The sequence below is a fragment of the Oncorhynchus gorbuscha genome, linkage group LG14, assembly GCF_021184085.1.
Source record: "Oncorhynchus gorbuscha isolate QuinsamMale2020 ecotype Even-year linkage group LG14, OgorEven_v1.0, whole genome shotgun sequence".
NCBI lineage: Eukaryota > Metazoa > Chordata > Actinopteri > Salmoniformes > Salmonidae > Oncorhynchus > Oncorhynchus gorbuscha.
The window spans coordinates 65339106-65405670 of record NC_060186.1 but is presented as its reverse complement, the minus strand read 5'-3'; the positions used below and the strand labels follow the sequence as shown (position 1 = coordinate 65405670).

At 43.1% G+C, this 66565-nt stretch overlaps 1 protein-coding gene across 2 annotated transcripts; it reads left to right on the top strand.

Moving 5' to 3' along the window:
• Positions 1 to 15608: 15608 nt before the first annotated feature.
• LOC123995300 (E3 ubiquitin-protein ligase pellino homolog 2-like) lies at positions 15609 to 42557 on the top strand. 2 transcript variants are annotated; one of them, XM_046298817.1, is made up of 8 exons: positions 15609 to 15932; positions 29753 to 29939; positions 31218 to 31347; positions 31470 to 31571; positions 32331 to 32528; positions 32835 to 33020; positions 37084 to 37289; positions 39921 to 42557. In XM_046298817.1, the coding sequence occupies exons 1-8, from the start codon at positions 15881 to 15883 to the stop codon at positions 40318 to 40320; spliced, it is 1461 nt and encodes a 486-aa protein (XP_046154773.1). In that variant the 5' UTR covers positions 15609 to 15880; the 3' UTR covers positions 40321 to 42557. The 2 variants fall into 2 exon arrangements, with proteins under 2 accessions (XP_046154773.1, XP_046154774.1); XM_046298818.1 differs by lacking the exon at positions 29753 to 29939 and having other exon boundaries at positions 15610 to 15932.
• The last annotated feature ends 24008 nt before the right edge of the window (positions 42558 to 66565 follow it).

Below are 66565 nucleotides of genomic sequence, written 5' to 3'. Positions count from 1 at the left end.
TATACCACAATTTACATGTTTAGCATTAAAGAAGCTTACATTATTAAAGAAAACCCTCTGTGTTCTATTATACTGAACAAAAATATAAATGCAAAATGTACAGTGTTAGTCCCATGTTTCATGAGCTGAAATAAAAGATTTCAAAAATCTTTCATATGCAAAAAAAGCTTATTTCTCTCAAATGTTGTGCACAAATTTGTTTATTTGTTAGTGAGCATTTCTCATTTGCCAAAATAATCCATCCACCTGACAGGTGTGGCATATCAAGAAGCTGATTAAACGGCAGGATCATTACACAGGTGCACCTTGTACTGGGGACAATAAAAGGCCACTAAAATGTAGTTGTCACAAAACACAATGCCACAGATGTCTCAGTTTTGAGGGAGCGTGCAGTTGACTTGCTGACTGCAGGAATGTCTCCAGAACTGTTGCTAGAGAATTGAACGTTCATTTCTCTATCATAAGCCACATCTAATGTTGTTTTAGAGACGATGCCAGACCAGGACCTCAACATCCTGCTTCTTCACCTGCTGGATTGTCTGAGACCAGCCACCTGGACAGCTGATGAAATTGTGGATTTGCACAACCAAAGAATTTCTGCACAAACTGTCAAAGACCGTCTCAGGAAAGCTCATCTGTGTGCTCGTCATCCTCACCATGGTCTTGACCTGACTGCAGTTCGGCATCGTAACCGACTTCAGTGGGCAAATGCTCACCTATGTTGGCCACTGGCTCGCTGGAGATCCCGGCCCCATGTCTCAAGGATCTGTACACAATCCCCGGAAGCTGAAAATGTCCCAGTTCTTCCATGGCCTGCATACTCAACAGACATGTCACCCACTGAGCATGTTTGATTGCTCTGGATCGACACGGACATCAGCGTGTTCCAGTTTCCGCCAACACCCAGCAACTTCGCACAGCCATTGATAAGGAGTGGGACAACATTCCACAGGCCACAATCAACAGACTGATCAACTCTCTGCGAAGGAGATGTGTCACGCTGCATGATGCAAATGGTGGTCACGCCAGATTCTGACTGGTTTTCTGATCCACAGCCCTACCTTATTTTTCAAGGTATCTGTGACCAACAGATGCATATCTGTATTCCCATTGATGTGAAATCCATAGATTAGGGCCTAATGAATTTAATTCAATTGACTAATTTCCTTAGATGAACTGTAACTCAGTAAAATCTTTGAAATTGTTGCATGTTGTGATTATATTTTTGTTCAGTGTAGATGGCTCTGAATCCACGATATGGAAAAGGTTGAAAAGACGTTTTCAACAATCGGTTTTGCTCAATAATATCAAAGGCTGCACTAAAATCTAACAGTATAGCTTCCACAATCTTCTTATTATAAATGGATTTAGACCAATCATCAATCATTTGTGACAGTGTAGTACATGCTGAGTGCACTTCCATATAAGCAAAGTCTTTTATTAATTTGTTTACAGAGAAATAGCATTGTACTGTATCTGGTCAAACACCATTTTTTCCCAAAAGTGTGCTAAGAGTCTGCAGCAAGCTGATTGGTTGGCTGTTAGAACCATTAAAGGGTGCTTTACCATTCTTGGGTAGCGGAATGACTTTGGCTTCCCTCCAGGTCTGAGGGCCAAATGTTTTCTCCAGACTCAGATAAAATATGACAAATAGGAGTGAAAATTTAGTCTGCTACCATCCTCAGTAGCTTTCCATCTAAGTTTGTCAAAACCAATACCAGTTGGTTTCTCATTGAAGCTCGTCTGGAGGTTAGTTAACACAGTTTTCAAAGAAGGGCCAGAAGTATACAGAATGTGTCGTCTGCGTAGAGGTGGATCAGAGAATCACCAGCAGCAAGAGTGACATCATTGATATATACAGAGAAAGAGTCGGCCCGAGAATTTAACCCTGTGGCACCCCCATAGAGACTACCAGAGGTACGGACAACAGGCCCTCTTTTTTGACACACTGAACTCTGTCTGAGAAGTAGTTGGTGAATCAGGCGAGGCAGTCACTTGAGAAACCAAGGCTGTTGAGTCTGCCAATAAGAATGTGGTGATTGACAGAGTCAAAAGCCTTGACCAGGTCGATGATGATAGCGGTTATGATATCGTTTAGGACCTTGAGCGTGGCTGAGGTGCACCCATGACCAGCTCAGAAACCAGATTGCATAGCGGAGAAGGTACGGTGGGATTCGAAATGGTCGGTGATCTGTTTGTTAACTTGGCTTTCGAAGACCTTAGAAAGGCAGGGTACGATAGATATAGGTCTGTAGCAGTTTGGGTCCAGAATGTCTCCCCTTTTGAAGAGGGGGATGACCGCGGCAGCTTTCCAATTGATGGCGCAGCTGTATTCTGATCAATTAGTAGTAATTATCTGCCCCTTCTACTCACCTGCCATCCTGTTCAGGTGTGACATCACTCAGGATGCATCTCAATACTCAAAATAGCTTCCTATCTCCTTTAATTTATCCTTACACTTGAGCATGGAATCTTACAGTATAGACAAGATGGAGATGAAAGATTTCACATATACCCAGTGTGCCTTCATATGAATGCTGATGGGAGAGGAAACCACTTTGGTCTAATGAGACACACACACACACACACACACACACAAACACACATACACATACACACACTGTCTGGTCAGCTGTGGATGCTTTACACTGCTCTATAAAACAGCCATGCTGTGCTTCAACAGTGTCGCTCAGCCTTGAGGCTGCAACCAGCCTCTTTAGAAAATGTCACAGAGAGCTTTTCCTTCTGCTTTTTTCCACATGCTAACACTTCTATAGTGCCTTGAGGGCCTAGTGCATCTGGTGGCAGGGATTTGTGGGAGGGATGCGTGTTGATACCCTCTTTAACAGGATGTGATGCGAGCTGCTAGACCTAAATAAATATGAGTGGAATTGAGCCCTGTTCATTTTTTATGCATCCTTCCTTTCTAGATTACTTGGAGTCACTGATCACGATTGGTTAGGTAAAAGCAAGGCTTATCCAATCATGCTGATTGCTTAGTGATTACTTCAAGGGAAGGGAGGAAGAATGGATGTGTTTTTGAAAAGTGCTGTAACAGGTCCCAAATATAAAGGAATTATATGTTTTAAGTTCCTCTATGCAGATTCCAATCTTGAGTCTCCTTCTTCCTGATGTCTGCAGTTGTTCCCTCCACCTATAGGATACAGTATAAAGCATTGGTCCAATCCAATGCTAACGACAGAATGAGTGAAAAAGGCTGCTGTGAGGTCCAGAGACAGATGGTTATACTCATGCAGAGGAGTCTGGTGGGGGGAGCTATAGGAGGACGGGCTCATTGTAATGGCTGGAATGGAATAAATTGAACAGTATCAAACATATAGAAACCACACATTTGACTCCATTCTATTCCAGACAGTTCTCCTATAACTCCTCCCACCGGCCAACTGGGATAATAACCCTTCTACTACAGCACACAGACATTCTCTAATCCACTTGAGTACATCCGAAAATAAAACAATCAAAGACACATTACTTGATTCTGATCCAAGATATCAATCCTGTTGTTTGTTTGTTAATTAGCAAAGCGACTGCAATTATCTGGATTGAGTTTAAGAGGAATTCTGCAAGGTCAGCAAGACCATGTGGAACGGCGTAATCAGCTGACTCATATCCTCACACACACACACACACACACACACACACACACACACACACACACACACACACACACACACACACACACACACACACACACACACACACACACACACACACACACACACACACACACACACACACACACACACACACACACACACACCTGCCGCAGACAGACCCTCACATTAACACTGCATCCTTAAATAGTCTGCCACTTCACTCTCTCTCAAAAGGACACGTTATCCTTAAATAACCTCCCTCCCAAGAGCTCAAACACCTGCTATGTACACTTGCTGGACACACACACACACCTTCCAAGGATTCCAAGTGTTAAAAGCTGTCATCAAGGCAAAGTGTTGCAACTTTGAAGAATCTCAAATATATTTTTAGGTTTGTTTAACACTTTTTTGGTTACTTCATGATTCCATATGTGTTATTTCATAGTGTTGATGTCTTCACTATTATTCTACAATTTAGAGAATTGTAAAAAAAAATAAAGAAAAACCTTGGAATGAGTAGGTGTCCAAACTGTTGACTGGTACTGTAAGTATAACCCTCCATATAACATCAACTGAACTACTGACACACATATGGGGCAGCAGGTAGCCTAGTGGTTAGAGCATTGGACTACTAACCGAAAGGTTGCTAGATCGAAACCCCGAGCTGACAAGATAAAAATCTGTCGTTCTGCCCCTGAACAAAGCAGTTCCTAGGCCGTCATTGAAAATAAGAATTTGTTCTTAACGGACTTTCCTAGTTAAATAAAGGTAAAATAAAATAGATATAACCCTCTATATCATATCAACTGAACTACTGACACAAGGTTATATACCTTCTATATCATATCAACTGTTCTACTGACACATTTAACCCTGTATATCATATCTACTGGCGCATATAACCCTCTATATCAACTGAACTACTGACACACATATAACCATCTATATCAACTGAACTACTGACACACATATAACCATCTATATCAACTGAACTACTGACACATATAACCCTCTATATCAACTGAACTACTGACACACATATAACCCTCTATATCAACTGAACTACTGACACACATATAACCCTCTATATCAACTGAACTACTGACACATATAACCCTCTATATCAACTGAACTACTGACACACATATAACCCTCTATATCAACTGAACTAGTGACACACATATAACCATCTATATCAACTGAACTACTGACACACATATAACCATCTATATCAACTGAACTACTGACACACATATAACCCTCTATATCAACTGAACTACTGACACACATATAACCCTCTATATCAACTGAACTACTGACACACATATAACCATCTATATCAACCGAACTACTGACACACATATAACCCTCTATATCATATCAACTGAACTACTGACACATATAACCTTCTATATCATAACTACTGACACATATAACCCTCTATATCATAACTACTGACACCTATAACCCTCTATATCATATCTGCTGAACTACTGACACGTATAACCCTCTATATCATATCAACTGGGGGCAGGGTAGCCTAGTGGTTAGAGCGTTGGACTAGTAAAGGTTGCAAGTTCGAATCCCCGAGCTGACAAGGTACAAATCTGTCGTTCTACCCCTGAACAGGCAGTTAACCCACTGTTCCTAGGCCGTCATTGAAAATAATAATTTGTTCTTAACTGAATTGCCTTGTAAAATAAAGGTTAAAAAAAATAAAAATAAACTGAACTACTGACACATATAACCCTCTATATCATATCAACTGAACTACTGACACATATAACCCTCTATATCATATCAACTGAACTACTGACACATATAACCCTCTATCATATCAACTGAACTACTGACACATATAACCCTCTATATCATATCAACTGAACTACTGACACATATAACCCTCTATCATATCAACTGAACTACTGACACATATAACCCTCTATATCAACTGAACTACTGACACATAACCCTCTATATCATATCAACTGAACTACTGACACATATAACCCTCTATCATATCAACTGAACTACTGACACATATAACCCTCTATATCAACTGAACTACTGACACATATAACCCTCTATATCATATCAGCTGAACTACTGACACATATAACCCTCTATATCATATCAGCTGAACTACTGACACATATAACCCTCTATATCATATCAACTGATCTACTAACACATATAACCCTCTATATCAACTGAACTACTGACACATATAACCCTCTATATCATATCAACTGAACTACTAACACATATAACCCTCTATATCAACTAACACATATAACCCTCTATCATATCAACTGAACTACTGACACATATAACCCTGTATATCAACTGAACTACTGACACACATAACCCTCTATATCAACTGAACTACTGACACATATAACCCTCTATATCATATCAACTGAACTACTGACACATATAACCCTCTATATCAACTAACACATATAACCCTCTATCATATCAACTGAACTACTGACACATATAACCCTCTATCATATCAACTGAACTACTGACACATATAACCCTGTATATCAACTGAACTACTGACACACATATAACCCTCTATCATATCAACTGAACTACTGACAAATATAACCCTCTATCATATCAACTGAACTACTGACACACATATAACCAGTGCTTGACCCAGGCAGGAACTCACCAGAACTGAGTACCAGCACCTCAAATGTTCTCTGCACCTCTTATAGAATATTAGCTCAAAAGTGTTGTGGAGTTCCTGCACCTAAATATAGAGAGTACCAACACTCAAAATGTTTATCCCCACCTATTTCAGTCAGTCATGAACTGCCTAGCATATAACCCTCATATCATGTAAAGTGTGAAGGAACACACACACCTTCACCTTTTTTACCTTAGGCAATGCTGAAAGCATCCAAATCATAAATAGACTAGTGAGCACACAGACACAGGAGGTTAGATCACTGCACTGTTAAATACCTTTGCTTTGTTGGCACTTGTGTCAGTGGTGACCACCTGACTCCATCTATATGTCAGGAAAGGGGGAGGGGTGTTGAGCATTAGACACTATAAATTGAGAGTGTTCTCCCATAGTCTGCCAAATTAAGTCCCATTCATCATTGAGCTCAGACTTAGCAGCCGATAACCACAACCAGGAAACATCTTGATGCTGCATGTGGAGCATGATCAGCAGCCAAAATACTTCACCCCTCTCTCCAGAACCATGACATAATTACTGTGCGTGTGTGCGGGCCTGCGTGTGTGCGCCATGTGCTTGTGTGTGTATGTAAGAGAGAGGGAGAGAGAGTTTGAAAGAAAGAATGTTTCAGTGAGAGTGGGAATGAGGGGAACGTGTTCTTATGGAATGTATGACTGGTTGTTCAAACATTTAGTAGTAGTGAGTGTATGCTTTGTGTATGTGCATGTATGTGCCTGTATATCTGTGTATATAAATGAGTGTGTTTCCAAAAGCAAACCCTGTACTGGCTGTTCTGTGCTCTTGTTCTAGCACTGAAATAAATCTGCATCAACGTCTGGCTGCACAGTGATAGCAGAGAGTAATGCATTCCACACTATCACGATAATAAGGCACACAGTCAGATCTCAAATCAGCATACCAAATATGGTTCCTAGACAGTCTCTCTCTGTGACAGCGACTTGTAGATAAATAAAGTAAACTGGTTGTTTTTGCTTTATATAAACTATCCAGCTACAAAGTGAAACCACAAGAACCTTTTCAGTGACTCCAGCCTTTTATTTGGCTTACTATAGACATGGTGTATTACTACTTCACTAAATGAGGATGTGGTTAGGGTTACATAGAGTCAAGTTCATTCATAAGTCAGACTGCTTGTTCTTTAAGGTTTGCTAGAGGTAAGCGTTGTTGAGATTAGCTAATCTTTCTATAATAAGGACCAGTCAAACCCCATTTGTTTAGAAGTTTAAGTGATTTGTAGATCAGATCATCTGACCAGCACCTTGACTCAGGCTGGCCCTTGTAAACCAGCAGATTTAGACGTTTCACTCTGAATAGGGTTTCCAAGTCTCCTGGAAATGACATTTACCCCTTTACCTCCCAGGGAGCAGTGGAGCTATTCTGGGAGATTTTTTCTAACGCCAGACTGAAATGAATACTTTCAAATGTACACCGTGTTAAAGCCTGAAGGACTTTGATGACATACCAGAAGGACTTTGATGACATACCAAAAGGACTTTGATGACATACCAGAAGGAGTTTGATGACATACCAGAAGGAGTTTGATGACATACCAGAAGGTGTTTGATGACATACCAGAAGGACTTTGATGACATATACCAGAAGGAGTTTGATGACATACCAGAAGGAGTTTGATGACATACCAGAAGGAGTTTGATGACATACCAGAAGGAGTTTGATGACATACCAGAAGGTGTTTGATGACATACCAGAAGGACTTTGATGACATACCAGAAGGACTTTGATGACATACCAGAAGGAGTTTGATCCCAGTTGGCAACCCAACCTAACCCTAGCATAGCCACGGGTGATGCCTCAGCCTTAGAGTCAGTCTCTGACCTTGTGGAGGCCAAACATACACCCTTACAGACATAGTGGCACACCATGGCCCGGTTTTTACCTTTATTTAACTAGGCAAGTCAGTTAAGAACAAATTCTTATTTTCAATGATGGCCTAGGAACAGTGGGTTAACTGCCTTGTTCAGAGGCAGAACGACAGATTATTACCTTGTCAGCTCGGGGATTCAATCTTGCAACCTTTCGGTTACAAGTCCAACGCTCTAACCACAGTGAGGTGTATAGTGATTGTCAACACAGTCATTTATGGTGATAAATAGATACCATTTTAATTTCCTCACTTGTATTTGAAAACTTCAGGAACTTTGTGAAAAGCACTGACCTCCTGTGGCAGGAAGCAGACATTTCTCTGCCTAAGGGGAACAGTCCCCGTGTTGAAGCTGTCAGTGAATGTCAATGTCTCTCTCTCTCTCCCTCTCTGTCTCTCTCTCACACAATGCACCTGCGCTAGCACTCACACACACACGCACGCACGCACACACACACACACACACAGCGAGGGCAAGAGGGAGGAAGTTTGTCTAAAGTGTAGTAGTTAGCAGTAGTCAACTAAAGTAAACACAATTGTATTGACCCAATGTGACAAAGATTCAGACATTACAGAAATGAGTGAGCACTTACAAATATTTCACAAAAAGTAAAAGGTAGGCCTTCATTTTTTTTGTAAAATATAGATGGTGGAACTGACCAACAAAATGTATTACTTCTTTGATTACATTAATTTTAATCAGAAATCTATTACATGTCCAATGCATGCTGCCTGCCATCCTGAGTGAATTGGACCAATATGCTGGAATTGGCTTTAGGTTAGCTGTAATTAAAGAATGGCTGACTAGACCGCATCCAAGATGACATCCTGCAACTAGTGAGGTCTGGCTGCCTGACAACCTACCTGCTCAACCCCATTCCCTCCTCTCTTCTCCAGACCTCCAGACCTGGAGACCTTTTCCTACTCCTCACTTTCCTAATCAATTCATCCCTGACCACTGGCTGGGTTGCCTCTGACTTCAAAATGGCCCGAGTTGCTCCCCTCCTCAAGAAACCAACACTCGACTCATCTGACGTCAAAAACTATAGACCTGTATCCCTTCATTCTTTTCTTTCCAAAACACGTGAGCGTGCTGTCTCTGATCAACTTTCCTGTTATCTCTCTCAGAACAATCTTCTTGACCCTAACTAGTCAGGCTTCAAGATGGGTCACTCAACCGAGACTGCTCTTGTCTGTGTCGCAGAGGCTCTCCACACTGCCAAAGCTGACTCTCTCTCCTCTGTTCTCCCAGGAGACGTGGAGACGATCAGACTCTGCACCACGTACTCTCAGTACTGATGTCCGCCAGGGCTCGGTTCTAGACCCTCTCCTCTTCTCTCTACACACCAAGTCACTCGGCTCTACATGGTCTCTCCTATCATTGCTATGCGGAGGATACTACTTTTCTCCTTCCCCCCCTTCTGACACCCAGGTGGTGACACACGTATCTCTGCGTGCCTGGCAGATATATCACCTTGGATGTCGGCCCACCACGTCAATGTCATGTTTGTCATTTATTATCTTGTCTTGTCCCTGTGCTTCCCATTCTATTCGTTTCCCTCTGCTGGTCTTATTTGGTTCTTTCCCTCCTTCTAGCCCTCTCTCTCCCCCCTCCCTCTCTCACTCTCTCGCTCTCTCTTCTCTCTATCGTTCCGTTCCTGCTCCCAGCTGTTCCTATTCCCCTAATCATCATTTAGTCTTCCCACACCTGTTCCCGATCCTTTCCCCTGATTAGAGTCCCTATTTATTCCTTTGTGTTCCGTTCCTGTGCCGTCGGTTCCTTGTATTGTATTCACCATGCTGTGATTGCGTTTCGCCCTGTCCTGTCGTGTTTTTTGCCGTGATTGTGTATCACCCTGTCCTGTCGTGTTTTGTGCCTTCATCAGACGCTGCGTGTGAGCAGGTGTCTCAGTCGACTACGGCCTGCGCCAACCCGAAGCGACCTGCAGTCTGTGGCCGCTTCTCCAGTTGTTTTCCCCTCTACAAATCTAGAGGATTTCAGTTATTCCGTTTTGAACATTAATAAACTCTGTTTCTGTTAAGTCGCGTTTGGGTCCTCTTTCACCTGCATGACAGAAGGAACCGACCAAGGAATGGACCCAGCGACTTCAGACGCTGTTTACACTGCCGTCAAGATCCAAGGAGCCATGCTCGGCAGACACGAGCAGGAATTGTCTGCTGCTCGCCATGCCGTGGAGAACCTGGCCGCTCAGGTTTCCGACCTCTCTGGACAGTTCCAGAGTCTACGTCTCGTGCCACCTGTTACTTCCTGGCCTGCCGAGCCTCCAGAACCTAGGGTTAATAACCCACCTTGCTACTCCGGGCAGCCCACTGAGTGCCGCTCCTTTCTCACGCAGTGTGAGATTGTGTTCTCTCTCCAACCCAACACATACTCTAGAGAGAGAGCTCGAGTTGCTTACGTCATTTCACTCCTTACTGGCCGGGCTCGAGAATGGGGCACAGCTATCTGGGAGGCAAGGGCTGATTGCTCTAACAAATTCCAGAACTTTAAAGAGGAGATGATTCGGGTTTTTGACCGTTCAGTTTTTGGTGGGGAGGCTTCTAGGGCCCTGGCTTCCTTATGCCAAGGTGAACGGTCCATAACGGATTATTCCATTGAGTTTCGCACTCTTGCTGCCTCTAGTGAGTGGAACGAGCCGGCGCTGCTCGCTCGTTTTCTGGAGGGACTCCACGCAGTGGTTAAGGATGAGATTCTCTCCCGGGAGGTTCCTTCAGATGTGGACTCTTTGATTGCTCTCGCCATCCGCATAGAACGACGGGTAGATCTTCGTCACCGGGCTCGTGGAAGAGAGCTCGCATCAACGGTGTTTCCCTGCTCCGCATCGCAACCATCTCCCTCCTCTGGCTTTGAGACTGAGCCCATGCAGCTGGGAGGGATTCGCATCTCGACTAAGGAGAGGGAACGGAGGATCACCAACCGCCTGTGCCTCTATTGCGGAGTTGCTGGACATTTTGTTAATTCATGTCCAGTAAGAGGCCAGAGCCCATCAGTAAGCGGAGGGCTACTGGTGAGCGCTACTACTCAGGTCCCTTCATCTAGATCTTGTACTACTATGTCGGTCCATCTACGCTGGACCGGTTCGGGTGCTACATGCAGTGCCTTGATTGACTCTGGGGCTGAGGGTTGTTTCATGGACGAAGCATGGGTTCGGAAACATAACATTCCTTTCAGACCGTTAGACAAGCCTACGCCCATGTTTGCCTTAGATGGTAGTCATCTTCCCAGTATCAAATTTGAGACACTACCTTTAACTCTCACAGTATCTGGTAACCACAGTGAGACTATTTCTTTTTGATTTTCCGTTCACCGTTTACACCTGTTGTTTTGGGTCATCCCTGGCTAGTATGTCATAATCCTTCTATTAATTGGTCTAGTAATTCTATCCTATCCTGGAACGTTTCTTGTCATGTGAAGTGTTTAATGTCTGCCATCCCTCCCGTTTCTTCTCTCCCTACTTCTCAGGAGGAACCTGGCGATTTGACAGGAGTGCCGGAGGAATATCATGATCTGCGCACGGTCTTCAGTCGGTCCCGAGCCAACTCCCTTCCTCCTCACCGGTCGTATGATTGTAGTATTGATCTCCTTCCAGGGACCACGCCTCCTCGAGGTAGACTATACTCTCTGTCGGCTCCCGAACGTAAGGCTCTCGAGGATTATTTGTCTGTGTCTCTTGACGCCGGTACCATAGTGCCTTCTTCTTCTCCGGCCGGGGCGGGGTTCTTTTTGTTAAGAAGACGGACGGTACTCTGCGCCCCTGCGTGGATTATCGAGGGCTGAATGACATAACGGTTAAGAATCGTTATCCGCTTCCCCTTATGTCATCAGCCTTCGAGATTCTGCAGGGAGCCAGGTGCTTTACTAAGTTGGACCTTCGTAACGCTTACCATCTCGTGCGCATCAGAGAGGGGGACGAGTGGAAAACGGCGTTTAACACTCCGTTAGGGCATTTTGAGTACCGGGTTCTGCCGTTCGGTCTCGCCAATGCGCCAGCTGTTTTTCAGGCATTAGTTAATGATGTTCTGAGAGACATGCTGAACATTTTTGTTTTTGTCTATCTTGACGATATCCTGATTTTTTCTCCGTCACTCGAGATTCATGTTCAGCACGTTCGACGTGTTCTACAGCGCCTTTTAGAGAATTGTCTCTACGTAAAGGCTGAGAAGTGCTCTTTTCATGTCTCCTCCGTTACTTTTCTCGGTTCCGTTATTTCCGCTGAAGGCATTCAGATGGATTCCGCTAAGGTCCAAGCTGTCAGTGATTGGCCCGTTCCAAGGTCACGTGTCGAGTTGCAGCGCTTTTAGGTTTCGCTAATTTCTATCGGCGTTTCATTCGTAATTTCGGTCAAGTTGCTGCCCCTCTCACAGCTCTTACTTCTGTCAAGACGTGTTTTAAGTGGTCCGGTTCCGCCCAGGGAGCTTTTGATCTTCTAAAAGAACGTTTTACGTCCGCTCCTATCCTCGTTACTCCTGACGTCACTAGACAATTCATTGTCGAGGTTGACGCTTCAGAGGTAGGCGTGGGAGCCATTCTATCCCAGCGCTTCCAGTCTGACGATAAGGTTCATCCGTGCGCTTATTTTTCTCATCGCCTGTCGCCATCTGAGCGCAACTATGATGTGGGTAACCGTGAACTGCTCGCCATCCGCTTAGCCCTAGGCGAATGGCGACAGTGGTTGGAGGGGGCGACCGTTCCTTTTGTCGTTTGGACAGACCATAAGAACCTTGAGTACATCCGTTCTGCCAAACGACTTAATGCCCGTCAAGCTCGTTGGGCGTTGTTTTTCGCTCGTTTCGAGTTTGTGATTTCTTACCGTCCGGGTAGCAAGAACACCAAGCCTGATGCCTTATCCCGTCTGTTTAGTTCTTCTGTGGCTTCTACTGATCCCGAGGGGATTCTTCCTTATGGGCGTGTTGTCGGGTTGACAGTCTGGGGAATTGAAAGACAGGTTAAGCAAGCACTCACGCACACTGCGTCGCCGCGCGCTTGTCCTAGTAACCTCCTTTTCGTTCCTGTTTCCACTCGTCTGGCTGTTCTTCAGTGGGCTCACTCTGCCAAGTTAGCTGGTCATCCCGGTGTTCGAGGCACTCTTGCGTCTATTCGCCAGCGCTTTTGGTGGCCGACTCAGGAGCGTGACACGCGCCGTTTCGTGGCTGCGTGTTCAGACTGCGCGCAGAAGAAGTCTGGTAATTTTTTTTTCTGCTTCTGCTCCTGGTCTTGCTGGGTCTCAGTCTGTTCCCTGCCATCGCATCTCTCCTGTTCTTGTCCCTGCCCTTGCTGTGTCTCAGTCTGTCCCTAGTTCTCATTTTTTTTTTGAGTAGTACCCTAGTTTCCCTTTTTATCGTTTTTCGTTACGGTCCTGAGGAGAGGAGTTGGGTTCTTTCTCGGGACGTGCTGGACCGTTTGATCTATGATTTCCTCCGTTGCCGCCAGTGTTCCTCCTCGAGAGCGCCAGGAGGCGCCGGTGAGTGGGGGTACTGTCATGTTTGTCATTTATTATCTTGTCTTGTCCCTGTGCTTCCCATTCTATTCGTTTCCCTCTGCTGGTCTTATTTGGTTCTTTCCCTCCTTCTAGCCCTCTCTCTCCCCCTCCCTCTCTCACTCTCTCGCTCTCTCTTCTCTCTATCGTTCCGTTCCTGCTCCCAGCTGTTCCTATTCCCCTAATCATCATTTAGTCTTCCCACACCTGTTCCCGATCCTTTCCCCTGATTAGAGTCCCTATTTATTCCTTTGTGTTCCGTTCCTGTGCCGTCGGTTCCTTGTATTGTATTCACCATGCTGTGATTGCGTTTCGCCCTGTCCTGTCGTGTTTTTTGCCGTGATTGTGTATCACCCTGTCCTGTCGTGTTTTGTGCCTTCATCAGACGCTGCGTGTGAGCAGGTGTCTCAGTCGACTACGGCCTGCGCCAACCCGAAGCGACCTGCAGTCTGTGGCCGCTTCTCCAGTTGTTTTCCCCTCTACAAATCTAGAGGATTTCAGTTATTCCGTTTTGAACATTAATAAACTCTGTTTCTGTTAAGTCGCGTTTGGGTCCTCTTTCACCTGCATGACAGTCAAGCTCAACCTCGACAAGATGGAGCTGCACTTCCCCCCGGGGAAGGCCTGCCCATTCAAAGACCTCTCCATCACGGTTGACCCCCACAGTGTCGCCCTCCCAGAGTGCAAAGAACCCTGGTCTACACCCTGTCATTCTCTGCAAACATCAAAGCAGTGACTCGGTCCTGCAGGTTCATGCTGTACAACATCCATAGAGTATGATCCTACTTTACACAGTAAGAGGTGCAGGTCCTAATCCAGGCACTTGTCCTCTCCTGTCTGGACTACTGCAACTCGCTGTTGGCTGGGCTCCCCGCCTGTGCCATCACACCCCTGCAACTTATCTAGAATGATGCAGCCCGCCTGGTTTTCAACCTTCCCAAGTTCTCTCATGTCACCCCGCTCTTCCGCACACTCCACTGGCTTCCAGTCGAAATTCGCATCCACTACAAAACCATGGTGTTTACCTATGGAGCAGCAAAAGGAACTGCCCCTCCCTACCTTCAGGCTATGCTCAAACCCCACATCCCAACCAGAGCACTCCATTCTGCCACATCAGGTTTCTTGGCCCTCCCATTTAGTCCAGTCCAAGCAATTCCTTGTCCTGGTGGAATCAGCATCCCCCTGAAGCTAGGACAGCAGTCACTGCCAATCTTGTGAAAACACACCTCTTGAAACAGTATTTTAAATAATCCATCCTCCTCGCCTTGACCCCCCCTACTTTATTGAGGCAAAATGTACTTTCTTTGCCTGTGGTTGTCCCACCTAGCTATTTTAAGATGAATACACTAACTCTAAATCGCTCTGGATTAGAGCATCTGCTAAATGACTCAAATGTAAATTAAATCCAAACGAAATCGAAATAGTAAATTAGAGAAGCAGGCAAACTGTTTCATTACGTCGGACTTTATAATGACTGGCACCAGAGACATTGAACAATTCTTCACGCTTTTCTGTACATTTTTGAAAATTTGAAAACAAGAATGTCCTATGGTGTAAATTGGTTTAGGCTACAAAGCGAGTGTTTTTCCTCCAGAATTTGAAACCGCCTTTTTATTTTACATAACAGTCAGAAGCAAGCGTATCATCAAGACCTCATCACTCTGAATGGTTTCAAAGGGAGATTGTGGTAACTGAATAATTTTCATAAAACACAAAATTGTATTTCAGTATTATTACCACTCTTTATTTCTTATTTATAATAATACATGTGAAAAATAAAAAATATTGTGGTCGTATAGGGACTGTATTATATATATTTATAATATAGAGATGTTTATTGTCCTTCCCTGTAAAAAAAAAATGGGTCAGTCGACTCCCTGCCGCGAGATGTTTTTGTACTCTGCTACAGAACAGATTCGTGTGGCGCGGGCCTTTAATCGATAGCTTTGCAACAATCTTTCCAAAAGATGGTAGCTCACGGAATTAAAACAATAAAACGAAGAACAAGAACAATTGCCTCTATCCAAACTCGGATATACTAACATTCAAGTAACTTCCTCATAGTTTGAAAGGTGTAGCCTATTTCTTTTTTTCACTACTATTGCTCTCGAAGGTTTACAAGAGCAAGCTCGCGCCAGTCGGATGAATTCGCCAAACCAGGACGAAGATGATGTGCCCGTTAAAGACCCGGCAAAATACGGAGAGTTGGTCATATTGGGGTGAGTAACGGTAGGCTATACGGATACATTGTAGTTCATATCACTGTCTCGAAACTGAGCTAATAGTCGTAGTAGGACACTTAGGCTACCAGTCTACTATGTTAGCCTACTACTAAAAAATGGAAAGGATGACGTGCGAGGCAGTTGAGTTCGGTTCGTTTAGGTCTACACAGAAAAACGTTGTCATTTACTGTGCTGTACAGAAAACGTATTGTTGTTTTGTAACATATTTACCCCACACATTGTGGGATAATTATTATGAAGTTTCAGGAGAACGAGCGCTAAGGACACGTTACAGTAACTTTGTAACACTTTAGGACAGATTTGATACACTGGTGGTTACATCAACAACATATTGTTACTTTGGAACTAATATACACTTTCGCCCAAAGGCGCTGAGCACAGTAGCCTGTGTTACTTTGTAACAGCGCCTGGAGATAATCGTTATAATAAGTAGCCTACTAACGTTACATTGTATCATCATAAGCCCAAACTGAAATTAGTAAGAAGGATGTAGCCTTTTTTTATTCAATGGATGTCTGAGTGGGTGTAAAATCAGCACTCGATTGCATAGGCTGAAAATCTCTGATGTCATACTATTCTGGATCTGTGAAGATCGCAGAATGTGGGACACTGGATGAAACCAAACCAACCGATTAAACTCAGCCTAACATATGCCACCACCATTGATGTGTGTGTATATATAGCTCACTTTTGTGTTTCACATAGGGGAATTAAATCAACAGACACACGTTGGCCTATTGGAGCATTCAAAAATGGCTCATTCATGTAGGCTGAAAACATATTATCCCAACACATACAAGACAGGATGTGCATAAGAGAGAGACAGACATTCAGCGTTTCCATCTCTGCCCAGTCTATAGTCCAGAGGATCAGTGGGTTAACTACTCTCTCATGTGCTCTCTTATACCCACACTTCCGTCCTGCTTCCTGTATACACGCCTGTGATGTGGTGACCCCATAATGCCCCTCTCTTCCCCTCTGCAGCCCTCTTGGACTAGACCATTGCCCAATCCAAAATCAACCCCTTGCCCTGACCCTGGCACAGATCTGAAAGGATTGGATAGGTGTGAACAGTATGGTTAATACAGCTCACTCTCTGTGGGGTGGCAGAAAGCAGATGTTTCCGTCTCTCAGGGATACATTATTTTCAACCTAACTTCTGTTTCCCTTGAAAAATGAGTGTGGGGACTCCGTTCAGGCGTCTTTTTACACATGCTACGTTAGATTAATATATCTAGCCTACCACTTGTCTTCTGATAGGCCAGGGTGGAACTTCTGGCATATTGTATGTACCTCTCCAATGCTCTCAGACCTACACAGATAACACAACAAAAGGGTAGGGGCTAGGGGTTGATACAGTCTTATGTTAACTAACACTCCTGGCTGTAACCGCATTATGCTTTCCCCCTCCAGAGACCGGCGTTCAATCCTTGCATCCTCCCTTCTCACACTTCTCACACTCTTTCCCTCTCGTTTCAGTACTGTCTCAAAAAAGTGTAACAAATATGTAAGGAGATGGCAGTTCCACTCATTTGAAAATAAACTGACTGACTACTAGCTCTAGTAATTGTAGATTGTCTAGTAATTGTAGATAGGTGTTAGTGTTATGGTCAAATCTCCACCTAGCCCCCATGACAATGCTATCCATACATATGCTGCTGACCAATCATGGGCACTTGAATAATGATTAACTGGATGTAGCTAAAGGACAGACAGTGACGGAGAGAAAACAGCCATGGCTGACACAAGGTACTCAGTCTTCAGAATCAGAATACTCCTCTCTTTTGTAGTGAGAATAGGCCTGTAATTACACTGTAATGATTTAGGGAGAGGGAAAGGGGATACCTAGTCAGTTGCAAAACTGAATGCATTCAAACCGAAATGTGTCTTATGCGTTTAACCCAACCCCTCTGAATCAGAGAGGTGCGAGGGGCTATCTTAATCGACATCGCCGTCCAGGGAGCAGTTTTCACTAGCCTAGGTGCGTCCGTTTCTCTCTCAAGCTGATAACAGAGAGACACATCCATGCTTTTATTACAACCAAGCTTGACTACTGTAATGCTCTCCTGTCTGGTCTACGCAAGAAAGCCATTGGTAAACTGCAAAACATACAGAATGCAACAGCACAGGTAATATTATTATTATATTATATATTAGGTACTGACCAAGACCAGACGGAGATCACACATTACACTGGTTTTAAGCTGTTAAGTAGTACAGTCTCGAGTCCAGTCTCAAGACCACATATTGAGTGTCCCGGTCTTGTCTCTGTGTCGACAAGAGGGCTACGGAGAACAAGGCTGACGTTTTACGTATTCCTAACCAATTGTGTTTTTTGTTCATTTCTTTGCATTGTTTGTAACTTATTTTTTTACTTATATTGTACATAATGTTGCTGCTACTGTCTCTTATGACCGAAAATAACTTCTGGACATAAGAACTGCTATTACTCACCATGGACTGTCAGATTCCTCTTTTTTGCTCCTAGTAGCCGGGGACTTTAACGCAGGGAAACTTAAATCTTTCTTACCAAATTTCTATCAGCATGTTAAATGTGCAACCAGAGGGAAAACACTCTGAACCACCTTTACTTCACACACAGAGATGCATACAAAGCTCTCCCTCACCCTCCATTTGGCAAATCTGACCACAATTCTATCCTCCTGATTCCTGCTTACAAGCAAAAATTAAAGCAGGAAGCACCAGTGACTTGATCAATAAAAAAAGTGGTCAGATGAAGCTGATGCTAAGCTACAGGACTGTTTTGCTAGCACAGACTGGAATATGTTCCGGGATTCCTTCAATGACATTGAGGAGTACACCACATCAGTCATTGGCTTCATCAATAAGTGTTATCGACGACGTGGTCCCCACAGTGACCGTACGTACATACCCCCCACAGTGACCGTACGTACATACCCCAACCAGAAGCCATGGATTACAGGCAACATCCGCACTGAGCTAAAGGCTAGAGCTGCCGCTTTCAAGGAGCAGGGCTCTAACCCGGAAGCTTATAATAATATATGCCATTTAGCAGACGCTTTTATCCAAAGCGACTTACAGTCATGTGTGCATACATTCTACGTATGGGTGGTCCCGGGGATCAAACCCACTACCCTGGCGTTACAAGCGCCATGCTCTACCAACTGAGCTACAGAAGGACCATATATAAGAAATTCCTCTATGCCCTCCTACGAACCATCAAACAGGCAAAGCGTCAATACAGGGCTAAGATCGAATCATACTACACCGGCTCCGACGCTCGTCGGATGTGGCAGGGCTTGCAAACCATTACAGGCTACAAAGGGAAGCACTGCCTGGAGCTGCCCAGTGACACGAGCCTACCAGACGAGCTAAAGTACTTAAATGCTCGCTTCGAGGCAAATAACACTGAAACAAGCATGAGATCACCAGCTGTTCTGGACGACTGTGTGATCACGCTCTCCGCAGCCGATGTGAGTTAGACCTTTAAACAGGTCAACATTCATTAGGCCGCAGAGCCAGACGGATTACCAGGACGTGTACTGCGAGCATGTGCTGACCAACTGGCATGTGTCTTCACTGACATTTTCAACCTCTACCTGTCTGAGTCTGTAATACCAACACGTTTTAAGCAGACCACCATTAGTTTCCAAGAACACTAATCAAATCAAATAAAATGTAGTTATGTAGCCTATCTTACATCAGCTGATATATCAAAGTGCTGTACAGAAACCCAGCCTAAAACCCCAAACAGCAAGCAATGCAGGTGTAGAAGCACTGTGGCTAGGAAGAAACCTAGAGAGGAACCAGGCTATGAGGGGTGGCCAGTCCTCTTCTGGCTGTGCCGGGTGGAGATTATAACAGAACATGGCCAAGATGTTCAAATGTTCATGAATGACCAGCATGGTCAAATAATAATAATCACAGTAGTTGTCGAGGTTGCAACAAGTCAGCACCTCAGGAGTAAATGTCAGTTGGCTTTTCATAGCCGAGAGTATCTCTACCGCTCCTGCTGTCTCTAGAGAGTTGAAAACTGCAGGTCTGGGACAGGTAGCACATCCGGTGGACAGGTCAGGGTTCCATAGCCGCAGGCAAAACAGTTGAAACTGGAGCAGCAGCATGTCCAGGTGGACTGGGGACAGCAAGGAGTCATCATTCCAGGTAGTCCTGAAGCATGGTTCTAGGGCTCAGGTCCTCCTAGAGAAAGAAAGAGAGAATTAGAGAGAGCATACTTAAATTAACACAGGACACCGGATAAGACAGGAGAAATACTCCAGATATAACAGACTGACCCTAGCCCCCCGACACAAACTAATGCAGCATAAATACTAGAGGCTGAGACAGGAGGGGTCAGGAGTCACTGTGGCCCCATCCGATGATACCCCCGGACAGGGCCAAACAGGCAAACAAACATGACTGAACAGGCAAACAAACACAACTGAAAGAGATGCAGAAATAAACATTTTGATTGAATCAATTACAAGAATAACCTGTCCCAGAAAGCTGCACCATATGGTGGATCCCTTCCATGGTTATGTTTTATGGGATTTATACCTTTTTTTGTGTGTGAGCAGAGCAGTTCGAATGTAGTTGAGAACTGGAAGCAGAGCTGTGGGTCTAAAACTCCTCTCTCTTCACCAGTACATACCATCATGTTTCTAGTTACAGGCTGATATCTAGCAGTCACTGAGCCTATACGAATTGCCTATGGACAGGAGGGGTCAGGAGACACTGTGGCCCCATCCGATGATACCCCCGGACAGGCCAAACAGGCAGGATATAACCCCACCCACTTTGCCAAAGCACAGCCCCCACACCACTAGAGGGATATCTTCAACCACCAACTTACCATCCCAGACAAGGCCGAGGATAGCCCACAAAGATCTCCGCCGTGGTACAACCCAAGGGGGGGCGCCAACCCTGACAGGAAGGACACGTCAGTGACTCAACCCACTCAAGTGACGCACCCCTCCCAGGGACGGCATGGAAGAGCACCAGTAAGCCAGTGACTCAGCCCCTGTAATAGGGTTAGGTAACCTGTCTAAATGACGACCGACCCATAGCACTCATGTCAGTAGCCATGAAGTGCTTTGAAAGGCTGGTCATGGCTCATATCAACACCATTATCCCAGAAACCCTAGAACCACTCCAATTTGCATACCACCCTAACAGATCCACAGATGATGCAATCTCTTGGGGCAGCAGGGTAGCCTAGTGGTAGGAGCGTTGGACTAGTAATCGAAAGGTTGCAAGTTCGAATCCCTGAGCTGACAAGGTACAAATCTGTCGTTCTGCCCCTGAACAGGCAGTTAACCCACTGTTCCTAGGCCGTCATTGAAAATAAGAATTTGTTCTTAACTGACTTGCCTAGTAAAATAAAGGTAAAATCACATTTTAAAATATTGCACTCCACACTGCCCTTTTCCACCAGGACAATGCTATTCATTGACTACAGCTCAGCGTTCAACACTATAGTGCCCTCAAAGCTCATCAATAAGCTAAGGACCCTGGGACTAAACACCTCCCTCTGCAACTGGATCCTGAACTTCCTGACGGGACGCCCCCAGGTGGTAAGGGTAGCTAACAACACATCTGCCACGCTGATCCTCAACACAGGGGCCCCTCAGGAGTATGTGTTCAGTCCCTCCTGTACTCCCTGTACACTCATGACTGCACGGCCAGGCGCGACTCCAACACCATCATTAAGTTTGCCATTGACACAACAGTGGTAGGCCTGATCACCGACCATGACGAAACAGTCTATAGGGAGGATGTCAAAGACCTGGCCGTGTGGTGCCAGGACAACAACCTCACCCACACCGTGATCAAGACAAAGGAGATGATTGTGGAATACAGGAAAAAGAGGTCAGAGCACGCCCCCGTTTTCATTGACGGGACTGTAGTGGAGCAGGTTCAAGTTCCTTGGTGTCCACATCACCAACAAACTAACATGGTCCATGCATCAAGACAGTCGTGAAGAGGGTATGACAAAACATCAGGAGACTGAAAAGATTTGGCATGGGTCCCCATATCCTCAAAAGGTTCTACACCTGCACCGTTGAGACTGACTGGTTGCATCAATGCCTGGTATGGCAACTGCTCGGCCTCTGCGCACAAGGCACTACAGAGGGTAGTGCTTACAGCCCAGAGCATCACTGGGGCCAAGCTTCCTGCCATCCAGGACCTCTATAGCAGGCAGTGTCAGGGGAAGGCCCTAAAAATTATCAAGGACTCAAGCCACCATAGTCATAGACTGTTCTCTCTGCAACCGCAAGGCAAGTGCTACTGGAGAGCCAAGTCTAGGTCCAAGAGGCTTCTAAACAGCTTCTACCCCAAGCCATAAGACTCCTGAACATGTAATGAAATGGCCACCCAGACTATTTGTATTGCCCCCTCCCCCCCTCTTTTACACCGCTGCTACTCTCTTTTGTTATCATCTATGCATAGTCACTTTAATAACTCTACCTACATGTACATATTACCTCAACTTACCGGTGTCCCCGCACATTGACTCTGTACCCTTACCCCCCCCCCCCCGTATATAGTCTCGCTATTATTTTACTGCTGCTCTTTAATTACTTGTTGCTTTTATTTCTTATTCATATTTTTTTAACTGCAGTGTTGGTTAGGGACTCATAAGTAAGCATTTCACTGTATGGTCTACACCTCGGCGCATGTGACTAATAAAATTAGATATGATTTGAATACATTTGTACTCATTTCTTCCCGAGACGAGCAGAGTAAAAAAGCTCTTATTAGCTTCCATTCCGTCAGCGCATCAAATTTGTGCATTAAAAAAAATAATCTGGAAAAACTCATACAGGGTGCCTTTCCTTCGCTGGGCAGGCCAATTGGGAACTTTTTGGCAAAATCTGTGTATACCCACTTCTCCAGCCTGGAAGGTTGACACGTTGGGCCAATAACCAAAAGGTTACTTAATGACAAGGTAAAAAATCTGTCATTCTGCCCCCGAGCAAGGCAGTTAACCCACTGTTCTCTGGGTGCTGACGACGTGGCTGTCGATTAACTTCTTTGGGACCGGGGGCAGTATTTTCACGTCCGGATGAAAAGCGTGTCCAAAGTAAACAGCCTGCTACTCAGACCCAGACGCTAAGATATGCATACACTCTAAAGTTTCTAAAACTGTTTGAATCATGTCTGTGGGTATAACCAAACTTATTTGGCAGGCGAAACCCTGCAAAAACCCTTTGTTTTGAGTTCACTCTTTTCAATGGGTTTTCATTGAGTTTTCATTGGGAATCCAGATTTCTAATCCACTTTCCTGTAGTTCCTATCGCTTCCACTGGATGTCAGCAGTCTTTAGAAATTGGTTGAGGTTTTTCCTTTCAGAAATTAAGAAGTAACACTTTTCAGAATGAGGCTCGAGGGAAGTGTACTCTTTGTTAGAGGCGCATGACCTGAAAGCACGCTCCACTTTGTTTTCCTCCGGTCTACAATTTGATCGATTATTAACGTTTAAAAATACCTAAAGTTGTATTACAAAAGTAGTTTGAAATATTTTGGCAAAGTTTATAGGCAACTTTTGAAATGCTTTGTAGTGACGTTGTGTTTTGGAAAGCAGTTTTTTTCCGGATCAAACTTGCTTTATAAATGGACATTATGGGTATACATGGACGGAATTAATTTAAAAAAGGACCAATTGTGATGTTTATGGGACATATTGGAGTGCCAACAAAGAAGCTCGTCAAAGGTAATGCATGTTTTATATTTTATTTCAGCGTTTTGTGTAGTGCCGGTTACGCTAATTATTTTGTTTACAACTCGTTGTGGTGGTTCAGGGGGGTGCATGCTATCAGATAGTAGCTTCTCATGCTTTCACCGAAAAGCATTTTAAAAATCTGACATGTTGGCTGGATTCACAACGAGTGTAGCTTTAATTGAGTACCCTGCATGTGTGATTTAATGAAAGTTTGAGTTTTATTGCGTTTTATTTGAATTTGTCGCTATGCATTTTCCGAGGCTATTGGCCACTTGAGACGCTAGCGTCTCACTATCCCTAAGAGGTTTTAACAGGCTAACCAGCTCTGCTACGGTGAGTAAAATAAGATGTTCTCTCATTTGTGTCTGGCAGTAGTTTGCTAGCTAGCTAGCTAGAAAGCTAGCCAACTTTAGCCAGTTAGCTTGGGTGCTTGGTTGGGACAAGCATGCATTGGCAGGCAAGCTGCAGAATAAGTTTCAAAATGTAAGAGGACTCCCGTGGTGTTTACATATTTGCAGAAATTCATTCAGGTGGCTTTTGGCGAATGCGTTCTAATGATCTAAAGTTGCGCTGTTGCAACTTCCTGTAAAGGCCAGTTCAAAGCGAATGTTAGCAGGCCCATGTGGCAAATGGCTTGTTTGTATAAAGGCCTACTGTTGCTCTGATTGGCAATAGCGCACCAGTCTGTGTAGACTCAGGTCCTGGACAAGACAGATGTTTTTATTCTGATTTTATTTACTGCAGTGTCTATTAATTGTCCAAACGCACGGACGCTTTCCCACTCTATATTGTTAAAGAATTTTAACAAACATTCTAAGAATTTATGAAATTGTGAAAATGACCATATCTATGTGGTCGCTTGTCAGATAATGTTTTTAAGAAGTGCCATATTCTTCCTGGAAGTGTATATGAACAGATATTAATAAGATGTCATGTTGCTGAAATGCTGTCAGTTCCACTTTAAATGCAACAATGTTTCACACCCAAGTTATTTTCAAACAGATGGGTAAAGGCAAGCACGCTGCAATAAAAAAACACCGTTCCACTCACCAGGTGATGATCATTTGAAACGTAACTTCTTGTTGAACGTTATTCTTGAAAATTAAGAAGCTAAAAAAATTTGCAACAACATCATCTTCAATAACACCTGCTGCAGCCCCTGCAAACTAGTCGACAACAAAAGCTAGCTAGCTAGACCGTGGGAAAACTACTGCTGGCTTTTGCTGTCGTGACCTGTTGGCCTTTAAGAATTCAGAGGTTTCCATAGGTTTTTGTTAATGGTTCCACCCATTCAGTCAAAATGTGATTGGTTGATTCTAATGTCACGCCAAAATTTTGCCCAGATACAGTTGAATGGCAGATGGCTTTATCTAGCTTATGATGGCCTAGCCAATGGCTGACTTGGATATCTAAAACTCAGCAAAAAAATAAACGTCCCTTTTTCAGGACCCTGTCTTTGAAAGGTAATTAATAAAAATCCAAATAACTTAACAGATCTTAATTTTAAAAGGTTTATACACTGTTTCCCATGCTTGTTCAATGAACCATGAACAATTAATGAACATGCACCTGTGGAATGGCCGTTAAGACACTAACAGTTTACAGACTGTAGGCAATTAAGGTCACAGTTATGAAAACTTAGGACACTAAAGAGACATTTCTACTGACTCTGAAAAACACCAAAAGAAAGATGCCCAGAGTCTTTGCTCATCTGCGTGAATGTGCCTTAGGCATGCTTCAAGGAGGCATGAGGACTGCAGATGTGGCTAGGACAATAAATTGCAATGTCCGTACTGTGAGACGCCTAAGACAGCGCCACAGGGAGACAGGACAAACAGCTGATTTTCCTTGCAGTGGCAGACCACGTGTAACAACACGTGTGGGTGGGACAGGTACAGGTATAGGATGGCAACAACAACTGTCCGAGTTACACCAGGAATGCACAATAGTTTGAGAGAGGCTGGACTGAGGGCTTGTAGGCCTGTTGTAAGGCAGGTTCTCACCAGACATCACCGTCGCTGGACCAGACAGGACTGCCAAAAAGTGCCACTGGCGAGTCGCGGTTTTGTCTCACCAGGGGTGATGGTCAAATTCACGTTTATTGTTGTTGGAAAGAGCGTTACACCGAGGCCTGTACTCTAGAGCGGGGTTGATTTAGAGGTGGAGGATCCGTCATGGTCTGGGGCAGTGTATCACCGGACTGAGCTTGTTGTCATTGCTGACAATCTCAATGCTGTGCGTTACAGGGAAGACATCCTTCTCCCTCATGTGGTACCCTTCCTGCAGGCTCATCCTGACATGACCCTCCAGCATGACAATGCCACCAGCCATACTGCTCGTTCTGTGCGTGATTTCCTGCAGGACAGGAATGTCAGTGTTGTGCCATGGCCAGTGAAGAGCCCGGATCTCAATCCTATTGAGTACATTTGTTGGATCGGAGGGAGAGGGTTAGGGTCAGAAATATCCGGGAACTTGCAGATGCCTTGGTGGAAGAGTGGGGTAACATCTCAAAGCAAGAACTGGCAAATCTGGTGCAGTCCATGAGGAGGAGATGCACTGCAGTACTTAGTATCTGGTGTGGCCACCAGCTGCATTGACTGTTACTTTTGATTTTGACCCCCTCCCTTTGTTCAGGGACACATTATTCCATTTCTGTTCGTCACATCTCCTTGGAACACATGTTAAGTTTGCTGAAAATAAACACAGTTGACAGTGAGATGATGTTTTCTTTTTAGCTGAGTTTAGATTAGATCTCCACAGAGACCAGCAAAGAACTGCTGATTGGACTTTTTTCTTCCTCTTTTTCTCTTTCTCTTCAGTGTTAACCCCCGGGATTAAATCAGAACATCTTTGAAAATAACATAATTATTATCATTAATATATTGTTATAATCATTATTTTTTAAATCCTTAGCCCTTCTCTGAAGATGTAGATCCATTGTTTACCATTGTGTTTGGGTTAGTAATAATTTGTAGAGCGGCTCTATTTTCCTTCAGCATGCCCGTTTGCACTATTTTGAATGTCTAAAGAATCTATATGTTCTGAAATACTTGACATTTTCAACTCTTATGGTGCTGATTTGATAAAATTACAATCATGATCTTGAATTGGACTCACATTTTTCTGGTCTGCGTGACTCGGCTTCGAACCCTTTTCCCCGTCCCAGTCACGGTGTGGTTTTAAGGTCTATGCACTGGCTGCCAGTGAGTTTTCAAATTAATTAAAGATGATTCTATTGGTTTTTAAATCAATCCATGAATGTGCACCCCAATAAATGTTAGACATGCTATTAGGTTATGTACCCAATAAGTCCCTCCAGGTCCTCTGGCACTGGCCTTTTAACTATCCCATAGCCTAGGACCAAGAGGCAAGGAGAGGCAGCCTTTAGTTATTATGCCCCAGGCTCTGGAATTGCCTGCCCGAGAAGCGGAGGGGGGCTGAAACTGTGGACACATTTTCTTAGCTATGCCTTTCCATAGTGTGCTTTTTAGTTGTTCAATTTGTCATAGTTAATTTTTTATATTATGTTTGCTCTGTAGTAAATATTTCAGCTTGTCTTTTCGTTGTTTTTTTGTTTGTTTTTGTTTTCCTGTAAAGCACATTGCGTTGCATTCCATGTTTGAATTGTGCTGTATAAATAAATATTAATTTGATTATATCCTGCTGCGATGGAATGATTTGCCAGGTACACCTTAAGGATCACATGCTCTGCAGTCTCTGCCTGTCTATCTCAGTGCAGGGCATGTGAGGTGATGTGATGTCGGTTCTGCAGTGAGTCCCTGTCTGTCTGCTATCTCTCCTTCATTACCTTAGTTACACTGGGCTGAGTGGGCTCGGTGTGCTAGCCTGTGTCTTCTCTTTCTCTCTCACACTTAACGGTTTGGGTCTCACTGGCGTCCCTTCTGGATGGTTAAGCATTGTACCTGTACTACCATTACTGTACCTCAATCTCATCTCCTAAAGTTAGCATTTTCTTCTCATTTAACTTCTCAAAGTATTACCATACAAGACTTTGCTGCTATCGCTTGCCTTTCTCTCAGCAGAGGGAGTGAATATTTCATATTGTGTACAATGTGCTGCCGAGGTGTGTGACGCTGTCGGACCAGAACTGGCCAAGTCAAATGTATCTCATCGCATCTCAACCCTCATCTTTTTGGCTGCGGTCCAAACACTTAAAAGCCACCCTATCCCTTCAGCCTCAAATGAAGTGGACACTTAATGATGATGACATATCATTACATTTGCCGAGTTTACACTTGCAGGGCAAGCGGCGAGGGAGGACGGAATGATTTTTAAATTGACCACCCTTAGCCGGAAATTCGTCACTGGTTCATCCTGCGATGATTGTGTTTTCAGCCACCGGTAGCTTGTGGGTGCTTTATATGCACAACAGTCAATTATGAGTGCATGTCTACTTATATTAAATATGTAATTATTAATATACGCCTACTGTACGATAGCTATCAAGTTAATTAGCTAGCTAATGTTAGCCTGCCTAGCTGGAAAAGAAGAGAAATGTTTTATTTCCACATTTTCCAAACAAAAACATATTTACTTTTTCCGAGACATGTTTGTGCCGTCATGTGCATTTAGTAGTACCATATCTATTTTATTTACATTCATTTTTACTTGCATTAGTGTTATGTCTTTGGCTATGCCGGATTAAGTGATATGACATGCTATTCTATAAAATCCTTTCTCTATAATTAATATTACCTGATTGAGCTAATCATGTAAATGTAATTAACTAGAAAGTCAGGGCACCAGGAAATAATAATTATAGAGCAGTTATCTTCCGAAGAAACTCTTAAAGATCTAATAATATTTTACACCAATAGCAGTCAATATTAATCATCACCTTATTTCAGTCTCATCTGAAAGTTGTAAATTCTTGGTTATCTTCACGAACCCTGGCTAACAAGTTGAATCAGCAATACAAATTGGGTTTAATGATTTATTTACTAAATACAAATAATGTCATGAAGGAAAACGTCCCTAGCGGACGGAACAGATATGACCGAGGAACAAAGGGAGAAGCTATGTCTCTATCTAGGTAGCTACTCTATTGTAAATGCAAAATCTTATGCATTCTAAATCACCGCCCATTTGGAAAAGGAAAATGCAATAAATATTTACTCTGAGCTGCGCTTCAATAGGTTGGTGGTAGATGGAAGGTCGTGTTGCCCAACAGAGTCCTTTGAAGAGTGTCTTTGGTGGTGGATGGAAGGCCGTGTTGCCCAACGGAGTCCTTTGTCCTTTGAAGAGTGACTCTGGTGGTGAAGGGGATACGTTGTAGTGTCGTCGTTGTGTGGTAGATGGAATACTCTGTCCGTCCTTTCCTAGCCCACGTTTACAGCGGCCGCTGCGAACTCAACGGCTAGGAGGTATCACTTCTGTAGCGAATAAGAGTTCAAAGTTCATACCATTCGCAACCAAAGCTCACGCTGAGGTTTGTTTTGTTCTGTAGTTATTATCTGAATCCTTCTGACATCGGACCGTCGTCCTAATGTACCCGGAACAGAAGGTTGCATTTTCGTAAAGTGCTTATATAGTGGAGGGAGAGAAGGGTGTGTTTCATAGTTTATAACCCATGTCTCTTCACAGAGCAGGCCACTGATTGAGCAGAGCTCTAATCTTATGAAAACCAAATTCTCTCATTTGGAAGCTAAAATTACATTTAATCTTTTCACAAATAGTTTTATTTAAATTGCATTTAAATTGCACAACAATTCCATGTGAATCTGATAACTATAATGTGTAGACTTTCCCAGATACAGTTTGTCATCCTGTCATCAGTCATAATGTCTCAGATGACAACCGAACTGACATCATATTTATTAAGTACCGACGCATATTTTCAACTGGTTCTATTACCGAAATATGGTTCCTTTCCCTCCACTTGTTTGATGTTCCCAGACTCTCTATGTTTAACAAAGGCTATTCAAGAGTCCCTCAGTAGTCAGAGAGAGGGAAGGGAGAAAGGTATTTATGGGGGGGGTGTCATAAACCTTACCCACAGACCAACGTCATGACACTAGTATGTTGACTCCCCCACTCATGTTGTTTTTAAGTTTACACTGACTTTTCTTAGCAGATGTACAATCGTCGCAAATTGAATTATGGGGAGTTTCAGGCCCCGGAGTGAACATTATTGTGCACTCGCAAAGCCGACTAAAAACGAGGACTGAGGGGCTTACGTTGAAAACGTCCCTTGCTTGGCTAGTCATTTGGACCGCCCTCCAAGATGGTGACGGGGATTCCCTCAAGGGCATAAGGCAAGGGTAAGTGGACGAGGGTGTGTCTTTTTAAGTGTTTGGACCGCAGTCTTTCTGTATCCCTCTTCATGACCTTTGCCCTGTTCTCCTTCTGCCCCCCCCTCTCCCTCATGTCCACACTTTCTTTCTGCCCTCTCTCCCTATATTTCTCGGCCCTCTCTTCCTGCTCTGTCTCTTTCTGGTATATTTCTCCTCTTTCTGCCCTCTCCCTGTCCTCTTCCTCCTCTCCCTTCTCCCTCAGCTCTGTCCTAATGTGACACAGGGTAATTGTACAGGTAGCAGTGTGTTCCCTTCAGCTTTCTTCTCCTCAGATCTCATGACAGGGCCGCCCTATTCTAACACTGGGAAATGGAAAGATATTGGTTTGTCTGGTCTGGTCTAACACTGGGAAAGGGAACGATCTTGGCTTTTCTAGTCAGGTCTGGTTTAGAACTTAAATTATTCTAATCGTCCAGGAAGAGTAGCTACAGCTTAGGGATGGAGGGAGAAAGAGCGGGAGAGTTGATTTGGAAGCAGAGTTGATGTCCCCTCACAAAGGGCTTTGTGCCCACAGGGCATCATCTGAATAGTCTTTAATAGGTACAATACCGCTGATTAGCTGAAAGCTAAAACCAGCATGCGGCCCTGTCTGTGAACTCCTTGCATGACAGTGCAGCTCCACTCTGTTGCCCAGGAAGCTAGAGACGAGACACAAAGAGTTTAGGTTTGAACAATCAGCTGAGATGTCAGCACCGTTCCACTTAGGCTAACGCTTACTCATCCACTCTTTCTCTTTCCATCTCTTGCTTGCTTACACACACACACACACACACACACACACACACACACACACACACACACACACACACACACACACACACGCACACGCACACGCACACGCACACGCACACGCACACACGCACACACACACACTGAATACAGTTTAATTGGTATTTCAGTGTAAAGAGGGTTCACACAGTAACCGCACTATTCTAAGCTGCCTGTCAGTGAATTGGGCTCATGTTGTACTTACCAATGGATGAGCAGGCAGTTGTACAATACATTAGTTGTCTGTGAGGAATGAGTGGTGGGTGTGATAGGCTAGCATAATAAAAGTGATGTTTAATTATGTGGCAAAGTATGCCTACAGGCATCCAACTGCCAAAACAAAAGAGCCTAATGATCAGTATTGATTTGCGATATCAACTGTCTTCAATGATCACATGAGGTGAATGGGATACATGGGGTATTCCCTTCTGCTAATTATGTAGCCTCTCTGTGTACTTGTTTTTGTGGTCTCTGTAGGTACAATGGTTCTCTGCCCAGTGGGGACAGGGGGAGGAGGAAGAGCCGCTTCGCTCTGTACCGGAGGACCAAGGCCAACGGAGTCAAACCCAGCACTGTTCACATCCTCAACACACCACACGACAGCAAGGTGTGTGTGTGATGTTACCATAGTCTTCCTATGGTGGGAAATTCTGTTCTCATGGTAACCTACAGTAAGAGTGGACAGGGTAAAAGGATTATTGCTGTGTCTGTGTCCGTGTGTGATTGCAGGCAGTCCACAGCAGAGGGCAGCACAGCATCTCCTTCACTCTGTCCCGCAACCAGACAGTGGTGGTGGAGTACTGCCATGACAACGACACTGACATGTTCCAGGTAAACACCACAACAAAATACCAGAATGATGCCAGCTTATCTAGAGAACACTGAGTTCTTTGTCTTCCATAACCAGGAAGAACAGAAAGAGGTGTTGCTACCACTTTCCCTTTTTGAATAGATAATTGAAGGACTTGGTTATTAATTATTGCTTCTGCTATGTGTATACCACGTCCTCCAGAGTTTCTATTGGATGCTTAATTTTGACTCGGATGCTGGGTATACTCTGAACCATCAATGGGCTTGGCAATCCCACACCAAACCCCTTACTGTACTGAAAGAACCACGTCACACATTACAACCGCAGGGGAACGTGATGAAGATTCAGTTCTGAAAAGATGTCTGTTGGTGGCCAGCTGAGAACAGGGACCCAGATACATTCAAAGCATGGAGAGGGGTGTAGAACTATAAATACATGTACTTGTATCTTAAGTGTTTTATCACAGGTGGTTAATTTAATATGAGTAACTACACACAGCTTGAAAATAAATGTTGCTGGATGTTACTGCTATTTTTGTGTGAAAGATAAAGTATTGGTAAGTCATAAGCACAACAGGATCCTTCAAGTCCTGGAATAATTAACAAGCTAAAGAAAAGCTCAAATCATCAATAAAACGAAAGTCATGACTTGACATAAAATATTACTTTTAGCTACTAGTAGAGCAAAGGGCCTTAAAATTGCTTTCCAATAGAACCCTGTTCTGAACACAATAAAGATCCCATGTAATGTTTCTCTCCGTCTCACTCGTTTCCCTGCAGATTGGGCGCTCCACAGAAAGTCCAATAGACTTTGTTGTGACGGACACTTCAGGAGAGGGGAAGGAGGGTGAGGACCCCTCGGTGGCCCCCAGCACCATCTCCCGCTTCGCCTGCAGGGTGGTGTGTGAACGCAACCCCCCCTACACTGCACGCATCTATGCCGCTGGCTTCGACTCCTCCAAAAACATCTTCCTAGGGGTTAGTGTGTAGCACAGGCTCGGTAGAGAGACCAAATGGAGAGATGTATGGGCACAAACCCACCATCGCTGGACCAGACAGTTGGATGTCAGTTGAAAATGAGTTGGAGAAGAATCACACTTCGTTATGGCCAAATTCAATAGGCACAAACAAGTGTGTTCCTATTGGACAGGTGCCGGCAGTACCTACCTACGTTTTCTCCCTCTGGGTGCCTACTGAATGCAATACATACAAATAACCAAGCTTCTGTTCTCTCTCAATTTTCTTCCTTTTCTTCTTCTTCTTCATCATCTCCTCCTCCTTCAGGAGAAAGCCACTAAGTGGAAGAACCCGGATGGCCACATGGATGGTTTGACCACCAACGGGGTGCTGGTGATGCACCCTGAGGGCTTCCCTGAGGACAGCAGACAGGGTCTATGGAGGGAGATCTCTGTATGTGGGGACGTTTACGCCCTCCGAGAGACACGCTCCGGACCCAGCCGAGGAAAACTGGTCAGTACTTAAGCCACAAGAGGCACAACCAGAACTCTGCCCCAAATGGCACCCTATTCCATATATGTGACCCACCGGCTCGATTCGGTCTCATGTAGCGAAATTTGAAATTGTGTTTTTTACATTGTATAAAAGTAGAGATTTAGAGCCACAAAATGGTATATCATACACTACAGTTGAGAAACAATGGGAAAGTAATTCTGCTTTGAAAGTTGATAAACTTGTAACCTCACTTTTGAGAAAATGGCCCTTGAGTGTTTTGGTACCTACTGGCGAGCTCTTATTTGTTTACACCCATTTAGCATCGTTAACACACTCTTAAGCTTTAGCCCCACCCATCTCTGACCATTTTACTCGCACTAGCAGATCTGCTTAGGCTGTTTTTATCTTATCCAGAGTGTTGGTGACTGCAACTGTGCTGCTGGCAACAATTTACTTACGCTTTTTTTTTGCCAACGTTTACTGACACTGGCCATATTGTTGTTGGGCATTCGTAAATTCATCAGTTATTCTGCACTCTGGCACACTCAGACGATAGTGTTCTGAAATCGGAGTAGATGGCCAGAACAAATTTACCAGCTACGTCTATCGACAATTGTTGCAGTGACATCATAAACATTCTATGGAAATAGTTACTTGCATAGTGGAGTTTTTAGACATGTAGCTAAACAATGGACCATAATCCCAACTCGTGACATTACTACCCTGCATGAATCTGCAGGTAGCTAACCTACCAGGTTCAACTTTCTAACCAAATTTGAAAGTTGTAATATCTGAAAAGGTAGCTAGCTAGACTCTAATTTTTTTTTTTTTAACCTTTATTTAACTAGGCAAGTCAGTTAACCTGTTGCGACGAGCAATCCCGTATCCGGGATCCTATTCATAGCCTCAAGCTCATTACCATAACGCAACGTTAACTATTAATGAAAATCGCAAATGAAATGAAATAAATATATTAGCTCTCAAGTTTAGCCTTTTGTTAACAACACTGCCATCTCAGATCTTCAAAATATGCTTTTGAACCATAGCTAAACAAGCATTTGTGTAAGAGTATTGATAGCTAGCAGAGCATTAAGCCTAGCATTCAGCATGCAACATTTTCACAAAAACAATAAAATAATTCAAATAAATTCATTTACCTTTGAAGAACTTCAGATGTTTTCAATGAGGAGACTCAGTTAGATAGAAAATGTTCAATTTTTCCAAAAAGATTATTTGTGTAGGAGAAATCGCTCCGTTTTGTTCATCACGTTTGGCTACGAAAAAAACCTGTATCCAGGAGTGTAAATTATCGCTGCAAGCTCATTAGCATAACGCAACGTTAACTATTAATGAAAATCGCAAATGAAATGAAATAAATATATTATCTCTCAAGTTTAGCCTTTTGTTAACAACACTGTCATCTCAGATTTTCAAAATATGCTTTTGAACCATAGCTAAACAAGCATTTGTGTAAGAGTATTGATAGCTAGCATACCATTAAGCCTAGCATTCAGCATGCAACATTTTCACAAAAACAAGAAAAGCATTCAAATAAAATCATTTACTTTTGAAGAACTTGAGATGTTTTCAATGAGGAGACTCTCAGTTAGATAGCAAATGTTCAGTTTTTCCAAAAATATTATTTGTGTAGGACAAATCGCTCCGTTTTGTTCATCACGTTTGGGTAAGAAAAAAAACGAAAATTAAGTCATTACAACGCAAACTTTTTTCCAAATTAACTCCATAATATCGACAGAAACATGGCAAATGTTGTTTAGAATCAATCCTCAAGGTGTTTTTCACATATCTATCGATGATAAATCATTCGTGGCAGTTGACTTTCTCCTCTGAAGAAAATGGAACGCGCATGGACCTGGAGATTACGCAATAATTTTGACGGAGGACACCGGGTGGACACCTGGTAAATGTAGTCTCTTATGGTCAATCTTCCAATGATATGCCTACAAATACGTCACAATGCTGCAGACACCTTGGGGAAACGACAGAAAGTGCAGGCTCATTCCTGGCGCATTCACAGCCATATACGGAGACATTGGAACACAGGGCATTCAAAATCTGGACCATTTCCTGTATGAAATTTAATCTTGGTTTCGCCTGTAGCATTAGTTCTGGGGCACTCACAGATAATATCTTTGCAGTTTTGGAAACGTCAGAGTTTTTTCTTTCCAAAGCTGTCAATTTCATGCATAGTCGAGCATCTTTTCGTGACAAAATATCTTGTTTAAAACGGGAACGTTTTTTATCCAAAAATTAAAAGAGCGCTCCCTATCTCGAAGAAGTTAAGAACAAATTCTTATTTACAATGATGGCCTAGCAAAAGGCAAAAGGCCTCCTGTGTGGACGGGGGCCTGGGTTAATAAAAAATACAATAGAAATATAGGACAAAACACACATTACGACAAGAGATACAACACTACATAAAGAGAGACCTAAGACGACAACATAGCAAGGTAGCAACACAACATAACAACAACATAACAACAACATGGTAGCAACACAACATGGTAGCAGCATAAAACATGGTACAAACATTATTGGGCACAGACAATCGCACAAAGGGCAGAAGGTAGAGACAACAATAGAACTGTCAGTAAGAGTGTCCATGATTGAGTCTTTGAATTAAGAGATTGAGACAATACTGTCCAGTATGAGTGAGATGTGTGCTTTGGAGACCTTTAACAGAATGTGACTGGCAGAACGGGTGTTGTATGTGGAGGATGAGGGCTGCAGTAGAAATGTCAGATGTGCGTAGTGAGGCCTAAGAGGATTTTATAAATAAGCATCAACCAGTAGGTCTTGCGACGGGTATACAGAGATGACCAGTTTACAGAGAAGTATAGAGTGCAGTGATGTGTCCTATAAGGAGCATTGGTGGCAAATCTGAAGGTTGAATGATTTAGAACATCTAGCCGCTCGAGAACACCCTTACCTACCAATCTATAAATTATGTATCCGTAATCTAGCATAGGTAGAATGGTCATCTGAATCAGGGTTAGTTTGGCATCTGGGGTGAAAGAGGAGCAATTACGATAGAGGAACCCAAGTCTCGAATTAACTTAAACCTACAGCTTTGATATGTGCTGAGAGAAGGACACTGTACTGTCTAGCCATACTCCCGAGTACTTGTATGAGGTGACTAGAGTTCGACCGATTATGATTTTTCAATGCCGATACCGATTATTGGAGGACCAAAAGAACCGATGCCGATTAATCGGCCGATTTCAACAAAAAAATATATATATTTGTAATAATGACAATTACAACAATACTGAATTAACACTTATTTTAACTTAATATAAAACATCAATAAAATCAATTTAGCCTCAAATAAATAATGAAACATGTTCAATTTAGTTTAAATAATGCAAAAACAAAGTGTTGGAGAAGAAAATAATATGTGCCATGTAAAAAAGCTAACGTTTAAGTTTCTTGCTCAGAACATGAGAACATATGAAAGTTGGTGGTTCCTTTTAACATGAGACTTCAATATTTCAAGGTAAGAGGTTTTAGGTTGTAGTTAATATTGTATTTATAGAACTATTTCTCTCAATACTATTTGTATTTCATATACCTTTGACTATTGGATGTTCTTATAGGCACTATAGTATTGCCAGTGTAACAGTATAGCTTCCATAGCCCATTAGTTCGCAATGAGCCAGGCAGCCCAAACTGTTGCATATACCCTGACTCTGCGTGCAATGAACGCAAGAGAAATGACACAATTTCACCTGCTTAATATTGCCTGCTAAACTGGATCAGTAGTTATAACTAGTGATTATGATGGCTTGTTTTTATAAGATAAGTTTAATGCTAGCTAGCAATTTACCTTGGCTTCTACTGCACTTGCGTAACAGGCAGGCTACCTGTGGAGTGCAATGGTTAGAGCGTTGGACTAATTAACTGTGCGGTTGCGAGATTGGATCCCCTGGGCTGACTAGGTGAAAATCTGTTGTTCTGCCCCTGAACAAGGCAGTTAACCCACAGTTCCTAGGCAGTCATTGAAAATAAGAACGTGTTCTTAACTGACTTGCCAAGCTAAATAAAAGGTATTTTCCCTCAGGCGGAGGGAGAAAGCAGTGCCCTTCGTGATGGTTCTCTGGTGGACCTGTGTGGAGCCACTCTGCTGTGGCGTACTGGAGAGGGCCTGCTCCGCGCTCCCACCCTCCGCCACCTGGAGGCACTGCGACAGGAGCTCAACGCTGCCCGGCCACAGTGTCCTGTAGGCCTCAGTACCCTGGCCTTCCCCAGCTTGCCACGCAGCCATAGGTTAGTAATATGCACAGTGATGTAGTGGAGGGTAAATGGAGTTCACACACCTTTTTTTTTGGCGCGGGGGTTTACCCACCATTTGTGGAAAAATACATTGAAAGTATAGGGAGTGTTTATTTATTTCAATTTAGTGGGTAGATTATCTTTAATATTGCAGATAGATTGTGGCTTGTATCAATGTAATTGCCTGCATCATTTCCAATTACCCCAAATATTTTCTTTTGTATATAGAGTACCAGTAAAAAGTTTGGTCACACCTACTCGTTCAAGGGTTTTTCCTTTCTTTTTACTATTTTCTACATTGTAGAATAATAGTGAAGACATCAAAACTTTGAAATAACACATATGGAATCATGTAGTAACCAAGAAAGTGTTAAACAAATTAAAATATATTTTAGATTATTCAAAGTAGCCACCCTTTGCCTAGATGACAGCTTTGCACACTCTTGGCATTTTCTCAGCCAGCTTCATGAGGTAAGTCACTTGCAATGCATTTAAATTAATACGTGTGCCTATTTAAAAGTTAATTTGTGGAATTTTTTTCCTTAATGCGTTTGAGCCAATCAGTTGTGTTGTGACAAGGTGGTATACAGAAGATAGCCCTATTTGGTTAAATACCAAGTCCATAATATGGCAAGAACAGCTCAAACAAGCAAAGAGAAACAACAGTCCATCATTATTTTAAAACATGAAGGTCAGTCAAATAAAAGCTTCAGAGTTCAAGTAACAGACACATCAACATCAACTGTTCAGAGGAGAATGTGTGAATCAGGCCATCATGGTCCAATTGCTGCAAAGAAACCACTACTAAAGAACTCCAATAATAAGAAGAGACTTGCTTGGGCCAAGAAACACGAGCAATGGACATTAGACCGGGGGAAATCTGTCCTTTGGTCTGATGAGTCCAAATTTTACATTTTTGGTTCCAACCGCCGTGTCTTTGTGAGACGCAGAGTAGGTAAACGGATGATCTCTGCATGTGTGGTTCCCACCGTGGAGCATGGAGGAGGAGGTGTGATGGCGACACTGTCAGTGATATATTTAGAATTCACTTAACCAGCATGGATACCGCAGCATTTTGCAGCGATACACCATCCCATCTTAGTGGGGCTGTCATTTTTTTAAAAACAGGACACTGACCCAAAACACACCTCCAGGCTGTGTAAGGCCTATTTGACTAAGAAGGAGAGTAATTGAGTGGTGCATCAGATGACCTGGCCTCCAATCACCTAACCTCAACCCAATTGAGATGGTCTGTGATGAGTTGGATCGCAGAATGAAGGAAAAGCAGCCAACAAGTGCTCAGCATATGTGGGAACTCCTTCAAGACAGTTGGAAAAGCATTCCTCATGAAGCTGGTTGAGAGAATGCCAAGAGAGTGCAAAGCTGTCATCAAGGCAAGGGTGGCTGCTTTGAAGAATCTCAAATATAAAATCTATTTAGATTTGTTTAACACTTTTGGTTACTATGTGTTATTTCATAGTTTTCATGTCTTCGCTATTATTCTACAGTGTAGAAAATAGTAAATAAAATAAGTGTGTCAACTTTTGACTGGTAGTGTAGGTCAGGATATTAAAGCCTCCATATATCCACTAGTTCCTATATATCCATGGTATTTTGTGATTTCCTTAAGTACATGAGGGTAATCGTTTGTAGTGTGATTTCCTTTACAGACCATTAAAGTATTTAAAACCGTATTATAGTCTCCCACCATAATAACAGACGCGTGTATTGCATGTAGGCTTGATGCATTAATTTTTAAGAAGCTTCGATCATCATTATTATTATTATTATTATCATTATTTGGACCGTATAGATTAATGAGCCAAATCTGTTTATGGTCCAATAACATATTTAAAAGAATCCTTCTACCTTTCGGATCTGTTTTGTACAGTTTGCTCAATTGGATCAAAATTATTGTTAATAAATATCATCACCAAGTATAGGGAGTGTTAGTTGATTCACCCTGTACGGTGATCAGCGTTAACCCACCTACTTTTTTTTACCACTACATTACAAAACCCACACACAAACACACAGCGGTTATAGCCTATCGGTCAAAGTGTTGGGCCTGTAACCGAAAGGTTTGAATACCTGAGCCGACAAGGTGAACAATCTGTGTATGTGCCCTTGAGCAAGGCACTTAACCCTAATTGCACCATGGTCTCCGTTGATAATGGCAGATACCCCACTCCAAGGGGATATATAAAAAAATATATATATAAATCTAAGTCACAAATGTGTATTAATAAACACTTGTACTTGTGTGAAATAGGACAAATATAAGCACCCACAATTACGGGTATTATTACTACACACTGCTACACTAGTAGCTCAACATTTCCTGGCCCGTAGGCCTCAGTAAGCAGCCACAGATGGGTAGCTACTAAACAGTGGTACACTAGGAGCTATACCTATTCATAAGTTGCCCCTATCTACTAGTTAGTGATCAGGTGCAAATTCAACCTTGAGCACGACACAACATGACCCAATTCCAAATCTGATTTTATCCCATGTAATCTATTTATATCTATTTTGCAATATAATATAACTACTACCAAAAACGAATAAAAATTATGCTTTGAGTTTGATAAAAGCTAAAACCAAGTTGTTGTCATTTCCCCCCAGTCTGGAGGAGCGCCAGCCCTGGGTCTACCTCACCTGTGGACATGTGCATGGCCACCATGACTGGGGCCAGCGTCCGGAGCGCCGGGAGGAGGGAGGAGAAGAGGGGGAGGAAGGGATCATAACGGTCCGCCGGGAGTGCCCTCTATGCAGGAGCGTAGGGCCCTACGTGCCACTGTGGCTGGGGTGTGAGCCCGCCGTGTACGTGGATGCTGGAGCTCCCACATATGCGTTTGTACCCTGCGGCCATGTTTGTTCGGAGAGGACAGCCAAGTATTGGGCGGATACCCCACTGCCTCATGGGACACACGCCTTCCGGCCCACCTGTCCCTTCTGCTCTGCTCCTCTCAGCAGCACCCCACAGGGCTGGACACGCCTCATCTTCCAGGGCCCTATCGACTAGCTCGGGCCCCCGGGAATGGAGACCACAACTACTACGCAAATGTGGAACCAACCACGTCACTAAGCCAAGGGCCCAATCCTAACTTGAGATAATAGTGCGGAACTAACGTGAATATTTCTTCCATTTACACTGCATCCTTGATGTATGATTTTAGACAAGTGCGTTTAACTTTTAAACATCTTTGTAAATCATGCATTGATGTCAGTTTAGGATCTGTGTGGAAGTTTAAGTTAGACTCACGTTTCTCTCAAGGTATGATTTTGTCCATAACAGAACCTCACTTCAAAAGCAATAAGAACTCCACTATAGCAAAGCATTACACTCATAGATAAGCTAGTTGTTCCGTTAGTCATCCATGTTTCCAGTTGTCTCTTCTGACATGGCTGAATGTTGTCTGCAGCTCAAGGGCTGAACCTGGGGTATGTTGAAGTCACTGGATGGTCATATTTAATGGTTTCCTGAAAATAATGGTTAATGGTTTCCCTCTCAGCCGAATTTTGAACCAACAATGTAATGATGCTTCCAAAGTTTTTGATTGAATATTCCATTTGACAAAATTTGAAAACAAAACATTGTAATATTGCGAAGCGGTTCACCTCGCAATTACCAATAACTTACTCTATAGTAGCAAAGATAAGTGATGTTTGTGAACATTCTGCAGTTTGACCACACCTCAGGTTGGGAACCAGTCAGACAGACAAGGTCTGTGCCATGTGACAATATAGCAGAAAGATCAAAGGCTGTTACCGAAGGTAACCTCATAAGACAACAGTTTTTCAATTAAAATGTAACTATTTTATTAAAATTGGGGATGTTTGGGATGGGTTAGGATTTTATTTAGATGTTAAGATACAACTATTTTTTTATCTTGAGTATTGTTTTTAGTTAAATGTGATTTGTCAATGTAAGCTTTTTCTAAATGTGTATGATTATTATTATTATTATGTGTGTTCGATGAAACTGGGAGAGCTTGTGAGTGTGAGAAAATTGCCAACACTGTGTCACACAACCATAAAAAATTGCCCAGACAATGAATGTAGCCAAATACTCAGGCTATACTAGCTTAGCCTTCCAATGTGCTCGTATTGAATTGTTCTATATTATGCTACTATTTTTTTATCACACACACACACACACACACACACACACACACACACACACACACACACACACACACACACACACACACACACACACACACACACACACACACACACACACACACACACACACACACACACACACACACACACATATGCACTGTGGATTGCCAAACCTTGCATTTATGCTAAATTGTACACAGTGTTACATGTTAATTATACACGGTACTAAATGCCTCAAGTGAAAAGAAATGCTGGCGAAGTGAGCAGTCCAACAGAAATCTATAATTTAAACATGTTCTTTCCCATATAAGAAATGTACACGCCTACTCAGCTGCTATTCAGGGACAGAGAACATGCAGCAGAACCGACATGATGTAGTTATCTAGAATAGAGATAATCGTGTCAGCTCTATATTACCTTTCTATCATGTATGAACTTTTTCAGGTTTACAGCCGTCAGTCCTCCGCACACTACCATGCTGTATTTGACATACACTATATATACAAAAGTATGTTGACACACCTTGAAATTAGTGGATTTGGGGGCCGCCTAAGTGCGTAAAAATCAACTGTCCTCGGTTGCAACACTCACTACCGATTGCCAAACTGCCTCTGGAAGCAATGTCAGCACAAGAACTCTCTTCGTCGGGAGCTTCATGAAATGGGTTTCCATGGCCAAGCAGCCGCACACAAGCCTAAGATGACCATGCGCAATGCCAAGCATTGGCTGGAGTGGTGTAAAGCTTGTCACCATTGGACTCTGGAGCAGTGGAAACGCATTCTCTGGAGCATCTGGCAGTCTGATGGACGAATCTGCATGTGGCGGAAGCCAAACGCTACCTGCCCGAATGCATCATGCCAACTGTAAAGTTTGGTGGAGGAGTAATAATAGTCTGGGGCTGTTTTTTATGGTTTGGGCTATGCCCCTTAGTTGCAGTGAAGGGGAATTTGAACGCTACCGCATACAATGACATTCTAGATGAGTATGTGCTTCCAACCTTGTTGCAATAGTTTGGGAAGGCCCTTTCCTGTTTCAGCATGAAAAAGAGAGGTCCATACAGAAATGGATTGTTGAGATAGGTGTGGAAGAACTTGACTGGCCTGCACAGAGCCCTGACCTCAACCCCATCGAACACCTTTGTGATGAATTGGAACGCCGACTGCGAGCCTGGCCTCACTAATGCTCTTGTGGCTGAATGGAAGTCCCTGCAGCAATGTTCCAACATCTTGTGGAAAGTCTTCCCAGAAGAGTGGAGGCTGTTATAGCCACAAAGGAGGGACCAACTCCATATTAATGCCCATGTTTTTGGAATGAGTTGTTCGATGAGCAGGTGTCCACATACTTTTGGTAGTGTAGTGTGAAATGGGTAATATTACCAATGGGTAAAGATAGAAGCACTTCAGGATGTTACAACCAATCAGGACGTCTTCCGAGTTTAGTTGTTAAAAGAACAACCTTCTCTTCCTCAGTGCCAGTATTTTTACCAAACCGATTGTCTATTAGCTCAGGTTTAGAATACCCAGTTTGCCCACGGGGCAGCACAGGACACTCGGCTACAGTAAGCTAGTAGTAGACAAGATTTTGGATGGTCATTTATTTCATGGCCACATTGAAAGAGTTGCAACGTTAGAGAACATTCCGTTAAGAATACATTGTTTAGAAATACATGAATAGTGAGTCATGTCATTCAGTAAAGTCCATTTCTGTTTGCAACATTCGGTAAAACATTATTACCTTTTTTAATAGGCCCCAGTTACTGCACCTTTCAATATTTCTCAAGACCTTAGTACAGGGGCGGGTGATCTCAGACCTGGTCTGAGATCAGTCTGATGACTTCCATATCCGGGTAATAATACAGTTACCCAGTCCCTCAGGGGTTGTGGTGGAACTAGTCAGGATTTTTTTTTAAAGTCAGTTACATTTCTGTTACCTACCCCGTTAAAATAGCCGAAATCTCCATTTGCCCCAGTCCACGGGATATTCTGCTATTGAACGTGCCAATTCTTAAATGTAGGCCTATTATTATGATATAGCAGGTGAATTAAATAATGTTTGCCCAGACTTTTGTCATATTTTATTGTTTTATATCCTTTTTGTTCTGGGTTATTTTATCCATTGTTTTTTTCTCCTCTGATTTATTCTCCCATTGCACCCCAGAGTCTGTATAAGTCACTCCCAACGACGGGTCCATGGTCAGATATAGTTTCAGTCCCTCTAATGTTTAATTCTGGAATTGGGGTGAGCATAATCTGATCCTAGATCTGTTAAGAGGGATTTATTAAACCAACATTAAACCATTTTTCTATCTGTTTATCCCCAACTCGCAGATTACCTTTGATTTGTAAGGTCCTGTTAACCTCACAACTATTACTCTGGAGCGATCAAAACTCTAAATGCTTATGAAGTGCTTTGCCTCTTACTTCACTGTAATCCTGGGGTGCACAGACAATCACTGAACACACGTCAATAAACCTGTTTTAAAACTAGACTGTCTGTCTGTTTACTGACTGGAAGGGGATGAGATTAAGGTTTGGGGGTCATGAATGTCAAAAGGAATAGCTGTTCTCCTCTTAACATCAGAAGCCTCCTCCCTAAGTTTGTTTTACACACTGCTTAAGCACACTCTGCCAACCCTGATGTCCTAGCTGTGTCTGAATCCTGGCTTAGGAAGGCCACCAAAAATTCTGAGATTTCCATACCCAACTACAACATTTTCTGTCAAGATAGAACTGCCAAAGGGGGAGGAAGCCTGCAAAATTCTGTCATTCTTTTCAGGTCTATGCCCAAACAGTTCGAACTTCTAATTTAAAAAATGAATCTCTCCAGAAATAAGTCTCTCACTGTTGCTGCCTGTTATTGACCCCCCTCTGTTCCCAGCTGTGCCCTGGACACCATATGTGAATTGATCGCCCCCAATCTAGCTTCAGAGTTTGTTCTGTTAGGTGACCTAAACTGGGATATACTTAACACCCCGGCAGTCCTACAATCTAAGATAGATGCCCTAAATCTCACACAAATCATCAAGGAACCCACCAGGTACAACCCTAAATCTGTAGACATGGGCACCCTCATGACATTATCCTAACCACCTTGCCATCCATATACACCTCTGCTGTATTCAATCAGGATCTCAGCGATCACTGCCTCACTGCCTGTATCCTCTATGGGTCCGCGGTCAAACGACCACCCCTCATCACTGTCAAACGCTCCCTAGAACACTTCTGCGAGCAGGCCTTTCTTATCGACCTGGCCCGGGTATCCTGGAAGGATATTGACCTCATCCCGTCAGTCGAGGATGCCTGGTCGTTGTTTAAAAGTAATTTCCTCACCATCTTAGATAAGCATGCCCCTTTCAAAAAAATGCAGAACTAAGAACAGATATAGACCTTGGTTCACTCCGGACCTGACTGCCCTTGACCAGCACAAAAACATCCTGTGGCGGACTGCAATAGCATCGAATAGTCCCCGCGATATGCAACTGTTCAGGGAAGTCAGGGACCAATACACGCAGTCAGTCAGGAAAGCAAAGGCTAGCTTTTTCAAGCAGAAATATGCATCCTGTAGCTCTAACTCCAAAAAGTTTTGGGACACTGTAAAGCATTGAGAACAAGAGCACCTCCTCTCAGCTGCCCACTGCACTGAGGTTAGGTAATACAGTCACCACCGATAAATCCATGATAATCGAACATTTCAATAAGTAGTTCTCTACGGCTGGCCATGCCTTCCTCCTGGCTACGCCAACCGCGATAACAGCTCCACCCCCCCCCCCTGCCGCAGCTACTCGCCCGAGCCTCCACAGCTTCCCCTTCACTCAAATCCAGATAGCAGATGTTCTGAAAGAGCTGTAAAATCTGAACCTGTACAAATCAGCTGGGCTAGACAATCTGGACCCTCTCTTTCTAAAACTATCCACCTCCATTGTTGCAACCCCTATTACCAGCCTGTTCAACCTCTCTTTCGTATCATCCAAGATCTCTTAAGATTGGAAAGCTGCTGCGGTTATCCCCCTCTTCAAAGAGGGTGACACTCTAGGCCCAAACTGCTATATACGCATATCTATCCTACCCTGCCTTTCTAAAGTCTTCGAAAGCCAAGTTAATAAACAGATCACAGACCATTTCGAATCCCACCGTACCTTCTCCGCTGTGCAATCCAGTTTCCGAGCCGGTCACGGGTCCAAGGTCCTAAACGATATCATAACCGCCATCGATAAGAGACAGTACTTTGCAGCCATCTTCATCGACCTGGCCAAGGCTTTCGACTCTGTCAATCACTGTATTCTTATCGGCAGAATCAATAGCCTTGGTTTGTCTAATGACTGCCTCGCCTGGTTCACCAACTACTTTGCCGGCAGAGTTCAGTGTGTCAAATTGGAGGGCAGTTGTCCAGACCTCTGGCAGTCTCTATGGGGCTACCACAGGGTTCAATTCTCGGGCCGACTCTTTTCTCTGTATATATCAATGATGTCGCTCTTGCTGCGGGTGATTCCCTGATCCACCTCTACGTAGACTACACCATTCTATCTACTTCTGGCCCTTCCTTAGACACAGTGCTAACTAACCTCCAAACAAGCTTCAATGCCATACAACACTCCTTTTGTGGCCTCTAACTGCTCTTAAACGCTAGTAAAACCAAACCCATTCTTTTCAACCATTCGCTGCCCGCACCCGCCCGCCCGACTAGCATCACCACCCTGGGCGGTTCGACCTAGAATATGTGGACAGCTATAAATACCTAGGTTGTCTGGCTAGACTAAGCTCTCCTTCCAGACTCATATTAAACATCTCCGATCCAAAATCAAAGCTTCACTCACGCCGCCAAACTTACCCTAGTAAAACTGACTATCAGACCGATTCTCATCTTCGGCGATGTCATCTTCAAAATAGCTTCAATACTCTACTCAGCAAACTGGATGCAGTCTATCACAGTGCCATCTGTTTTGTTACCAAATCACCTTATACCACCCACCACTGCGACCTGTATGCTCTAGTTGGCTGGCCCTCGCTACATATTCGTCGCCAGACCCACTGGCTTGGGTCATCTATAGGTCTATGCTAGGTAAAGCTCCGCCTTATCTCAGCTCACTGGTCACGATAACAACACCCACCCGTAGCACATGTTCCAGCAGGTTTGTCTCATTGATCATCCCCAAAGCCAACACCCCATTTGGCCGCCTTTCCTTCCAGTTCTCTGCTGCCAGTGACTGGAACGAATTGCAAAAATCGCTGAAGCTGAAGAATTATATTTCCCTCACCAACTTTAAACATCAGCTATCTGAGCAGCTAACCGATCGCTGCAGCTGTACACAGTCCATCTGTAAATAGCCCAGCCAATCTACCTACCCCATCCCCATACTGCTTTCATTTACTTTTCTGCTCTTTTGCACACCAGCATCTCCACTTGCACATCATCATCTGCTCATTTATCACTCCAGTGTTCATCTGCTAAATTGTAATTCTTCGCTACTATGGCCTATTTATTGCCTACCTCATGCCTTTTGCACACACTGTATATAGACTTTCTTTTTTCTACTGTGTCATTGACTTGTTTATTGTATTATTGGCTTGTTTATTGCTTATTCCATGTTATTCCATGTGTAACTCTGTTGTCTGTGTCACACTGCTTTGCTTTATCTTGGCCAGGTCGCAGTTGTAAATGAGAACTTGCTCTCAACTAGCCTACCTGGTTAAATAAAGGTGAAATAATAAAATGTTTTTAAATAAATTAAAAAATAAATAAAAACATTTTTTATTTCACCTTTATTTAACCAGGTAGGCTAGTTGAGAACAAGTTCTCATTTACAACTGCGACCTGGCCAAGATAAAGCAAAGCAGTGTGACACAGACAACAGAGTTACACATGGAATAAGCAATAAATTATTTAAATATAATTATTTTACCCTTTTATCACATGGGCTGGGGCTCCCAGATCCCGGTGAGCGTGACTGTCTTTGTCTGCACTAATTATATTGATAGTGGAAATGGGATATCTAGAGAATATACCTGTATGAGTTGACTATTTAGAACATATTTGAGGATGACTTGACTGAAGTTTGTGCCTGAGACATCAAATGGTGACCCTAGATGTGTTTTCCACCCAGACCACCAGGGGGCAGCCTCTGCTAAACTCTGACTGAGGCCATCAGCTCATCGGTTGAGTTCATCTGCTTAGCGGTTGTATGCATCAACCAATGGCTGCATGCCGTGTCATTGACTGACAAATTGCCATAACATATGATGTGGTTAGCTGATATGTAAAATACCTATCCAGGCATTGTAAGATCTGACAGGTGTCAGCAACGCTTGGGTAGAGGAATGCATCCACAATCTCCATCATATAAGGGTTGTTCTTGTGTTGCATCACCTCTTCAAGTCATCTCACTGATTAGAATGAGTCATTCTGACTGCCTTAAGTATACAACCCTAACCCAGATAAGACGCTATGCTACTTTACTCATAATAATAGAACTACCTCGATATGAAGATAAAGGTTTAGGAAGAGTTGAGACAGTTTGTTCTTTGGATGCCTGAAAACTCAGAAAGAACCTGCTGACTGTTACATAAAAGTTTGTTCAGAAATTATTTCACTCTTCAACTGAAGAGGAGACTGTTTTTTCCCCCTTAAAAAGATTATGAAGCCTATTTCATGGGTATCTTAGTGACACAGACTATTTCACCTCATCCTCCATAGAGAGAGAGAGAAAGAGAGAGGAGGGAAAGGAGAGAGAAAGAGAGTTTCTGTGAGATCCAAAGAGCTAGCTGTTCAGAGTTTGTTGGTGGATCATTTCCTGGGAAGCAGCTTGAGTACACATTCATATTGACTATGAGTACACATTCATATTCATTATTAGGAAGGTGTTCTAAATGTTTTATACACAGTGTATATTCCAAATATGAACTGGTTTGCCAAAATTCTTCAGGAGGGGACCCTCTTTCTTGTCACTGTGTCAGCAAACTTTTTTTATTAGAACTGATCTGAGAGAGCAGAAACCTTAATACTGTTCTATAATACAGTGCAGATACAAGCTGAACTCAATTATTTTATTGTATAACAGTAACATATATAATTGAACAGTAATTACCTTTATTTTCATGTGCAATATTGATGGCCAGACTGTGTGTGTGTGACTGGGTATGTGTGTTCATGTCAGTAACTCGTGTGTGTGTGTGTGTCAGAAAATCAGGCGTGATGGAGATGGAGGCAGGGTTTAGTCAAACAGTTTCAATTCTATGAGGGGGATTTCCAGGTTTTGATCTTGGCTAATTAACTTGGAGCCCTCAATGGCACAACTGGGTATTTGTGACAGGGAAGTTTGAAGGGGACTTGTGTTTGTGTGTGTTCGTTCGTCTTGTGTGTGTCTCAGTGGTAATCACTGGGTTCTATAATCATCTCTTCCTCTGTGTGTCCCTATGGAGTGATGATCAGAGCAGCAGAGGCCATCTTCTCTATTGTTCAATCAATTCACTCATTAACGCACTACAACTTGAATTAAGCTTGGAGCCTGCCGCAATTAAAACACTTTAAGACTTGACTTCCTCTTTTCTTTCCTGCACACTTCGTTTGCTAAGTCAGGGATGCTATAGAATGCACTAATTTAGCCACACAATATACAAATCCAATTAAAGTCAATAGTAAGGCTTCACAAGCTGTCCCGTGCATAGTCTTAGCTATAATACTATCCTCTTATGTGGGTAGAACAACCAGTGTGTGTATGTGTAAGCCGGAGAATAATGTATTAAATAGGGTTAGCAGTTATAATAAGTTTGGTTATTGAAAGGAGTTTATTATGCTGTGTTATCCTATTAGGGAGGTGGTGTTGTGGTAATTCTGAGTGTCTCCCATCGCTCTGAGTGGTCTCTTTAAAAACCCAGCCTGTTGCCGGTGTCTGTGTGCTTTTCCTTTTACAGGTCCAATGCAGCCGTTTTTATCTCAATATCATTATCAAATACCTTATTGTGATATTTTTCCATTCAAATGGTCAAAAAGAAACACAAATACCTTCTTAGCAAAGAGCAATTTCCCAAGCAAGAATTTTGCCAGGACGGTATGGGAGTGGTCTGAGTGGGGAAGGAAAAACTAAAAACTAGCAGCTATTGGCAAAGAGGTTTGGAACTCTCTTTCTTATTGGCCCGTTAACTAATTTGCCACCTGGTGATGTCACTCCATCCCACCTAAACAGGCTGAAATTTAAGGTGGTATTTTCAAACAGTTCTTACACTAAAAGGACATTCACAATTTCACAGTATTATTCCAACCTTAGAGTGTGGAAATATATCTATAAAACATAGGGAAATCCTGATTTTGACTGCACTTGGCCTTTAAGAAAATATCTGTGTCTTGTCCTCTGTAGACCTAACTGACTGTTCAGACCAGACTGTTCATGTCTAACTGGGCACAGGTCTGTTTTATTTTATTTTCATACCATGACTACAGTAGGACTAAACAGTTGTCCACATATTACTTTCAATAATACAGAATTGAGTATCGACATAACCACTTGAACACAGCTCTCTCAAGCTTGGTAACAATTATAAGACTATGTGAGATTATACTCAAAATAGAGGACAAATGAAGATGGTGGATACAAGCATAAGAACAGCCATCTTTTCTTCCCCAACGTCTCAACTGTCAGCGTGGTACAGTGGGAACGATACAGCCCACAGGGACCACACCATAATACACTGTAAATGATGCCTAATGAACATGTTCTATTTCCTCATTACTGTGTGTGTGTGTGTGTGTGTGTGTGTGTGTGTGTGTGTGTGTGTGTGTGTGTGTGTGTGTGTGTGTGTGTGTGTGTGTGTGTGTGTGTGTGTGTGTGTGTGTGTGTGTGTGTGTGTGTGTGTGTGTGTGTGTGTGTGTGTGTGTGTGTGTGTGTGTGTGTGTGTGTCTCATAAGGTGAATGCACCAATTTGTAAGTCGCTCTGGATAAGAGCGTCTGCTAAATGACTTAAATGTAAATGTAAATGTGTGTGTACGCCTCATCCACCACAATTTAGGCTACTTTACTTGGCCACAGGCCAAGATTTTCTCCACTTGTGTTTAATATTTCAACTCTTCTCTTTAACTCTCCTTCCTTGTTGATCCTGGCTCCAGAATAGGGTGTAATATAGTGGAGTCCCCAGAGTAGACATTGGCACTCTTGATATGAAGTAGCCAGCAGTGAGGTTGGGCATCAGTTACAGGCTCAATTAGCCTATTAGACAGGTCGGCTTCCTGTGCCTATGAGTAATTTGAAAACATTTCTCATTACTCCTTATCATAGCAGCACTGGAGGGCTACAAGATGGAAATGAGAGTGTGTTCAAGAGACAGAAGGGAGGAGAGACATCAAAGTGGTGGTCTATTTAAATTGAGTGATCTTGTGTGAAAGAGCTCTCTACATGAGAGATGACCCACCCCCATACCTACCCTTGGATTGCGTGTCAAGGGTTAATAACTATAAGGATGAGTATATTGGGGAGGAGGGGGGGTTCAAGTGGTGTGTGTGAAAGAGAGAGAGAGTCCCAACCTCTTGACTAACACATTACAAATCCCCTGACAAGAGGGTTGTAAGAAATAAGAGACAAATGGAGTGTGTGTGTAAAAGAGAGAACGAGTTGATCTTTTCCTCAGTTTCATCACTATTTCCTTCATATGGCATTTGTTCTCAACATGTTCTCTCCCTTAATGTCTCAGTCTCAACACGGCTCCTTTTGTCGCAACAAGAGCGGGAAACGCGAGGTTGTTCGATTCCGTTGTGTGCGTTCTTCCATCCCACACTCCAGATTAATGAGGTCGTCGGTTACAACTCCAGCGCTCTCTTTCCCTCTCTGATAACCGGCCTCTTGCGCTGCCGCCTGCCTGCTCCTCACACTCAATTTCAGATAGCGCTAATGGAATCTGTCCCGCGCGATTGTAATGCGAGCGAGACTCATTTGCCACGGAGCTTGGAGCTGTCAGCTTGGTGGGCTGTGGGGGGCGAGGAGAGGAAAAGGAGAAGGAAAGAAAGCTAGGAGATGGGGGGGGAGATGAGGACTGGGGAGGAGAGGGAGAGGGGTTGAAGTAAGAAGAAGAAGACAGGAGGGAGAGGAAGAAGAGGAGATTGAAAGAAAGGGAAGGTGAAGAGCAGGAGGAGTGAAATTCAGGAGATGGTGGAGGAGATGGTGGCTGAGGAGGAGATGGAGAGGGGTTGAAGAGGAGTATATTGTGGGGTCATGAGGGAGCTGGCACAAGTGTTGTTTTGGCCCATAGTGTGAATAGAATAGAGCAGGCCTTCTCTCCTCTCCTCCATGTCTGTCAGTGAACTGATAGTCTGCAGAGAGCTCTCTAAGCTTCATCACACAATAGAGAGAGAGAGTTCTCTGGCACACACAGCATAGACAGTCACAACGTTCAAACACACTGCACGCAGCCACGCAAAACAAACAACAAAGGCATTGGGAAACTCACCCTGTGTGTGACATGAAAAGACTAAATAAGGAAACAGTGTTGTTTAGTGTTGTTAGGATGATATACTCTTGAGGTCAACTTGGACCAACCCTGTAGGCCATATGCCAGTGTCCTGCAGAGGGCAGTATCTGCTTGGAGAACTCTCCACTGCAACCAGAGGACCCCACTGAACCAAGACAACCACACTACCACACAGGGATTACAGTTTGGGGTGCATGCATGTGGGGGTGAATATGTCCTGGAGGGGTTGAGGGGTTAGTTGAGAATGAACATGGGAATTAAATGAAAAGTAACAGAGGCATTTGAGTTGAGTTGAGAACACATCTCACCTCTCTCTCTCTCTTTCTCTTTCTGACTAATCCCCCTCTACCCCTCTTTATTTTTGTCTATATATCTGCATGTCTGTTTCTTTCATTTTCCCCTCTCTCTCTCTCTTTCTGTCTCTCTATCTCTCCCTCCTCTCTCTCTTTCTCTCCGAGGGGTAAAGGAAAGCTTATATTTTGGCTGAGGGACAGGCCAGGGATTACAGTGGTGCTAGTATTTAATCTGTCACAGACTGTCCTTGTCTGTGTGTATCTGCACTTAAAAACAGTCCCACTGACTACCCCCTGTGTGTGTGTGTGGTGTGTGTGTCTGTTGTGTGTGTGTGCCTTGCCCCAGCCTAGTCCTGTTAGTGCACTAAACACTGCTAGGGCTGATCAGGCTTTTTTTTAAACTGGGGGCTTTATGGTCAGCCAGACACCCCATTAACACCACTCTACCCCCTGGTGAGTGTTCGGAGCGCACAGTACCCTCTTAGGGTATAGCCAAAACCCTAGGCCAGCCACGTGATGTGGCACACTGCATCATATCTACCTTACTGTTTCTGGACGGTGATAGCCAAATACAGTTGGCCACATTGGAATGCTTGGACAGGTAATTATGCAGACAGACAGTTGAACAAACACTGGCCTGGAAGAGCAACTTGACTTCACTGTCACATACACAGCAGTAAAAGTACAGTCGAAACAAAGGGCTCATATTTACACACTTACAAGCACACACACACAAAAAGAGAGAGAGAGAGAGAAAGAAGGGGAGAGAGAGATAAATCTAGTACATGTGCTTAATCACCACTGGAGTCTCCTAGGAACTCAAAAAGCCTCTGTGGATTAAAACCCTCAGAGCAGAACATTAGAGAAGTGCACAGTTCAGCTCCCACTGAAAAGGCAAATGATTATATTTCCTCAGAGAGAGAGAGAAAGAGCTAGAGAGAGCGTTGGAGAGCAAGTAAAGGAGGGAGAGAGCGACAGATGTTGAGGGAGACATAGAAGGATACGGAGGGGGAGAACAACGACAAATAGAACAGCGGAGGGGGAGACAGATAGAGAGAGAAACAGAGAGAAAGAGAGTGATACACAGAAATGGAAAGAAAGAGAGTGATACACAGAAATGGAAAGAAAGAGAGTGATACACAGAAATGGAAAGAAAGAGAGTGATACACAGAAATGGAAAGAAAGAGAGTGATACACATATTTAAACTCTCCCCCTTTCTCTTTAAGAGAGAAAGAAGAAGGGGGCCACAAATTGGCGAAGGAAAAGTCAGCCTCACTCTGCTTTGCATTTCATTTACATGCTTGGCTGTATCGACCAATTGGATTGCAGAGCAGAACCTGCGGCTTAGAACCGAGAATAAAGACTCCAAATGCCTTCACTGCTCTCATCCCTCTCTCTCATAATACCCTGTCTGCCTTTCTTTTCTCTTTCTCTGTCTCTCCCTCTCTTTCTCTACCCACTGTCATAATACCCATTCTCTACCTATTCTCTGTGGTGGCGCACTGCTCTAAGTAGACCCTGGCCGATGTGATAGAGGCTGGAGTGGAGGGAGGGATGCAAGGAGGGAGCGGGGGAAGGAGGGAGAAGGGGAGAGGGGCAGGAAGAGAGGGAGCTGCAAATATGACTTTTACTTGCCACCCGCTGAGTCTGAAAAGGAAGAGAGTGTGTGTGTGTGTGTGTGTGTGTGTGTGTGTGTGTGTGTGTGTGTGTGTGTGTGTGTGTGTGTGTGTGTGTGTGTGTGTGTGTGTGTGTGTGTGTGTGTGTGTGTGTGTGTGTGTGTGTGTGTGTGTGTGTGTGTGTGTGTGTGTGTGTGTGTGTGTGTGTGTGTGTGTGTGTGTGTGTGTGTGTGTGTGTGTGTGTGTGTGTGTGTGTGTGTGTGTGTGTGTGTGTGTGTGTGTGTGTGTGTGTGCGCGTGTGCGCTTCACTCTGTAAGTGTATGTGTGTGAATGAACAAGTGAATGAAATCCTCTAAAATCCTCTTACCTGTCTTGGGTCCCAGTGGTGCTCACCTTCAAGCATGGCGTATTTGTAACACCATAGGTCCTTCTGTTTAGATGAGAAAACCCTCACATGTAGCAGGAAGACTGGTGCCTATGCTAGTCTTTGGCCTACTGTGAGGCTGTGCCACAACTCAAGGGCAGGACTTTGAAACCTTCAAACGAGGATGAAGCTAAATTACCTTTTACCTCTCCTTCCATCTCTTTTTTCCCTGTTCCTCTCTTCCTCCCACCTACTCGTCCTTCTCCTCCTCCCTCTTCTCTCATCTTTATCATCCTGCCTTACTTCAGTAGTCTGCTCAGTGTTCACCCGCCAACAACACTACAGACTCTGATGCACCCGAACATTCAACTAGCTCTCACAGTCTCGCATCAGAGTTTGATGTTTGTCCATGTTCATCCAATTCTGAAGTTGTTGCAAAACAACAAATTTGTTTAAGGTTTTTATGGTTAAGCTTAGGCAATAACTCAGAGATCTTAAGGTTAGGCATTAACTCCAAATGGATAAGGTAAGGGTTAAGGTTTGTTAAAATAAAAATCTCCAAAAAACATTCTCACTGGATTCAAACTAGCAACCTTTGGAATCAGAGGCAGATCCCATCTGACATTGCCATCCACAATGCCCTAGCAAAACTAAAATCTACTTGAAGTTAACAGTGCTCACTGTTGCCCCTAGTGGCCGTTTTCCATGTAATCTCCCTTTGTCCTCAGACAGTGATGGACGTCAAATACTGTTTTGTATCAGGTGTGACCTGGCTGGAACATTTGCAGTATTGCATCATATGCATTATTATCATATTTGACATGTTATGTGGAGCACCTACACCAAATATTGAATATGTGTGAAAAGGCTACTCAATGAATGTGTGCACATGCACACACATACACACACAAACACAGACACAGCCACACACACACAAACTTTCTGATAGGCAATAACCACTGCGGGACTTTCTGAAGTCATGGGTGGCACATTTCTGAAGTCATGGGTGCAGCTCTCCCTCTTTTTCTATCCCCCCATGTCTTTCTCTCTCTCTCCCATCTCTTGTACACACACACACCCTAGACCCATTTGAGTAACGGAGTGTAAACAGACACATGGCCATGGACGGCCACAGGCGTTTCTAACAATGATATTTCTGTCTGCTTTCAGAGGCAGATGGGCTACAAGGGGAATGTTCCTGGTTGCCAGATTATACAAATTATTCAGGTTGCCAGAGTGGACATTTCTCCTGGTCAAGGTGGAGCTCCTCTCAACACCTCAGGAGGGTCATTTTGTGCCACATTAGCTGACATATAGTGCTGTGAAAAAGTACTTGCCTTTTTCACACAGGGGCATTGGGTGTTGCATAATATTCTTTAGGAAATAAATTAAATAAGTATGTAATTGTTGTGTTATTTGTTTTCTCAGGTTCCCTTTATCTAATATTAGATTTTGGTTGATAACATTCGCTATAAAAAAATATGCAGAGAAAATGAATTGCCCCCTTACACTCTAACTGGTTGTGCCACCTTTAGTTGCAATGACTCCAACCAAATGCTTCCTTTGGGTGTTGATCAGTCTCTCAGGTCGCTGTGGGGAAATTTTAGAGTTTATTCCACAGCGACGTGAGACTGATAGAAGTAGGCCCTCCTGGAGGACAACATCGTGTCAGTGTGCCACCAATTAACAGAGTCAATACCATGTCATCAACAAAATAAACCCTGGAGGAGGTGGCTAGGGGTGGCAGGGGCAGTAGAGTTACCTCCAATTGCGCAAATCTCCCCTCTCTCACACACTCCCCCAAATCACTACTGAGTGAGATTCCTCATCTAATTAGTAGGATAGAAATGTGTGACATCACTATAAAGAATGCCCCTTCTCCATTTCTAAGAAAATCACTAAACTACTGTACTGTACTTGTCACCTCTTATGTCAATTCCTTTCCATGCACTACATCCTCAAACCTATTGGTGGCACTCTGATGGACCATAATGGTGGGTTCAGTATGAGGACAAAAGATTGACATCCATGTAATAAGTGCTGCTCTAGGATAAGTTTCTCTACCGTAAACGCAACATTATTTAACCATTAACTGACCCTGGACCAGAGCTAAATTAATCTTCCACCCCCAACACTAACATATTAACAAATGATGTCTGTCTACCAAGTGAAGAACCACCTGGTTCACTGCCTTCCTGTCATCTCTGTTCTCAAGACCTCTCATATCCACAAAGAGAACCTTGGAGGAGACCCTGGATGGGCTTGGGGACTTGGGAGGACCCTTGTCATTACATGATAGTGGAGCATGAGGGACACTATGTGAGATTTACATTTGGGCAAAATACCGTCCTCTCCTCGACTTGTTCGTACTCCGTTATCTCTCCTCCGTGACCCGGAAACTGATAAGTGATCAGGTGGTCAAAGAGAGTGTCAATTAGTTAGCAGGAGGAGTGTCCTCGCCTCCTCGATAGCCTCTACCCGCCAAATATTTTTGATATCTGCCACACCTCCTTTGAAGCAGCTGTTGTTTACTCGGAGGAGAAAAGCATGCATTAAACAATATGCTACTTATCCTTTTATCTATAAAATGTCTAGCACAACTATCAAAATGTATTTTTACTCATTTGGGATTGCAACCCTGTAAACATAATTTGCTTGATGACACATGAGTGAAGAGTCTCATTTCATACAAGCACATTTGTTTCCACATTTCCTCTCCTCCCTCCTCCCCATATGAAAAAATAATATAGGATACTATGTAAGGGCACAAGACGAGACCCATATGCAGACACAGGAGGCAGATGGTTGAGCTCCGTTATTTATTATAACACAAAGGGTAGGCAAAAAGCAGGTCGGGTACAGGCGAGAGTTCATGAACCAGGTCAGAGTCCAAACAGTACAGGGCGTTCTCGATGTCAGGACAGGCAGGGGTTCAGTAACCAGGTCAGAGTCCAAACAGTACAAGGCATTAGGCAGGCTCGAGGTAAGGGCAGGAAGAAAGGTCAGGCAGGCGGGTGGGTTTGGTGTCAGGACAGGCAAGGGTCAAAACCAGGAGGACTATGAAAAACAGAGACTGGGAAAAATAAGAGCTAGGAGGTAAATGCTGGTTGACGTGGCAAACAAGACGAACTGGCACAGAGAGACAGAAAACACAGGTATAAATCCCCCGGGGATGATGAGCGACACCTGGAGGGGGTGGAGATAAGCACAAGGACAGATGAAACTGATCAGGGCGTGACATACTATGGTTAAATACTATTGCAGACATTACTGTAGTATTCACTGTAGTGCTTTTGAGAGACTAAAGTTCACCAAAACATTACAATGAATACTGTAGTATTTACTGTAGTTTTTCAGACATGACTGTAGTATACTCTGTAGTATATTAGTATGTAGTATATTTACAGATTACTATAGTATATAAAAATCTGTAGTAAATACTATAGAAATTACTGTAGTGTTTTTGCAGATGTAATATACTGTAGTATTTACTGGTGTTTTTGTGGACATTACTGTAGTATTCAAATAGGCACAAAAAAATATCCCTAATCGATTTTGTGCTATTACCTACTCCTTTATTTTCTTCAATAATCAAGAAAATATACATTTGACATATGAGCATATCTGATCATCATGTGTATTATTGCCAGATACAATTTTCTGAACATCCTAAAAGAACCTCAAGGTGGCGCTTTAATATTTCCTTGCTACAAAATTCTACTTTCTCTGAATAATTTGAAACTGAATTGAATGAATCCATATTGACTAACAAAAATGTATTTGATGATCATCAGATTTGATGGGGTATCACATTCGTTGTAATGAGGAGACCAAGGCGCAGCGTGATATGCATACATTCTTCATTTAATGAAGAAAGAACACTAAACAAACTAACAAAAACCAACCGTGAAGCTAATATGAGTAGTGCAGATAGGCAACTAAACAGAACAAGAACCCACAAATACCCTATGGAAAATGGCTACCTAAATATGGTCCCCAATCAGAGACAACGAAAGACAGCTGCATCTGATTGGGAACCAATTCAGGCCACCATAGACCTAGACTTACAAAAAACCCTAGATATACAAAAAAAACGAGACAATATAAAAACTAACATACCCACCCTATTCACACCCTGACCTGACCAAAATAATAAAGAAAACAAAGATAACTAAGGTCAGGGCGTGACATGGGGGCCATTAAAGGTTTTATTAAAAACAATGCAACTGCATTGCTCTCGCTATCGCCCTCTGTCGTTGATAAACACAGATAATAAACTATTTTCTAAAATTCTGACACCCAGTCTCAAAATATACCCAAATTGGTACATCTGGACCAAAGCAGGTTTGTTAAAAGACGATTATCTTCAGATGATCTCCGTCATCTGTTACATATCTTAGATGCTTCATCAGAAACTAAAGCTCCTTGGGTAGTTCTACATTTCGATGCAGAAAAAGCTTTTGGTAGACTAAAATGTTCATATCTTTGGTCAGTTTTGGAACATATTGGACATAGCTCCGATTTCATTAATATGATTAAAATACTATATACCAATACCTCAGCCATAGCAATAGCAGTAAATGCATGCTCTGTTCCGTACAGAATAACTAGAAGTAGCAGGCAAGGTGATTCCATCTCACCTCTTCTATTTTTATTGTGTCTTACGCCCCTGACCGAGGCCCAATTACGCCAATATCTCTCAATTCTACAGATCACGTCACCTCATGATATTATACTTTATCTAGACAATGTATCTCAATCCCTCCTAAAAGCTTTTAAGATCATAGACAAATTCAGCTCTATCTCAAGTTATAAAATAAATCTAACCAAATCCTCCCTACTGCCTCAAGACCCCGATGGAGGACTCCATCTTTACTTATGGAATCCCAATCGTTTCCCATTTAAAATATATATATTTCCTTTGATAAAACCATTGTCAGAAGCTTTAACAGAAAGCTCAGATCAATTCAATTTGACCTCAATAGATGGGCTAATGTCCCACTTGCTTTCGCCGGCCAAATATCTACTGTCAAAATGAATACATTGCCACGGCTGAATTTTGGTAGGTCAATGCTTCACTTGTCTCCCCCTTCTGGCTATTGGGATAAAATCCATAGTGCAGTTTCAAAATGTATATGGCAAGGTATTTGGGAAGTTTTCAGACCCCTTGACTTTGTCCACATTTTGTTACGTTACAGCGTTCTTCTAAAACAGATTAATAATTGTTTCCCCTCATCAATCAATACACAATACACCATAATGACAAAGCAACAGCTTTTTTGAATTTTTTAAAACTGTATTAAAAACATAAAATAAAAATATCACATTTACATAAGTATTCAGAATGTTTACAACCTCAAGTCTTCTTGGGTATGACGCTACAAACTTGGCACCTGTATTTGGGGAGTTTCTCCAATTCTTCTCTGCAGATCCTCTCAAGATCTGTCAGGTTTGATGGGGGCGGTCGCTGCACAGCTATTTTCAGGTCCCTCCAGAGATGTTCGATCTGATTCAAGTCCGGGCTCTGTCTGGGCCACTCAAAGACATTCAGAGACTTGTCCCGAAGCCACTCCTGCATTGTCTTGACTGTGTGTTTAGGGTCGTTGTCCTGTTGGAAGGTGAACCTTCACCCCAGTCTGAGGTCCTGGGCGCTCTAGAGCAGGTTTTCATCAAGGAGCTCTCTGTACTTTGCTCCGTTCATCTTTCCTCCGATTCTAACTGATCTTCCATGCCCTGCAACTGAAAAACATTCCCACAGTCTGGCCACTCTACCATAAAGTCCTGCAGAGATGGTTGTCTTTCTGGAAAGTTCTCCCATCTCCACAGAGGAACTCTGGAGCTCTGTCAGTGACCATCAGGTTCTTGGTCACCTCCTTGACCAATGCCCTTCTCCCCCGATTGCTCAGTTTGGCCGGGCGGCCAACTCTAGGAAGAGTCTTGGTGGTTCCAAACTTCTTCCATTTAAGAGTGATGGAGGCCACTGTGTTCTTGGGGACCTTCAATACTGCAAAACATTTTTGGTACCCTTCCCCAGATCTGTGCCTCAACATAATCCTGTCTCGAAGCTCTACGGACAATTCCTTTGAATTCCAATTCCTTGATTTTTGCTCTGACATGCACTGTCAACTGTGGGACCTTATATAGACAGGTGTGTGCCTTTCCAAATCTTGTCCAATCAATTGAATTGACCACCGGTGGACTCCAATCAAGTTGTAGAAACAGCTCAAGGATGATCAATGGAAACAGGATGCACCTGAGCTCAATTTCGAGTCTCATAGCAAAGGGTCTAAATACTTATGTAAATAAGATATGTCTGTTTTTATTTTTATTACATTCACAAACATTTCTAAAAAACTGTTTTCGCTTTGTCATTATGGTGTATTGTGCGTAGATTTATGAGGAAAAACATACATTTAATACATTTTTGTAACTTTAAAAAATATGGAAAAGGTGAAGGGTTCTGAGTACTTTCCGAATTCACTGTATATGGCCTTGCCTAGTTAAATAAAGATTAAATAAAACATTTAAATAAATTGCTCCCGCAATTTCTGTTTGACACAAATTTGAAAAACAATGTAATTGGGAATCAAAATGGCATGCCCATAGTCCAATATTTCACAATAATGCCATGTGATCTGAAAGGTGGCCTTTTGTAATATAGAAAAATGTGGATGGACACATGTTGGTTGGTTAGGCTTGATGGAATGGGATGGGATTCGAGGGTGGAGGTCCACTTCTTTTTTTTATCCTCCTGGTTTTATTATTTATTATTAAACTCTGTATGTATTTCTTACTGTTTTCTTTCATTTGAGTGGCAGCCTACAGGTACATAAACATATTACAATCTGAAACAAATAATGTACCTGTAACCATCCAAACAAAGAAAATAACAAAACAAAACCAAATTTGGTCACAAAAGAATCTCCCCATGTCCCAGTAGGCTAGCTAGGCCTACTCATTGTCCATAACAAGGGCTTTGTATGGAAGGACGTACATGGCAATTCAAAGGTGTTGTTTTGAATGGTCATTGTTGCTTACTGTATGTTGTTGTCTTGTGGATTATTGTTGTTGTGTTTTTGTCTTCACTTGACCCTCTTTTCCCGGGTCGTGCCAGCTTGCTGGATCTAGGATGGTGACATCACAGTGTTGTTGTTGGTTAAACTAGGCCAGTGGGGCTGTAGTGGGTCATAGTGCGTCATCTCGTCCCTCCTTGCGTGGAAAACACACTCCCTGGAACAACAGCACACTCCCACAAACACGATCCCACTCTTTCCCAGATAACACACCAGATTGTATAGGATAAACACGACACAAGTGAAACACAGGAATACACAAACACAATACATAGAAAACCTTCACACTCTTGTTAAGCACATCTCACATGGTTACTATGAACTGTAAATATTTACACCATCATAATATTGCATATAATCAACTATCCTTACATAAAGACATTGGGTCAACACATGCATACAGTATCGAATGTCAAACATTGGCACTATATGCTATGGATTTGATCATCCTCTCTCCAGTTCAATACAATAGACCAATGAAATGTCTCCTTATTTAAAACTAATGAAAATGCAAAAGCTATAGTTGTTGTGGGGTCATGTTGACAGGCGATGCTGTGTATCCTTTGTTGTGCGGGTGGTGTTTGGTGAATTTGTGTTAGTGTGTCTCCATTGTGACGTGTGTAATCCGCATGCTCCCTAATCCACGAGCAGGTGGCCAGGCGTGTGGTGTCCGTGGGGGGGCAGAGAAGGCACACTCCTCCTGCCTCGCCTAACACACGTACACACACACACCACACACACACACACACACACACACACACACACACACACACACACACACACACACACACACACACACACACACACACACACACACACACACACACACACACACACACACACACACACACACACACACACACACACAGACACACAGACAAACAAACACATACATACACACGCACAAACACACCTACGCACACACAAACACAAACACACACAAACACATACACGCACACACACAAATGCTCCACTTTGTGTCCGAGCCTTGAGAGAGGGACTGGACACACAAAAAACACACATTCATACAAACACACACACACATAAATAGATATACACTCTATTCCAAAGACTCGCACGTGCCAGAATTGATATACCCCAGCTCCCCTTCCACCTCTCCTTGCGTGTATCCACACAGCCATGCACGCTTTCAGGGCCTATCTGCTGGCCTAAACAGGTGGGCCAGGCACATGACTCAGGGCAGGGTGGGGGAGGTAGGGAGGGCATCTGTCAAATAACTAGCATCCTCCTCGACCACCTCGCCATCTGGTACTTCATACATCCTATATCATCCAGACTGGTCAGATGTCTTCATACAGCCTACAGTATATCATCCAGACTGGTCAGGTGTCTTCATACAGCCTATATCATCCAGACTGGTCAGGTGTCTTCATACAGCCTACAGTATATCATCCAGACTGGTCAGGTGTCTTCATACAGCCTATATCATCCAGACTGGTCAGGTGTCTTCATACAGCCTACAGTATATCATCCAGACTGGTCAGGTGTCTTCATACAGCCTATATCATCCAGACTGGTCAGGTGTCTTCATACAGCCTACAGTATATCATCCAGACTGGTCAGGTGTCATAATACAGCCTATATCATCCAGACTGGTCAGGTGTCATAATACTACCTACAGTATATCATCCAGACTGGTCAGGTGTCTTCATACAGCCTATATCATCCAGACTGGTCAGGTGTCTTCATACAGCCTATATCATCCAGACTGGTCAGGTGTCTTCATACAGCCTATATCATCCAGACTGGTCAGGTGTCTTCATACAGCCTACAGTATATCATCCAGACTGGTCAGGTGTCATAATACTACCTACAGTATATCATCCAGACTGGTCAGGTGTCTTCATACAGCCTACAGTATATCATCCAGACTGGTCAGGTGTCTTCATACAGCCTATATCATCCAGACTGGTCAGGTGTCTTCATACAGCCTACAGTATATCATCCAGACTGGTCAGATGTCTTCATACAGCCTACAGTATATCATCCAGACTGGTCAGGTGTCTTCATACAGCCTATATCATCCAGACTGGTCAGGTGTCTTCATACAGCCTACAGTATATCATCCAGACTGGTCAGGTGTCTTCATACAGCCTACAGTATATCATCCAGACTGGTCAGGTGTCTTCATACAGCCTACAGTATATCATCCAGACCGGTCAGGTGTCTTCATACAGCCTACAGTATATCATCCAGACTGGTCAGGTGTCTTCATACAGCCTACAGTATATCATCCAGACTGGTCAGGTGTCTTCATACAGCCTATATCATCCAGACCGGTCAGGAGTCTTCATACAGCCTACAGTATATCATCCAGACTGGTCAGGTGTCTTCATACAGCCTACAGTATATCATCCAGACTGGTCAGGTGTCTTCATACAGCCTATATCATCCAGACTGGTCAAGTGTCTTCATACAGCCTATATCATCCAGACTGGTCAGGTGTCTTCATACAGCCTACATTATCCAGGTGTCTTAATTAATACAGCCTATATCATAAATGTTCTCAAGCCACCCTCTGCCATCGGCGCCATAGTGGTGCCCAAAAGTCGTGATAAGCCCAGTCATTCTGGACTGAGACTAATGACTGTTTATTCTAAATTACACTATGTGTCCTGGAAATACGATTACGTTGCTAAAGTAGGCAACTATTTGGTAGGAAATAACTTTGCCATCATTATCATGTTGTCAAATTCCTACTTTAGACAGATGTCAATGTTGTCATTACCTAGAAAAGTTAGTAAAAAATAGCTAGCAATGATAACATTAGCTAGCTAAATCTGGTGGTCTCCCCTCAATGTTAGCTAGCTAGCTAAATGTATACTGCATCTAAAGTAAATTTGGCGACACCAAAATGATGACAAAACGTTTACCTACTAATTATTTGCCTCCTTTTGAAATTGCATTGTATTTCCAAGCCAATGTAGTGCACTTTTGATGAAATCTTCATCAGCGCTCAATGACAATGCATTGAGTAGAATGCTCAGTTGGGCATCAGTCCAATGTTCAAAACAATATTGTGACAAAACGTGCAACCCATGAATAGTGTTCTAGTAGGGTGTTCTAGACACATTGTTCTAGAGTCTATATTCAGATGAGAGATTGTGTACAGGTCATTAGTGTGAGCAACTAGGTTTGAAATGAGCCATTCCTTTGTGTCCCTTTACGGACTCAGGGTGAGAGGGTCCCAGTTGTCCCTCATAGAGATGGATGCCATGTAAACAGAGGTTGATTGTACCACATCTAGTTGATGGGGGACATTACAGTGCTGGTGTGGATGATATCCCATGTCCGTGCTCTGCCTGATCCAGTCTTACAGTAGTTAGCTGATGGCAGGAGACGACTGGCAGCTGACAGCTGGGATGGCCCTCTGACCTTTGATCTCTAACCCTAACCCTTACTCTGGAGAATGATTTTTTAAAATTATTTTTTTAATTTATTTTTTACCTTTATTTAACCAGGCAAGTCAGTTAAGAACATATTCTTATTTTCAATGACGGCCTGGGAACAGCTCGGGGGTTTGAAATCGCAACCTTCCGGTTACTAGTCCAACGCTCTAACCACTAGGCTATGCTACCGCCCCAATTAAAGCAGAGTCTGTTTCCCCTAGACACTGATCTACCATAAATCCGACCCAGGATGATAACAAACACAAGTTAAAGTAAAGAGACTTCAGACTTTAGTCACTGTCCCTCAGGACTAATTGTAGTTGTTTGAACAAATAAACTGCTGTGTGAACAATGAAACTGTTTTCTATTCTCTCCCTTTCCATCTCTTCCTGTCTCTTTCTCTCAGTCTGGGCACCAAATAGCTTGTTATTCCTTATATAGCCCACTCTTTAAATAAGGTGCCTTTTGAGACATAGCTTTGAATAGGGTTCCTTTAAAAACCCAGCCCACTCTATAAGGTGCCTTTTGAGACATAGCTTTGAATAGGGTTCCTTTAAAAACCCAGCCCACTCTATAAGGTGCCTTTTGAGACATAGCTTTGAATAGGGTTCCTTTAAAAACAAACTCTTAACTGGGTCAGGTGAGAGCCTGTTGGATATTCACTGACATCATCAGAGTCAAACACCTGAGCGTGGGCCAATGAGTCTCCATCATATGTCCCAGAGACCATATAGAGATGTTCTGTGCACCCTTCTAGGGACAGTGTGCCTGACAACACACCACCAGTCTATCAGCCTTTTCAGATTCCGTTCCAAATGCTTTTAGCCTCACAACAAGCTTATGAACTAATTCAAATTGTGCCATTAGATGTATGTAATCTGTTATTAGAGCATCTCCATTTTGCTCTTAAGGAGATTTGTGTTTTTTCATGCTAATGGTGCGTTGGTATAAAGACTGGAGTGTTTTATTGGCTGGTTGTTGTGTAGTCTGTCTATATAATCCAAGTTGAAAGGTCTCCAAGCTAAATGGAAACTGCATGACGAACAATAACTAGCCATTAACATCACCCGAAAGCCATTCTGATACTCAAATGTTTTTTTGTTTTTTTTACAGATGCCCGAACGTTAAAAACCTGTAATAAGCTTTGTGTCTTTATCTCTGGAATAAAGAAGACGGTGTTGATATATTTGGCTCACATGTGTAACCCCATCGATATGGTTCAAAACGCCACACAGACCAAATCCTAAACTAAAGTCATTCCAATTTACAGTCAGAATTCTCTATACTTATACACTATTTACTTATATGTATATAAAATGAATAATTATTGGCGAAATGTATGTACAGAATATGATATAAACCATAGTTTTCTAAGAATTGAAAGAGTATACATGATATTATTGTTACGTTCTGACCATAGTTCTTTTGTGTTTTCCTTGTTTTAGTGTTGGTCAGGATGTGAGCTGGGTGGACATTCTATTTTGTGTGTCTGGTTTGTCCGTTTCTATGTATGGCCTGATAGTGTTCTCAATCAGAGGCATGTGTTAGTCATTGTCTCTGATTGGGAACCATATTTAGGTAGCTTGTTTTGTGTTGGGGTTTGTGGGTGGTTGTCTTCTGTCTTTGTGTCTATGCACCAGATAGGACTGTTTTCGGTTTTCATATTTGTTGTTTTTGTCATTTGAAGTGTTCAGTTTGGAGTATTATTAAATAAGATGAACACTAACCACGCTGCGCTTTGGTCCTTTCCTTCAAGGGAAGAAAACTGTTACAGAACCACCCACCACAACGGGACCAAGCAGCGTGGTGACAGACAGCGGCAGCAGGAGCAGCGCAAGGAGGAATGGACATAGGAGGACAAGTTGGACAGAAAAGGACCCTGGGTACAGCCAGGAGAATATCGTCGCCCCAAAGAAGAGCTGGAGGCATTGAAG

Coding starts and splice junctions, on each gene's coding strand:
- LOC123995300 (XM_046298817.1), top strand. CDS start 15,881: ATGATGTGCCCGTTAAAGACCCGGCAAAATACGGAGAGTTGGTCATAT. Junction 29,940..31,217: donor CTCAAGGGCATAAGGCAAGG/GTAAGTGGACGA, acceptor TGGTCTCTGTAG/GTACAATGGTTCTCTGCCCA. Junction 33,021..37,083: donor GACCCAGCCGAGGAAAACTG/GTCAGTACTTAA, acceptor ATTTTCCCTCAG/GCGGAGGGAGAAAGCAGTGC.